This window comes from Nicotiana tabacum, chromosome 17, assembly GCF_000715075.1.
Source record: "Nicotiana tabacum cultivar K326 chromosome 17, ASM71507v2, whole genome shotgun sequence".
NCBI lineage: Eukaryota > Viridiplantae > Streptophyta > Magnoliopsida > Solanales > Solanaceae > Nicotiana > Nicotiana tabacum.
The window spans coordinates 120664767-120736855 of record NC_134096.1 but is presented as its reverse complement, the minus strand read 5'-3'; the positions used below and the strand labels follow the sequence as shown (position 1 = coordinate 120736855).

Genomic DNA, 72089 nt, shown 5'->3' with positions numbered 1-72089 from the left:
TGATGAGGGAGTATTCTTGGGATATTCTTCACATAGCAAAGCATATAAAGTGTTCAATAAAAGAACTTTGTGTGTAGAAGAAAGTGTACATGTAGTATTTGATGAAACTAACATTCTTTCTGAGAGACAGGAACATGAAGATGAAGCCATTGGATTGGTAAAGGATTTGACTGAAGCCTCAGCACAAGTCAAAGTGGCACCAAACCTAGGATCAAAATCTTAGTCTGATGAATCTTTCTCCTAAGATACCAAAAAAAAAGAAAAGAAAAGAGACCTAGTCTGATGAATTTTCTCCTAGGATCGAAATCTTAGTCTGATGAATCTTTCTCCTAAGATAACAAAAAAAAAGGGACCTAGTATGATGAATTTTCTGCTAGGATCGAAATCTTAGCCTGATGAATCTTTCTCCTAAGATAGAAGACCTAGTCTGATGAACTTTCTCCTAGGATCAAAATCTTAGTCTGATGAATCTTTCTCCTAAGATACCCAAAAAAAACCTAGTCTGATGAACTTTCTCCTAGGATAAATAATCTTAGTCCGATGAATCTTTCTCCTAAGATAGCATACCTAGTCTGATAAATTTTCTCCTAGGATTCGACATCTTAGTCTGATGAATTTTTCTCCTTAAGATTAAAAATCTAGTCCGATGAACTTTCTCCTAGGATTGAAGTCTTAGTCTGATGAATTTTCTCCTAGGAAAATAATTTTTTAAAAAAAAGGGAAGTCTGGATTTTTTTATTTTAAAAAAGGTCAATTTTTAGTTTTCTTAAGTTATCAATCTTTAGTTTTCTTGAAATCAGGGGTCCCGCCTGGAGAATAGGGTCAGTTTTTAGTTTAGTCAAGCTTAGTTTATAGTTTTTCGCAAGCTCAATCTCAAATCTAGGAGATGCACTTCCTAGTCTGGGTCTTTCAAAATATACTTTTAGGAGACGCACTTCCTAAATTGGGATTTCACCCCTAGGAGATGCACTTCCTAATTTGGTTCATTCAAGTTTCACCCCTAAAAGATGCACTTCCTAGTTTGGGTCATTTAAGTTTTTTAGCAGACGTATTTGCTAGTCGAAATTTTCTTGGTTTTACTCACAGGAGACGCACATCCTAGTCGAGTCTTCAATTTTACTCTCATCATTACATCCTTCATCAATAGCCTAGGTGATTTATAGTTCTGCTAATAACTCACAAATCTTCATAGTGTAAACTGGGGCAGAAAAAGTTTCTTTTATTGTTTCCGTTTTGCTGTAGTGGCAGGCGCCCACCTGGAGAACAAGGGAATTCATTTTAGTGTTAAGTCAACATCAGGCACCCACCTGAAAAATGAGGGAATTCATTTCAAGTTTTAAATCAGCATCAGGCGCCCACCTGGAGAATGAGAGAATTCATTTTAAGTGTAAGTCATCAGGCGCCCACCTGGAGAACGAGGGAATTCATTTCATGTGTTAAGTCAGCATCAGGTGCCCACCTGGAGAATGAGGGAATTCGTTTCAAGTATAAAGTTAACATCAGGAACCCACCTGGAAAACGAGGGAATTTATTTCAAGTTTTAAGTCAGCGGGCACCCACCTGGAGAACGAGGGAATTTATTTTAAGTTTTAATTCAACATCAGGCGCCCACCTGGAGAACGAGGGAATTCATTTCAGATTTTAAGTCAGCATCATACGCCCACATGGAGAACGGGGGAATTCATTTCAGGTTTTAAGTCAATATCAGGCGCACACCTGGAGAACGAGGGAATTCATTTCAAGTTTCAAGTCAGTTGCAGGCGCCCACCTGAAGAACGAGGGAAGTCATTTCAGAATTCAATTCAAGTTAGAAGTAGCAGAAGCTCGCCTCAAGAATATGAATCGACAGTCCGAGATGACCAAAGGAAGAAGTCTCAATCCAGAATAAAAATAAAAGAAGTGAATCCAAAATGCAGAAGCCGATGAAAGATGTGAACTGCTCAAGACATGGCTGAGGTCACAAGCTTTGAATATATCGTCTTGATCCGAAAAGCTGAAGAAGAATGAACTAGCACCTGCAAGTAGCAAGCATGAAGGTTCAAATCAAAAGTCTGCATGAAGAACCATTCAAGACTCAAGATCAAGCTTCAGAAGACTCATAAAAAGGAATCTTGTGACTCGTAGTTGATAGGTTTAGTTAGTCTTTTTCATTTTGACTTTGGTGTAATAAGGAGCTCAGCAAGCAGCAACAACAGTGAAATCACAGCTTCTCGATAGTCCCAGCTATCAAAACTTCCAGAACTACAGTGACCTGATTCCTTTATAGCCAAGGATATGTAGGAAACCTCTAAAGCAAGGTTCGGTCAAACTTTTTTAAAAGGCTTCCCATGGAGTATCAAACGGGCAAAAATTATTCATAATTGCTTACTTTATCTTTGCCCGAAAAATCTTCATGTTTTCGAGCTAAGAGGGGCAGCTGTGAGCACCTAAATTTTGCCCTACATAGGAAATTACTCCTAAAATAGTCCAAAAATAATATTAATGGTTATTATGAATTTTAGGAGTTTTTTTATTTGGTTTTGCATTTAGTTTCATATTTAACATCTTAAAATCATAGAAAAACCCCAAAAATGTTCAATGTTGCTTTGCATAGCATTTTAGATTTTAATTGCATTTAGAACCTAATTACATGAATTGATTGCATTATTAAACAAAAATCACAAAAATACCATGGGATTTTATATTTTTAGCTTTTAGTCTTAAATTAGTAATTTCATCTCATTAGTTTTAGGTAAATTAATTATTTAAATGTTAGAAATAGATAATTAGGTTTTGCAAATTAGATTTGATTTAGGAATTAATTTAGGTTTTTAATTAATTTGATTAGGATTTAAAATCAAAGAAAAAGCACAATCCCAGCAGCCCAATTACCCCAAATTCTGCCCAAACCCAATCCCTCTTTTACCTTGTTCAAAGCCCAAGCTCACACCCCAATTCTATATACCTAACAGCCATTCCCCTCCCCTTTCTGGAACACACATAACAGACCCTCCCCATTGGAAAAAAATAAAAAGAGTCCTTCTTCTTCACTGAGCCGCCGATTCAGAACCCCTTCCCCTCTCTAACCGAAAACATACCCCAACCAGTCGCTGACTCCCTTAGCTCCATCTCCTTGAAGAAGGCGAATCTGATCCCTCCCTTTTTCTTCACAACAGAGAACAGATCAGAGCATTCCCCTTTAGAAGACCTAGGAGCCGCTTTCCCCATTTTGGGGATCATCTCTGAACAAACACACAAAAATTCCGACACACTCTTCATACACACAAAACTTCGTTCTCACTCACACAATTCTTCCCTTCCCTTTTGGACCCATGAATATACACCCATAGATACACATTGATGGACATCAAAGTTTCCTACACACTAAAAGCATCCAAATGAAGATCTGAAATCACAAAGAAAGAAGAAGCAAAAATGAAAGAAAACTGGGATTTCGAAGAAGCTTTGGAGAGTAATTGATTGCTGAATTTTTGAACTCTTCCTTGGATCTGTAAAAGCCTATTGAGTCTCGAATTTATGGATGTTTGTTGCGGTTTTGTACTAGGAGTCATTCCTGTTGCTTTGTTTGGTTAAGAGCTGAGCTCCTAATTATAGTTACTGATTCTCCCTCAAAAGTCAGAGATCCGTTTTCTCCCATTTGTTTGTTGTGGCCAGGTACTAATTTTTAATTGAATGATATACACCTTCGATTTATTTGAATGAGAATAATGCAAATTTATTCATACTTTGTGTTGTTTCATTGGTTGATACTCACCACGCTTTGTCTTGTTTGATTAAAGTTTGCTGCATTTGTTATGTCAGCAAATGGTTTTAAATTTGTTTGTTTTCCATTTAGTAATGTGGTTTTATAGAAGATGGGAATTAGGTGAAAGCATGACGAAATCAGATCTGGGAAAACGTGGGGAAGTAATGAAAAATCTGAGCCATAAAAGATAATGTTATTTAATGAATCTGGTGTGATAAGAATTTGGTAAGCAGAGGCCAACGTTCATGGGTTATCCAGTGAGGCGCTATTTTATCTTGCTTTAATTTCATCCCAATGTCTTTGTTAGCTTCGTGATCAATCTGATTTTATCTCTTTAGTTCATTAGTATTATAGAATCCAATTTCCATAGTAAATGTTGATTAGTAGCATTCAAAACAAAAGGTTGGATTCATGAGCTATTCTGAATGTTTGGTAGTACTGGTTTCCTAAGAACTTAAACTCCATTTCTTTAGCAGATTTTTATAATTTCGTGTTAATTAATTCACATCACCTCTCCCACAACAATCTTCCATAACTTAGTCTCGGAATAATCTCAAAGTAGTTTAAATAAATAACTTGAACATCGTCGCTTGCTTTAGGCGCTATTAATAATAAATTATCGTGGCCATGGGTACGGTTCCTGTGGCATGGTCATGATGCATAATCCCCAATTCGAGTGTGCGTTTCACGTGACTCGACCATAACTTCAGTAATTTAAATAAACATATTGTGAATCACGGGTACGTTTCACGTGGCGTGATTTGCGATGTGTACAAGAATAACAAGTGTGCGACACCGCGACTTGCTTAAACAAACTCCATAATTATTTAAAAATCATTAAAAGCGATATAGAAGCGGTAATGCACAATAGGTTCTAAAACATGTAATAAATCAGATAATTAGGCCAATTATTACAGTTGAGCGAGCGTGCTAAAACTACGGAACCCGAAAATGCCTAATACCTTCTCTCGGATTAATAGAATTCTTTACCGGGTCTTCTAGTTTTGGCAGACCTTAAACGGAGTCAAATTTCTTCGATTTGGGATTTAAAATAAATCGGTGACTTGGGACACCATAAATCATTCCAAGTGGCGACTCTGAAATAAATAAATAATATCATTTCGATTATTGTCACTTAAATTGAAAAAACTCCCTTATCCCCTATCCCCTCGGGAAAAGGGAGGTGTGACAGCTCTGGCGACTCTGCTGGGGAAACAAACCTAGAACTTCTGGTCCAGGGTTCAGAATTCGAGCTTAGAATGACGGTTATAGTTGGCTTTTGTTTGTTATCTGATTTTTCACGTGTTTGATCCTAATGTGCTAAATGCCGCTTTTTACCGCTTTGATATTGCTTGAACTGTATATAAAATCGTTACGAAACCCTTCTTCTCTCTGAGTCTTCTAAATCTTCTGGGAAGTGCACGCTGGCGTGACTTCTTTTCTGTTAGTGTCATACCCTAATTTAGAACAAGGATCGGATCAGTTACAAAGGCGGATGATCTTTTGGTTCCCGGTACGTTGTCCCCCTCGGCTCGAGTTGTCCGCTCGGGTAAGCCAGGTCTAGAACAACACACCCAGAATTTAAACTTAGAATGACATAACCTCATGCTAGATCCCTAGTAGGTACGTTTGCTTGCATCACGTGCATTTGACTTTGGGGACTCAACATAGGGGTTGGGTCCGTCTAGGACATGTGTACCCAAATTAAAAGACCATCCTGATGCATCTTTTGTGCTACTTGTGTGTTTGTTTGTTCGGTTTGCATGTTGATTGCCTTCTAGAATAGGGAAAGAAAATCAAGAAAAATAGGAGAGAGAAATTGACCCGGTTCCTGAAAATTCCGGTATTTGAAAAAAAAAAAGATCCTGAAACTCTGCTGAATTTTTAGAAGGTTGTCACAAATGAGTCCGAATTTTCAAAAAATGACATTTTCCCCCGGTCCTGAAAAACTGACCGAACTACGCGGGTCTGATTCTCACCGGATGTGAAATACATAGGCAAACCTCATCGGTTCCGGCTCACAATTTTTAAAAAATCCAAAAATATTTTCCTTTACTTCCTTCTTTAGAAAGTCTTTCTTTTAGACCCCATTTTTTAAAAAAATACAAAAATATTTTCTTTTTAATTTCTTCTCAAAATACAAAAATATTTTCATTCTTCTTTCGAAAATTGAAAAGAAAATTCAAGATTCAAAAATATTTTCTTTTTATTTAGAAATATTTCTTTCATAAATTCAAAATAAAAGTCCAAAAATCCAAAAATATTTCCTTTCTTCTTTAGAAGTTTTTCTGTCGAAATTTTAAAAAAAATAAAATTTAATTTTTTTTTTCTTTAGAAGTCTTTCTTTTCAACAATTCTCAAAAAAAAAACAAGCAAATCGAAATCCAAAAATATTTTCTTTCATCTTTATAAGTCTTATTTTCGGAAATTAAAAAAAAAATCAAAATCCAAAAAAAAAAGACTTAGTGTATTTCCTTTATTCCTGATCTTCCCGAACTACTCAAGATTTGATTCATGTTCTCACATGATACATAGGCAACCCACATCAGGTTCGATCGAATGATTTTGAAAAAGAAAAAGAAAAAAAAGAGTGAAAAAAAGAATAGTGTTCATTCTAACGTGCTTGTTGTTTTGAAATAAAACCTGGTTTAAGGTAGTCAGTTTGTTGGTTTGCAATGGCGAGTTCAAGATCCCTCAAAAATAAAAGCATTTTCTCAATCGAAGGGACAAGTACCAATATTGTGGATCCAACTAAGGTCACGGAAAGGCAATCAGACAAGTTCGTGGTAAAAAGGGAGGCAAATGTTGGTTGACTTTACCAGATTTGAGCGATAGGACATGCCCTTCTCGGGATGATTTGCTGATAGGGAGACATGAGAATTCGTCCAAGTCTTTTGGCAAATTAGTTACTGTGAAAGATTCCCATGTTGTCAATCCTGAAATCCAACAAGCAAAATGGGGAACAGTTTGATCAAAAGTCAAAATTTGAGTCCTGAATCCATAGCAATAAAAATGATTGAATGCCGTAATAATATTGATGTGCAAATTTGTGGCTAAGATGTCGCTTGGTAACAGAAAAGCCACTCCTCTTTAGCTAGGGAGGAGTCTTAGTAGCTTATTTTGTCATCTTTTCTGTTATCTGGGTTATACAGGATTGTAACCCAGATTTCAGTTTGTTTGTCTTGTCGTTAAATCCTTCTATCCGTTATTTAATGAAATACAATGTCCTTTTGTGTCATTCTATGCTTAGTTCTTTCGCCTCTAGTTCTAGTGACATGACATGCATGCGGAATTTTTGGCCAGATCTTAGAAAATTAATTTAATCTTGAATTGGATAACTGATAAAAAGATATTTTTGAGGATGAATAAAGAGTCGAAATACTTCGGAATTAAGCTCGAGTAAAATTCACCTTCAAATCATTATGAAGATCGGGTTTGAGGAAGAACCAATTGAAGTTTGGCGGAAAGTTTGAGATTAATGGACGGAAAGTGATCTTCGACCACGACACACAAACAGGCATGCTCATCAATGCTGTGATCACAAAAGGATACTATGATTAGCGTTCTCGAGGTTGGGAGGCCCTTTTTTTGCTATCCAAACACTTTATACCCTTCTCTACCCCTTTGAGCCGGTGTCATTTTCTTTAACCCTCTCTTGGAATCAAGTCTAGAGTAAAAAAATGAATGAAAAAATAAAAAGAAAAGACCATTCTCCCAGAGTACTAATTGGGGTAATTCTTAGAAAGTTCAAGAAAAAAAAAAGAACAGTCAAAGGTCCATGCCCCCAGGAAATAGAAGTTGGGCAACTTGTTTTGAAAAAAAAAAACAAATAAAAAAAAGAAGAAAAGGAAAAGGAAGATAAAGAAAAAGAAAGAAAGATGAAAAAAAATAGTTAGGTCAGATGTTTTAACTACATTTGACTTGATTCCTTTAAAAAAGGATACGTAGGCAGCAGAGGCCAACGTTCATGGGTTATCCAGTGAGGCGCTAGTTTATCTTGCTTTAATTTCATCCCAATGTCTTTGTTAGTTTCGTGATCAATCTGATTTTATCTCTTTAGTTCATTAGTATTATAGAATCCAATTTCCATAGTAAATGTTGATTAGTAGCATTCAAAACAAAAGGTTGGATTCATGAGCTATTCTGAATGTTTGGTAGTACTGGTTTCCTAAGAACTTAAACTCCATTTCTTTAGCAGATTTTTACAATTTCGTGTTAATTAATTCACATCACCTCTCCCACAACAATCTTCCATAACTTAGTCTCGGAATAATCTCAAAGTAGTTTAAATAAATAACTTGAACATCATCGCTTGCTTTAGGCGCTATTAATAATAAATTATCGTGGCTATGAGTACGGTTTCCGTGGCATGGTCATGATGCATAATCCCCAATTCGAGTGTGCGTTTCACGTGACTCGACCATAACTTCAATAATTTAAATAAACATATTGTGAATCACGGGTACGTTTCACGTGGCGTGATTTGCGATGTGTACAAGAATAACAAGTGTGCGACACCGCGACTTACTTAAAAAAACTCCATAATTGTTTTAAAATCATTAAAAGCGATATAGAAGCGGTAATGCACAATAGGTTCTAAAACATGTAATAAATCAGACAATTAGACCAATTATTACAGTTTAGCGACCGTGCTAAAACCACAGAACCCGAGAATGCCTAACACCTTCTCTCGGGTTAACAGAATTCCTTACCCGGTCTTCTGGTTTTCGGAGACTTTACACGGAGTCAAATTTCCTCGATTTGGGATTTAAAATAAATCGGTGACTTTGGACGCCATAAATTATTACAAGTGGCGACTCTGAAATAAATAAATAAATAATTCCATTTCGATTATTGTCACTTAAATTGAAAAAACTCTCATATCCCCTCGGAAAAAAGGTGGTGTGACAGCCACCCCATAAAGTGTTGTTTGAATTTGTTAACAAGGTTGTGCTGCCCAGGCAGGAAAGAAGGCACATTTCTACATTCATGGACCTGGTCCTTATGGAATGCCTGAAAAGTGGGAGGGAGATTAATTGGCCTGGGTTTATTATCCAGCTCCTTGATAGTGTTCTAAATGGCACCAAAACTCACGCCATACCCTATGGTTTCATTCTCACCACCATATTAGATCACTTCAAGGTCCCCTTAAAGAAATGGGATATTAGTACCAACAAGGTTACTTTGGAGCAAACACCTTGACTGCTTGTGACTATGAAGTCCATGCTGCTGTTAAAGAACCTGGTTCATCCAAGAAGGTGCATGTGAACAGCAACGTGAGAGTCTTGGTACAAGAGAGTGGGGCTAAGGATGCTGAGATTGAGAGGCTGAAGAAGAGGATGACTGAAGTAGAAACTGAGAGGGATGCTCTCAGGGTTGAGCTTGCAAAGGAGAAGGAGAAGAATGATGTCATTCTTCATGATATGCTGAAGCTACTTCAGGCCAGAAACCAAGAACATGGTCCTTCCCAGCCTTGAAACCTTTCTAGCCTAGTTAGACAAACCAGTGACCCGGATGGGATTTCTTTTTGTTCTTTTTGCTCATGATCTAGCATCTTTATTTTTCTTTATGCTTTGTATATGACTAGTATCAATGTTAATCAGTTATTTTTGTGCTTTAACTGTTTATTGATGCTTCTTAGATAGCTAATATCATTAGATTGATATATGATGCTTGACTCCATAATTGCATTTGAAGTAGCCCCAGTGGCCATGAGTAATATCTATTAAAATATTTTTATCTAACATACTTATGCAACTTTTTGATGATGCCAAAAGGGAGAAGATAGGTTGTGCTTTTTTCTTGGACCGTGATGTTTATAACCTAATGAACCTGGTCCTTGATGATTTGTGACTTTAAAATGGAAAGTGTTCTAACATTGTGTCGATGTTGAGCTGAGTTGAAATAGGGCTTATGTTTATGAAAAGCACAGAGTTTGTCATCATCAAAAATGGGGAATTTGTTGGCCTAAGTGAAGTTTGTTTTGATGATTGACAAAGGAACTCAAGCATGAACCAGGTCCATATACAATATACATAGACACAAGCAGATTCAGCACAAGGCATGCACGTGAAGGAGATAAGGTTAAGTGGTTATATTTGATATCTCCTAAATGAAAAGATTGCATAAGTGATAAGGAGAAAGACTCCTTACTCGAAGAGAACTCTATCCTAGATAAGGGAGGAGTTAGAAGTTGAAGATAACTAGAACTCTTCCACCATGGAAGAGTATAGCATTAGAACTCTAGTTATTTCCTATTCTACTAACTCTATATATTTTAGGATGTTCTCATTTCACAGGAACGCAAACACGCTGAAGTTAAACGTGAGTTGAGAGCAAAATAGCAAGGCGTTTTGCAAGCAATTCTTATGTGATTCAAGTGTGTGAATCTGAAGCTACATGAACCAGATAGAAGAACCAATTCTAAGTGTCTGTCTTTTACTCTAGTTTCATTGTAGTAGGTGTTTTAAATTGTAACTTTCAGCTTTATCTAGAAGCAATTTTACTAGGTACTCTGAGTGTCGTATTCAAGTTAGAGTTAACTTGAAGTTGTCACAACAGCTAGAGGTTGGTTGCCACAAAGGGTTAGATGTAATCCTTAGGTTTACAAAGAGTTTTGTAAATGTTGTTTTTAGCTCAGTGATTTAGTGAAGTGTTGGAAAAAATCCTACTGGATAGTAGGTCGTGATATTTTCACCTTTTGAGTCAGGTATTTTTCACGTAAAAATATTTGTGTTCTTTACTTTCCGCATTTATTATTCCGCTACAGTAATATAAGGAACACATAGAAGAACCATGTCTTCTATAATTTGTGCACGCAAAAAATTGAATACCACACAAATCACCCTCCGGTGTGGTATTAAAGTTCAAAACATCAATGTTATTGTTGTATCCTTGAGTTATAAATTGTTAATTACTTATGCCTAGACTTCGCTCACATTTCACAACGAGTTGTCTGCTCATACATCATTTAGTAATAAATAAACTCTATGCTTAATGTTAGTACCACATCGTGCGACTTTTTTTAATTTATTCTTAATTTTAAATCGTTTACAATATTAATTCCTTTTGGTTTGTGCAGCTTAGGAAGTGAAGAGAGATGATAATTTAATCTGAAAAAGGATAGTGTTATGGAACTAGCTAGTGCTAATACATAAATTTTTCGTAAATTAATTTAAAGTTCAAAGTGAAAAAATAATATTAATTATCAACAGATTATGTTCAACATTTTTTAAAACGGCATAAGTGGAACAAGCTAATCCAAAAAAGCTCCGAAGCAATTTTGCAGATACAATAAGAAAGTTCACAAAATGTTAAAGGAGTTACGTATCTTCATTTCATATGATATAGTCTTAAAGCTCTATTATTTTCTTGAAGATTTCATTTTCCTGAAGTGATACAATCAAGTGGATTCTTGAAAAATATTTCCTCTCAGCTCTAAAATATGAAGCCCTTTTTCTCCTCAGTGTCTGTATTGAAGAAAGACAACTCATACTTCTTCGAAAAGTTTAGCATTGAGTTTGTTATGCTTTTCAAAAACTTGTTGCGACCAAACACACTCACGCAAGTATACGCGGTCGTCAAGTAATAAAGTGACTCAAAGTCGGATGTCGAACCCACGAGGACTTATGATTAGCTATTAACTAAATTAGCCTATCTTAATTATCTAAATAAGAATTAAATCTAAAAATATTTTATTCTAACTAATTAAATAAGAAAAATATAAATAATAAACTTTGAACAGAGGAAGAGCAGATTTTAATGATATCAATGTAATGAAAACGATCTAGGGTTATGGTCTATCTAACAATCCTATTGTATTCTTCAATTGAATTGACCGACTAATTTATCTAGCTTATTGGTTGACAGGGTTAATATTGCTCATAAGAATCTGTCGAGTTCTTACTCGCCTATTCAAGCTAACCTAACGCCTATATGTCTATGGAGTTAGAATCAACAAGAACGCATTTATAATTCCTGTAAATCAACCAAGCAAGGTAATTAGGTATATGTCTATCCTAACCACGAATCCGTTCCCCGATGCCCGAGTTCAAGAACTTGCCCTACTCAATCCTATATGCAATATAGAATTCCCACTTTCGAGTTCAATTCTAGATTCGTAGATAATATTCAATTGGTGATCAATCAATTAAATAATTAAGTGCAAGATTGAATAAATAAACTAATATGATAAATCAAGAAGTCAAAATCAATATCCGAATAACAATAGTCATGAAAGAACCACAACCCTAGAACGTGAAGTTTAGCTCCACATAGACATGGTAGCCAAACAACAAATCATACAAAGAAACATAAAAATTACTAAGTTTGGTGGGAGAAAGATGAAACTTGATGAATTCCGGCCTTCACAGCTTTTTCCTGGTTTTTTTTCTCTTCCCAATATGTTAGATAACCTAGAAGAGGCGTTTTTAGCTTATATATTGCGTACAAAAGTCGTGGGCCAAAGCTCTCCCATTCCTAGTCCAATTCGGCTTCAGGGATTGATGCTAAGGTGGATGCGACGCATCCACCTTGTCCTCCATTTCAATTTTTTTGCCTGCGAAGGCGGATGCGACGCATCCACCTTGTCCTCTATTTCTCAGCTTCGCATGCGATGGTGGACGCGACGCATCCAGCTTCACTTCTACTTCCCAGTTTCGCACGCGATGGCGGACGCGATGGCACAACTTCACTGCTAAGGTTGCATGCAGGATGATGTTTTCCTAGGTTGGATGCGACGCATCCAACCCTTCTTCCTCTAGCTAAACCACCTTTTCTTCATATTTTGTACTCCGAACACCTTAAATCGTCACACATAACTTAATTAGTCATCAAACCAATAATTACACCATGTTGGGTGTTTTAAAGATTAAATAACATCAAAAAGTGGTTAAAGCATGGGTAAAGTAACATTAACACATATCGAAATATGCCAAACATCACTACCCCACACTTAAACCTTTGTTCGTCCTCGAACAAACCATCATATAGTAGACGAAACAAAATTAAACTCTTATCATTCAAAGCACACTACATCTATGACCATGGTTATTTGCTACAATTAGGCTCTAGACTATGCATCAACACACTTTCCTTTTCTTAGGCCCTTCTTTAAACATATTCGAACAAAGACAACATGCTCATAACAATCCTAACCTCAAAAACCGACTCAATGTCACAATGCACTCATGGCTTGAACAACCAACATCATAGAGAAGTCTAATAACGTTACCTATCCCTCGTGAAACCATGTGCCCTCACAACAAAAGCAGAGAGAGTGAAATCAATCCACACATTCGAATCTCATGCTCACAAAGAAAATCGCTCACTCTCACAAAAAGAAGTCGCATGCATGCAGTTGGTACCATAGGCTTGCCCTTAATGTAAATCTCTACTAATGTAAGCTCGCTCGATCTAAAATCAATTAGGACTTTTTTCATGGTTGTAATGTGGGCTAAGGGACGGGTAGGATATATTTTAGGAATAGTGACTCAACTTCCTAAGCACTTTAACACATCATCAAATAACTTAAGCGCAAATTCTTCAACACCACTTCAATTTCACAAATAATATCACCCCAATAATATTTCCTCTTTCTTTAAGCACTACTTTAATTCATACCCACTAGCAAGAATAAGACAACAATTTATTCATCTATATTTTTCTTTTCTTTTCTTTTTTTTTTTCAGGATTTTTCTCTTCTTTTTTTCTTCTTTTAATTTCCGCTAGTGGTGTATTATTTTACAAAATAAGTGCACCCTTCTTTCTTTCATTGGTTCCACTCAAAAGTCACCCCACACTTAGTCCCTTCTTACTTCTTTTAGCGCTCATCTAACAATTAAAGTGCTTTAAGAGGTAAAAGGATTAAAACAATGTCAATTAAGAATAAAAAGGGTGTAGGCTTGTAATGTGGGTACCAAATAAAAGGTCTACAGGCTCAAAAGGTTTAACTAGGGATAGATTTTATTTGTGATAAGCAATAAGCTCAAAAAGATCAAAGAAAGCCTAAAATCATTTTTCAAACCGAGCATCACCTAAAATTTCGCTTCAACTCACATACCGGGCAAGTTCTAGACACAAGTACAATACATGGACAACACAAAAAACCTTACCACACATGGCACATGACTCATTAAGGACGGTCACATTCCGACTCTCAAATAATGCAAGTATTCACGGAGCAACGAGATATTAAGTATTAAACACAAGGTGAACATAAGTCATGTAAACGAGACATAGGCGCCATAAAACATGCTATCCAATTTAACAAGGCATCATCAATAGTTTCAAATCATACAGAAGATACTACACATGCGAAAGTATAAATATATTACTATCAAACAAGTCAAGGGCGCCTAGGTTCATCATTCTTGCTCCTTTTATTCCCTAAATTCCTAATCTACTCGGAAAGAAAAAAACTACCCGGTTCAAACTACATCCCATGGAAAAGAACCGAGGCACAAAGAAAAACCACAGGGGATTATTACTACCTAAAGAAAGCTAAAAGATATATTTTGGATTTTTGTTTAGACTTTAATCCCTCAAGAAAACTGTCTAGGAGATCAATCGTCGGGAAAAGTCCAATTTTTCTAATTTTTCATTTTTTTTTTCTTTCACAAAAGCTACTACACTTAAGAATGAGTACTACAACTAAGCTAAAATAGCACAGAAACTTATCCAAACGAATTCCTCACCCCACACTTAAAATTTTGCAATGTCCTCAATGCACATTATAAATAATAAGAGGGTAAACGAGACTCCCTGGTAGGCCAAAGGCCGAAGCAATAGCGGCTCACGAGGTACTCAGACTTTCCCCAGGCATCGTCCTTTGTGTGGGCACCCCACACTTAGTCCTCACCATCTAGCTCGCTTTTGCACTCTTCTAATGGCTTTGCTTCCTATGCTCATAATCCTACAAAACAAAAATAAATACTACAAAATAATAAAAATAAAATAAAATAAAAAGTAAACAAAAATAGAAGAAAGCAGTAACGCTGGGTTGCCTCCCAACAAGCGCCTGATTTAACGTAGCGGCACGACGTGAACCACTTTTTGCCTCCACCTCGAACTTATGAATTGAGCCCCTAACATGGCATCCAGTTTGCGGCTATGCTCCAGTGGTGGGGCTACAAAGATAACCAGGCCAAGTAATAAATTTTTCACTCTACACTTCTCGGCCTTTAGATGAGGAATGTATTTTTTGCTTTTTGGCATGACAAATTCAAAAATATAGGCATCATGTTCCTCTTCCATTGACTCCTCCAAAGGCTTAGATGACTCGATTTCCATGTCATCATCCAAATACAATGTCGAAAAATATTTAGAATGAGGATCAACACGCCCCAACTTTAGAATTGTATTACTATTTATATCCTCATATGTGCACACATTAGAGTCTTCAAATATAACATTATCTGCTACCTCGCATGGCTCTAGTGTACTTTTCTCAACATGGGTATCATCAACAGAAATATGCTCGAATGATTGGCTCTCTACTTTTAGCTCCTCAATTTGGCGTATAAGCTCCTTTTCAGCTTCTGACAACTCATTACTATTTTGTTGGGCGATAGACGCAACAACCTTTGCATTTAATTTATCTTGCAAGTCGTGAATAGTAGTGACAAATTTATAGATCCCTTGTCCCAGTTTAGATCTTCCCTCTATAAAGTGTCTCATCCCATCAGTAAGTTCCTCATGTTGAGTTTCATATATTTCTAACTTTTCAGCCTGTTCTGCCAGCCAAGTTTGGCTCAAAATCTCCTCTTTTTCAAAAATTTTCTCTTGCTGGTACTCGCTCTCTTCATTTAATTCTTCCATATTGGCCTTCATTCTTGTGATTGTTGCCCTCATTCTTTTCATATCTTTTTTGAGTTCATCCTGTTGCTCTGCTACTTGCCTCAGAATATCCCTAATATATGCATCAGGCTCCATATCCTGCACTTCATTGCCCCTATCAAACTCAGAAATATCATTAGAAAGATCATAATAAGGGCTCAGAGAAGGATGAACAAAATTAGGACAACCATCCCAATGGCCATCTTGACCACCACACATATTACAAATATTCCACTCAAAGGATTGAGATTGTGCGCACAACTCGCTCCTGGGAACATTCTGACAATTTTTCCACCAGTGGGGTCCTCCACAATATGGACAAGGATCATCAAAATAAGAATAACCATCATTCGAACAATTTTTATTCCAAGATGCCATGCTAAAATAAATAAAAAATACTAACTAAAATAAAATAATAAAAAAAACATGAATAGAAAAAAAAAATGTCTAATCTAGAAAAATAGCAAATTTCTAAGTCCCCGGCAACGGCGCCAAAAATTTGTTGCGGCCAAACACACTCACGCAAGTATACGCGGTCGTCAAGTAATAAAGTGACTCAAAGTCGGATGTCGAACCCACGAGGACTTATGATTAGCTATTAACTAAATTAGCCTATCTTAATTATCTAAATAAGAATTAAATCTAAAAATATTTTATTCTAACTAATTAAATAAGAAAAATATAAATAATAAACTTTGAACAGAGGAAGAGCAGATTTTAATGATATCAATGTAATGAAAACGATCTAGGGTTATGGTCTATCTAACAATCCTATTGTATTCTTCAATTGAATTGACCGACTAATTTATCTAGCTTATTGGTTGACAGGGTTAATATTGCTCATAAGAATCTGTCGAGTTCTTACTCGCCTATTCAAGCTAACCTAACGCCTATATGTCTATGGAGTTAGAATCAACAAGAACGCATTTATAATTCCTGTAAATCAACCAAGCAAGGTAATTAGGTATATGTCTATCCTAACCACGAATCCGTTCCCCGATGCCCGAGTTCAAGAACTTGCCCTACTCAATCCTATATGCAATATAGAATTCCCACTTTCGAGTTCAATTCTAGATTCGTAGATAATATTCAATTGGTGATCAATCAATTAAATAATTAAGTGCAAGATTGAATAAATAAACTAATATGATAAATCAAGAAGTCAAAATCAATATCCGAATAACAATAGTCATGAAAGAACCACAACCCTAGAACGTGAAGTTTAGCTCCACATAGACATGGTAGCCAAACAACAAATCATACAAAGAAACATAAAAATTACTAAGTTTGGTGGGAGAAAGATGAAACTTGATGAATTCCGGCCTTCACAGCTTTTTCCTGGTTTTTTTTCTCTTCCCAATATGTTAGATAACCTAGAAGAGGCGTTTTTAGCTTATATATTGCGTACAAAAGTCGTGGGCCAAAGCTCTCCCATTCCTAGTCCAATTCGGCTTCAGGGATTGATGCTAAGGTGGATGCGACGCATCCACCTTGTCCTCCATTTCAATTTTTTTGCCTGCGAAGGCGGATGCGACGCATCCACCTTGTCCTCTATTTCTCAGCTTCGCATGCGATGGTGGACGCGACGCATCCAGCTTCACTTCTACTTCCCAGTTTCGCACGCGATGGCGGACGCGATGGCACAACTTCACTGCTAAGGTTGCATGCAGGATGATGTTTTCCTAGGTTGAATGCGACGCATCCAACCCTTCTTCCTCTAGCTAAACCACCTTTTCTTCATATTTTGTACTCCGAACACCTTAAATCGTCACACATAACTTAATTAGTCATCAAACCAATAATTACACCATGTTGGGTGTTTTAAAGATTAAATAACATCAAAAAGTGATTAAAGCATGGGTAAAGTAACATTAACACATATCGAAATATGCCAAACATCAGTTATGCTTGGGATATAATTTTAAGCAATACACACACAAAATATAAACGTATGAATCACTTACCTTTTCAAACAATAATTAATAGGGCATTTAAATTGTTCAAATTAGGAAAACAAGTAAATGGCAGTCATTCTTTGATCACACTGGGGCTTCACCATTAGATCGAATTAAGACAAGGAGTTGTTTCTTTTTATGATTACTATGGTTGGTGGAACACCTCATATTACCACCAACTTAATTCTCTTCTACCACCCAGAAGGAGGGGAGGAAAAAGAGAGGGAAAACAAGGTGCACCAGATGATGCATTATTTGATCTCAAAGCCTAATTTTGCACATGTGGTACAATTAATTTGAATTTGATGCCGACTATATATTCATATCGATACCAACATCTTTTGGTGGAATCTAACGTGGGAATGCCACCCCATACACAACACTACTCTCTATAATGCAAATTCCACGACCTAATTTATAAAATTGAGAAGAGAGTTATCTTTTTCTTGATTATCTAAAAATTCTTGAGGACTAGCTAACGTATAGTTCTAAATTCGATGAATAGTGGGTTTGTTCATTTATCCTTCTTTTTGTTCGTGACATAATTCAAATTCGTGACATATATTTAACCCATACATTGTGCGCTCTTGCCACTAACCAAAACCCCAGTGGTATTTCTCTTCTTCCTTCGTCTTACTCGTTTTCCTTTTCACCTTTTCTAACTTTATTTTACCTCCCTTTTCTCGATTCCCCTTTACCATTCGAAGGGAAAATATTTAAACAAATATATGTTGGGATTTTAAGCTTGTGTAGTTTAAAGAGGGTGAATGAGAAATGAAGGGAAAATGAAATATTTGAGTTTTCCTTGGCAAAGGGACATTGTCCCATATCGGAGGAAGAAAAGGCTTTTGATGGGTATATATATAATTGCTCTTCTTCTAGCTCTTAAAGAGTTAAGAAAAAGGCAAGCCTCGCGTCGCCGTCGCTCGGCTCGGCTTCGGATTGATTAATCTTTTTGGACAAAATTCCTTTCAATTATTTAATTAACAAAAAATTCAATCTGAAATAACCCATGACCCGCGACCCGGTTCGGTCAGGCTCGTTTTCTTTCCCGAATTATTTTAAATATATTTTCCCGTAATATTTCAAACAACCCTGTTCCAACAGCCATGACTGTTTCTGAAAGGTTGCAAACCTTTTCAGAAACAATGCCAGCAACTCTATAAATAGAGTTTGAATCCCAGAATCTTTCCTTACGAAATTTTCTAAGCTTCTTCTTCTTCTTCTTCTGCACAATATTTTCCAGTGTGTTTTACGACCATTGAGTGGTTCGCAGTTCATCAGAGTTTTTGATACCAATACACTGGTGAGTTAAATCGTTCTATCCCGGGAGGATATATTCCAGCACCTCGGGTACTGGGAATAATTTCTTTAAGGATACACTGTGTATTCCGTGGGCTCGATTTATTCCTATACTATTTTTTGTTTTTCAGAATCTATTTCGTTAAACAAGTATTACAAACTTTTTATTTTATTTTTTCAGAAAGTTTAATTATTTATTACAGCAATACAGAATTATAACATTCTTAAGAAAATTAATTTTTTATATTCTGTATTTTGTTTGTGGAGATTAAAACCTGTGTGGTTTTCTATTCCTTCTGAATTTTACTATTCTGATTTGAAGATATAAAAACTTCATCATAGTATTGAAATTCGTAAAACAATTTGAAGAACATAAAAACTTCATCATTTTTCTGTGAAACAGTATATAAAAACTTCGGTTTTATTTATTATACATACTGTTTTTGTTAATAACAGTATTGTTTACTGTTCTGATTTTGCTATTAATTGAACTCTTCTGTTGTTTACAGTAAGAAATGGCAATTGATAACGGAAATTCTTCTGCGACTATTGCGGCAACGACGATAGCCTCATCAAGCCGGACTGTTGTTCCACCGACAGATAAACCGGGGAAATTTTCCGGAGCCAACTTCAAAGGATGGCAGCAAAGGGTGTTCTTCTGGCTTACCATACTTGGTATGCAGAAATTCTCTAGTGAAAAACCTCCAGTGCCTGCTGCGGACATGCCGGACAACGAAAAATTCATGATTGTTGAGGCGTGGAAGCAGGCAGATTTTCTTTGCAAAGGCTATATCTTAAGCGCTTTAGAGGATGACTTGTACAATGTGTACAGTGCGATGAATACTTCGAAAGAATTATGGGACGCACTTGAGAAGAAGTACAAGACTGAAGATGCATGCTTGAAGAAGTTTGTAGTTGCCAAGTTTCTAGACTATAAAATGATAGACAGTAAAACTATTGGAACCCAAGTTCAGGAGCTTCAACTTATTTTTCATGACCTTATTGTTGAAGGTATGGTCGTGAATGAAGCATTTCAAGTGGCTACAATGATTGAAAAATTGCCTCCTTCGTGGAGAGATTTCAAGAACTATCTTAAGTACAAGCGCAAAGAAATGAAGTTGGAAGATCTTGTGATTCGTCTCAAGATTGAGGAAGACAACAAAACAGCCGAGAAGAAGTCTCGTGGAAATTCAACGATCATGGGAGCTAATATCGTTGAGGAGACTGCTCCAAAAAGTAAGAAGAGAAAGAGGTCTTCTGGACAGACTAAGGAGCAAAACAAAAAGAAATTCAAGGGCAGCTGCTAATATTATGGAAAAATCGGTCACAAAGCCCCTGATTGTCGTCTCCCGAAAAAGTATAAGAAGAAGGGACAGGCCAATATAGTGGAGAAGAATGATGACATTGATGATCTATGTGCAATGCTTTCGGAATGCAACCTAGTTGGAAATCCGAAGGAGTGGTGGATTGACTCTGGAGCCACTCGACATGTTTGTGCTGTCAAGGAAGCATTTGCGACTTACTCTACTGCTGGTCCCGAAGAAGAGCTTTTCATGAAAAATACTGCAACAGCCAAGATTGAAGGTTATGGGAAGATATTCCTGAAGATGACTTCCGGCAAGGTGTTAACGCTCAACAACGTTCTTCATGTTCCTGCTATTAGGAAGAATTTAGTTTCTACTTCTTTGCTTGTTAAGAATGTATTCAAATGTGTATTTGTTTCTGATAAAGTTGTTGTAAGCAAGAATGAAATGTATGTTGGAAAGGGCTACCTCATAGAGGACCTCTTCAAACTAAATGTAATGGTTGTTGACAGTATGAATAAAATTGCAGCTTCTTCTTATTTATTGGAGTCAAATGATTTATGGCATATTCGTTTAGGATATGTCAATTACAAAACCTTACGGAAGTTAATTAATTTAGAAGTGTTGCCTAAATTCGAGTGTAATAAATCAAAATGTCAAATATGTGTTGAGTCTAAGTTTGTAAAACATCCTTATAAGTCAATTGAAAGGAATTCAAATCCTTTAGACTTAATTTATACTGACATTTGTGATATGAAGTTGACACCATCTCGGGGTGAAAAAAAGTATTTTATTACTTTTATTAACGACTGCACTCGATATTGTTATGTTTATTTGCTTAATAGTAAGGATGAAACAATTAAAGCATTTAAGCAAATACAAGAATGAAGTGGAGAATCAACTGAATAAAAAGATCAAAATGATTAGAAGTGATAGGGGTGGAGAATATGAATTTCCATTTGCAGAAATATGTTCGGAATATGGAATTATCCATCAAACTACTTCACCTTACACACCTCAATCCAATAGAATTGCGGAAAGAAAAAATCGGACATTAAAGAAAATGATGAATTCTTTATTAATAAGTTCTGGATTACCGCAGAGTTTGTGGGGCGAAGCTATCCTTACAGCTAACCGAATACTCAACAGAGTACCCCACAGCAAAACGCAATCTATTCCATATGAAAAATGAAAAGGAAGAAAACCCAACTTGAAATATTTCAAAGTGTGGGAGTGTCTAGCAAAGGTACAAGTTCCTTTACCTAAAAGGGTTAAAATCAGACCAAAAACTATTGATTGCGTTTTCATTGGATATGCTACAAACAGTAAAGCATGCCAGTTTTTGGTTCATAAATCCGATAATCCCGAAATTCACATTAATACGGTAATGGAATCAGATAATGCTGAATTCTTTGAAAGTATCTATCCGTAAAAAACTGAATGTGAGTCGTTAAGTGAAAGACCTAAACGACCTTGGGAAGAACCAAAGAAAAATACTCCAAGTATAGAAGATCCAAGGCGTAGCAAACGTCAAAGAACATCTACTTCCTTTGGACCAGATTTTGTGACATTCTTGCTTGAAAATGAGCCTCAAACTTTTAAAGCAGCTGTGTCATCTTCTGATTCAGCGTTTTGGAAAGAGGCAGTCAATAGTGAGATTCAATCAATTTTGGATAACCATATATGGGAATTGGTAGATCTTCCTCCGGGAAATAAGCCTTTAGATTCGAAATGGATCTTTAAATGGAAAGTGAAAGCTGATGGCACTATTGACAAATATAAGGCAAGACTTGTTGTCAAAGGTTATAGAAAAAAGGAAGGCCTTGATTGTTTTGACACTTACTCGCCAGTAACGAGGATAACATCTATTAGGGTGTTAGTGGCACTAGCGGCCGTGCATGGTCTTGAAATCCATCAAATGGATATTAAACAGCTTTCTTAAATGGAGAATTAGAGGAAGAGATTTACATGGAATAACCTGAGGGTTTTGTGGTAACTGGTAAAGAAAAGAAAGTGTGCAAACTTGTTAAGTTGCTTTATGGACTTAAACAAGCACCCAAACAATGGCACGCCAAATTTGACCAAACAATGTTGGCAAGTAGGTTTAAAATCAATGAGTGCGAAAAATGTATTTACATTAAAACCACTCCAGGTCATGAAGTCACTATTTATTTATATGTTGATGACATGTTGATAATGAGCAAAAAGATGGCAGATATAAATGCTACTAAGCGCATGTTGGCTAGCAAATTCGATATGAAAGACTTAGGAGTTGCTGATGTGATCTTAGGAATCAGAATTCACAAGACTCCACAAGGTCTAGCATTATCACAGTCTCACTAGATTGAAAATGTACTTGACAAGTTCAAGTATTTGGATTTCAAAATTGCCAAGACTTCAATTGACGTGAGTTATGCACTTCAAAAGAATGAAGGTGAAAGTGACTCACAATTGGATTATGCAAGAGTATTGGGAAGTTTGATGTATATCATGAATTGTACAGGACCAGATATAGCATGTGCTATTAGTAAACTGAGTCGGTTTACAAGTAATCATAATCACATACATTGGATGGCAATGAAACGAGTTTTGGGGTATCTCAAACATACCCAAAATTACGCTTTGCATTATAACAAATATACCTCCGTGATCGAGGGATATAGTGATGCAAATTGGATCACTGGATCATTTGAAGTTAAATCCACGAGTGGATATATTTTCACAATTGAGGGTGGAGCAGTGTCTTGGAAATCATCCAAACAAACGTGCATCGCCCGTTCTACAATGGAATCTGAATTCATAGCTTTAGATAAGGCCGGTGAAGAAGCTGAATGGCTCCGAAATTTCTTGGAAGATATTCCATTTTGGCCCAAACCTTTGGCACCTATTTGTATACATTGTGATAGTCAAGCGGCAATAGGCAGGGCAGGGAGCGTTATGTATAACGAAAAATCTCGTCATATACGACGGAGACACAATACCGTTAGACAACTACTCTCTAGTGGTGTTATCACAATTGACTACATAAAGGCAAGAGATAACGTGTCGGATCCACTTACAAAAGGCCTATCTAGAGAGGCAGTTGAAAGATCATCAAAGGGAATGGGGTTAAAGTTTAGGACAAGTCATCATGACGGTAACTCTACCTAGCAGACTGGAGATCCCACGAGCTAAGTTCAAAGAGATCAAACAAAGTTATGAATGACGGTTCAATATTGTCAAATAACTCAACCCATTCTCGTGATAAAGACAATGTTCAGAAATCGAGGTAAAGCATTAAGGTTTTTTGATGAGTCAACAAAACTTAAAGGTTTTTTAATGATTTGCTAAGTCTGGCAGGATATGACCAGATAGTGTGTCTATAGGATTACACGTTTAGAAATCACCTATGTGAGTGTGAAGTGTAAGCCGCTTCAAGGGGAATGAAAGTAAAGGCCCATTCTCTAAGCACTCATGAAACCAAGCAGTGTTCATGGCTGAAACGAACACAACCGTGAGAACCATAGATGGTTAAGGATTGATTGTGTGACTTATGTTGTCTAGGTATACAACAAAGCTGGACGGTTCAAAGATATCAAATCTACCGATTGACCGAGTATATCCGATATAAGTTCACTACGGAAAGTTCAAAGGGAAACCTACTTATCCAGATGCAATTAATTCTTATATGTAAAACACACACGCATCCGTGCATTCCTTTATTTTATAGCCATTCCCCATTCATGTGGGGGATTGTTGGAATTTTAAGCTTGTGTAGCTTAAAGAGGGTGAATGAGAAATGGAGGGAAAATAAAATATTTGAGTTTCCCTTGGCAAAGGGACATTATTTCATATCGGAGGAAAAAAAGACTTTTGATAGGTATATATATAATTACCCTTCTTCTAGCTCTTAAAGAGTTAAGAAGAAGGCAAGCCTCGCGTCGTCGTTGTCGTCGCTCGGCTCTGCTTCGGCTTCGGATTCGGATTCGGATTTGGATTTGGATTTGGTCAAAGATCGATTGATTGATTAATCTTTTTGGACAAAATTTCTTTCAATTATTTAATTAATTAATTAAATAATTAACGAAAAATTCAATCCGGAATAACCCATGACCCGCGACCCGGTTCGGTCACGCCAGTTTTCTTTTTCGGATTATTTTAAATATATTTTTCCGCAATCTTTCAAACAACCCTGTTCCAATAGCCATGGCTGTTTCTGAAAGGTTGCAATCCTTTTCAGAAATAATGCCAGCAACTCTATAAATAGAGTTTGAATCCCAGAATCTCTCCTTACGATTTTTTCTGAGTTTCTTCTTCTTCTTCTTCTTCTTCTGCACAATAAATTTCAGTGTGTTTTACAGCCTTCGAGTGGCTCGCTGTTCACCGGCGTTTTGGTACCAACACTCCGGTGAGTTAAATCGTTCTATCCTGGAAGGATATATTCCAGCACCTCGGGTACTTGAGGGGAATAATTTCCTTAAGGACACACTGTGTATTCAAAGGGCTCGATTTGTTCCTATACTGTTTTTTATTTTTCAGAATCTATTTCGTTAAACAAGTATTACTAACTTTCTGTTTTATTTTTTCAGAAAGTTTAATTGTTTATTACAACAATACAGAATTATAACAATATAATACTCGTATTGTTCCTTCTTGTTTCCACGCAAAAACAAAGGAATAAAATAAAATGATTTATGTTCCATCTTTCCCGTCCCTTTGTTTCCCTATTCTCCAAGCAAGCTAAATAATTCCTTTCTTCTAAGAAGTAAGAACGCCATTCAAATGCAAAACCTAGTGCTTTAATATATCAAAACAATAAAAACTTATCATAATTTCTCAATGATTTCTTTCCTAACCTGCAATTAATGGCATGATTACCAAAATACCAAACCAAAACTTATAATGAAAGTAAGCATATTAGGTGGCCAGTAGAAGTACGGATAATTGAGTATATTCAGAGAAGTTTATTACATAACCCAACACATATATATCAATAAGCTTGAGTCAGCTCATCTACTTTGATTTTGAAGCTCGTTCTGATTTCTATATAAAGCTATAGTATCTATTTTATAAGTATAGTTATATGAGTACTTTATCCTTAAATAGATCATATATTCAATACCTTTATACTTTCAGCTGAAGATTTACTCTAGAATTAGTTAGCTTTTAGTTTCCCCCCTCCTTCGGTACCGGACAAGTTTCAATAAAATACAAAAGAAAAATTATGTTTTTCTAGGATTTAATAAAAGTTTACCTTCAATGACTCTCCGACCCCCAAAATATTTATATATATTAAAAAAAGCATAAGGTAACCTAAGAACAACAAGAGACAAGATCGACAAAAATAAATCCAGACACTTTCGTTTCCTTTAAAGCATCCGCGCAAAAAAAACCTTTGTTAGTACATGTAATTAAAGTTATGCCGGAGAAAGGCACATAAATGTAAATCGAACTTTCTGACGTAATTCACAGTAAATGACGATTTACAACTCCTTATGATTCTAGAACTATCTAATTTCCAAATTCCTGAATATCTCCACATATATTTCTTTTAAAAACAATATTTCCCAAAATAAATAAACCTATATCATATTCTATTTTTCAGGTCAATATTATTTTAATTATAATAAATTTCTTTCAATTAATTATCAATAAATAATTTAAGTAACTTATGAAAGCTGGCATTAAGTTGGTTTTGACAGCGTAAAACTCGGGCTCATGCTTGATAAACTGAAACTAATGAGGGTACATTGGACTCACACGTGTGTTCCGGTTTACACTCTATTTTTGTCTAACTTTAAATCTATGATCTAATTAAACACAACATTGATTGTTACTTTAATGACATTAATAATGATGCAATAGCTGGATTGTAGTAAGCCCCTGTGACATCCAAGAATGATAGCAAGTGAACCCTGCGCACATGAGAAGATCAATATTGTTATAAATGCGTTCTTTTAATATTCCAACTTCTTCTCTATGCAAAATGAATATAATTTCCTTTCTTGACTTTGCACTAAGAAGATTAAATTTCATAATGCAACAGAAGATTAGTTGAGTACATTAGGTTTAGCAGTCTTAAATAAAAAACAAATCTGAAAAAATAATTAAACAAGTTTTTAGCCTTTTAAAATTAGAAAATTTTAAATTTTCAGAGAAATAAAGAATTCTATCATGATTTGGGATTGGTTGATAAATCTTTGATCACATCCAAGGGCCTCAAGAATTAGCCCTTTTTCCTTCTGTCTTTGAGGTCTTAAATTATTATTTTCACTGCTTGAAATTGCATATTCCTTTTATAAATTCTAGCATATATTCAACATCCCACATAGCAAAATAAGTAAAACAAATTTCATGTACGAAGCTATAATCGTGTCGCATTTTAAGGATAGCTTTGTTCGCGTGAAATTAATTATCTCGTGGCTTGTTAAATAATGTTACGGTTGGTCGGTTAAATAATGTTATAAAGTTGAACTATAATTGAATGTGTAATACTTAGGAAAAGTATTAACCCGATTTAGGGAAACATGGGGCATGGTGCACCCTGACTCATACGTCAAACAATTAATGACTTTCATCAAAATCAATCGATCTAAATGCAAAATCAATGAAGATCTAAAGGTAAAAGTCTATGATCTGTGAAACAACCCTCTGTGAGGTGTCTTAAAATAATAAAGGATTGCATTGACAAGATTCAACTGAATTAGCATGCAATTAATATCTGGCACTGGTGGTAATATAAGTGGTAAAAATTAAGACTTCCAAAATTTTAAAAGTACTGTTAGGCGCGCGTTGACATAAATTTACTTTTCCCTTTGTGCTGCTTGCAAATTTCTCAAAACCCATAAAGATTAGGCCCCTTTACTACTAATATTCTTGTCAAGCAGCCTTGATTTGACATTTGACTTGTTAACAAATCCTTTCTTCTATAAGGTGAAGTATCGTATGTGTGTCAGTCTAAATCAATTGGATCAAATAAAAATAGAAAATTTATAGCAGTGCTCTCTTTTATATTTCACGGCTGACTACTTTTGTCGTAACAGACTTCATTGCCTAAATTTGTGTATATTCTGGTCATCCGTCACTAATTTGGTGCTCAATATCTTATTTTAGAGTAAAATAAAATCTTAAAAACCAGAGGCATGCATTTTCTTATTCCTTCTTGGGGTGAGTCTTTTAAGAACTGCATGTATACCCTTCAAGTTTTGATAATTCAAACAAGCAACCTAAACTATATATGAGATCGGTCTATATGTATATGAAACCCTATTAATGAATACAATTTTCTTAGTCAAGCTTATTGGGAAAATAGGACTATTCATCACTATTTGTTTTAATTTGGACACTTGAAATACTTTATCTATTGTACAACGTTAACGTGACTTGCTTGGGAGCAGTTGGCTAAGCTAGTTAGGAGAATAGTAGTGAAACTTAATTAAAGTAACACACATGCCAAAACTTTGAAAGAGTGATTAATTTTGAAGACTTGAGGGGGTTTCCACAATTATAAGAAACCGCAAGGGTCAAAGTGGATATGTGCCTAACATGTTTTGTTCTATATAGTGTATGTAACAGCGAATCAGAGAAAACTTCAATTCTTCCTTCCTATGTAACTGACATATCGTGAATCTGCATGTGCTTTCTGCTATTCTTGTTTTGTTGCCCACAAAGTCTTCTTCTCTCTTTGTCTGCTTCTTTTCCAATTAATTCTTTCTTTCACCAAAAGTCAGAGATAAACACACTTAATTTAAAACCTTTGAGAATTTCAATTAAACCACCTCTACCCCTAGCCCTACCCCTATCCCTATCCCACCCGGCCACCCCCAACCACGGCCCCTACAAAACCGTTCTACAAAACCGTTCTTCTTCATATATGTCCTCTTCACGAGTAGTATATATCGAAACATGCCTAATACTTCAACAACTAGTACAACTAGTAATTGGTATTTGACCTGCATAAAGCTTAGGTTTTTCACAAAAGTCCGTCGGTTCCTTCAGCTAAAGGCAGCATCTAAAAAGCCATTGAAACCGTCTGATCAGCCAAGAGAAAATTCAGATACTTTGATTGTGATTGAAGAAGGTGAAAAGGGTATAATGGGAAAAGAGAGTGATATTAAAGATAATGGATGGATGGTTTTGCAAAAATCTGTGAAGAAACTTCACTTTGGCAGTTCGGAAGAAAAAGAGGTGGCTGCCAAAGAGATAAAGAAGTTGGCTAAAGAAGACTTAAAGAGGAGGAAACTGATGGCGGAGCTGGGCGTGATTCCGCCGCTTGTGGCCATGATTGGTGGTTCTGAGGTGGTGGTGCGGCGGCAGAGATTGGCGGTTCAAGCATTAGTTGAGCTTTCCAGTGGTTCTTTCACGTAAGTTCATTTACTTATTTTATGAATCATGAATAATAATATTAACTCTTTTATTGTTAATTGATTTTTTTATCAACTATCCTAGCTTTCTTAAGTGCCAAGTTTGATATGCTCCACTAATATATATGTATATAAATTCGTAAAAAACGATAAGAACAAGAATCGTGAATTTATAACAGCTTGTAATTTTATTTTAATGTGAGATATTTTTTCATCACATAGAATGAGCAATTTCAGAAGGTGCAAATCAAATTTCATCCCATATTCATGGATTGGGAAACTGATTTTACAAGTTAAATAGCATTATCCATTTCGGAACAGCAAATGGCATATTTTTCTGTTTCATGATTTCTTTCGGAACATCTTTTATTACCAAAATAGAACGGTGAATTTTTATTTTTATCTAAATGTATAGTATGAAAACTGAAGTGATAATCCTGATATGAAACTTAAGAATCTAATAAAGGTAATAGATGAATTATATTTGGTAATCTAGTCAAGATGCAGGTAAAAATACTTGAACATTACATTGACTAACTTGTAGAATATAATATGATTTCTTACTTGAGCTGAAATTTTGGGTTGAGATTTTGATAGTACACTACGAGGGGTTCCGTAGTACAAACTTCATCCCACTAAGCTAGTTGGATCATAGTGCGGTGGTATGACGTGGCAACTGATTATTGGATGTGTAACTAACTACATACAGGGAATTGGGAAATGTACCCAGACGTGGAGCCCACTGACCACTTTCAGTGGCCAATATTTGACTTTAACACACTGTACGGCACGTGAGATTGATTTAGAGAATAATACCGTTTCTTGGCTCTATAATAGACAGCCATAAAAATAAAATATCCCTAGTGACTTTTTATCCAAAAAAATTTCAAATATGTTCCAATTACATCTTCTAATGTTCAGAATTTTTACAGTTTAACAAAGTAATGTACAATTGGAAAGTTTGAGCTTTAAACGATTTAAACATCAACCATTTTCTCATTTTTCTTTTTGGAAAAACGATTGCTGAGATTTTCTTCCTAAAACATGCATGACTTTTGTTGTTGCTTATTTTTAACCATACATATGATACTTCGAAAATTGGTGTGAATCTTTTCTTTCATTCGAATGCATTAAAAAGGTAACCCTGTATGACTAGGAAAGCAACTAGCAAATGGATTTTATCACTTGACTTTCTAGCCATAGCATTTTGACAGCCTTAGAATGGCAAGGATAGCTAGGTTAGTTGAGTCAACTTGACTTTCTACCCATAACATTTTGACTATGTGGTATGACCACATTCTTTTGGTAATTATGAAGAGATTTGAACTGATTATATAAATATCTCTTCAAGGACAAAACAACATATAAGTTTCACCCAATCTTATCTCTTTACTTTTATTAATTTCATGACAAAAGTTTTCTCGTATGAGAGTAAAAAGATGATCTAGAAATTATATTGTTCATTAATATATTTGCCATAAAATTAAATGCGTTCACTGTCTAGTATAACTAAGGTGGAACAAAGAGCGGGTTGTTATTTTTATATGCAGGTTGTTCTTACTTGTCTTTATTAATATTCGTCGTCGAAGTAATCAAAGTGGAGTGGTTCACGTAATAATTATATTAAGAAATATGAAAAAATCGACTTTGTTGACCTTCAGTTCTTGCACTGATCTGCTTAGCAGAATCCTATTGACTTCTCTCACTCTCAATAATGTTTATAATTTCTCTGGTTATTTATTTGGGGACCCCTACATGATTGGGCGACCCCCGCAACTTCCTACCCATTTTTCTATATAGTAATTATTAAGTTGTTGACCTATAAATATATAACTAATGGAAGTCATAAAATTGGGTCCCTAATGCTTGGTTATTCCATTATTCTTTTTGGCCATATTAATGGAGTAATTCATTTGTTTAACATAGTTATTTTTTCTTGGTTCCCATTTTCAGGAACAAGGCTCTGATGGTAGAAGCAGGAATCTTATCAAGATTACCCCCAAAACCAGACAATTTAGATGGAAACACAAGGCAAGAATTTGCAGAATTGATCTTGTCTATATCATCCCTAGCCAACACTCAATTCAATATGGATTCCTCAAGAATTATTCCATTTGTAGTCAGCATTCTTGATTCATCAAACTCAAGCGTTGAAACTAAAAGTACATGTCTAGGGACATTGTACAATCTGTCCTCAGTTCTGGAAAATGCTGCCATTTTGGCAAATAATGGAACAGTGACTACTCTCTTGAGATTGTCTTCATTGAAGGAAGTATCAGAGAAAGCATTAGCCACATTGGGAAATCTAGTGGTTACCTTAATGGGGAAGAAGGCAATGGAAGAAAATCCTATGGTGCCCGAGAGCTTAATCGAAATAATGACATGGGAAGAGAAGCCAAAATGTCAAGAATTATCGGTATACATTTTGATGATATTGGCTCACCAAAGTTCAATTCAAAGGGAGAAAATGGCTAAGTCTGGTATAGTTCCAGTACTTCTTGAAGTGGCATTGTTGGGTAGTTCTTTGGCTCAAAAAAGAGCATTGAAATTATTACAATGGTTTAAGGATGAAAGGCAGAGCAAAATGGGACCTCACTCAGGGCCACAAGTAGGAAGAATGGCAATTGATTCACCACCAGTGAGTCCAAGAGCTGTTGATGAAAGCAAGAAACTGATGAAGAAAATTGTGAAACAAAGCCTTCATAAAAATATGGAAACAATTACTAGTAGAGCTAATGGTGCTAGTGATTGTTCAAGGCTTAAGTCCCTAGTTGTTAGCTCAAGTTCTAAGAGTTTGCCTTACTAAGATTGATCTTTTAATTAACAGCATTTTATAAAACCTCATCTTGCACTACTTGTGCAATCTTCTGCATGAATTTTTTGTATCATATGAAAATATTTGTCCTTCAAAAAAAAACGAGTGATAGAAACCAAATAAAAACAGTCTAATGATTCGTTCCAATGTTAAGAAGTACACTTTATTCCTTCAGCTCAAGACAAAACATGCTTTTGTGGTTAATTACTTTTTTTTTCCCTTCCCCTTTAATTTGTTCCTATCTCCCGTGTCATGTGACATTTGGGCTTTCCAAAGATAGAAATTGATTAGATTACAATTGGTAACTCGGGGAAGGAGATATTACACATTTGTAAGTTTGAAGTGGCTTACCTAATTATTCTAATTCTTTTATAGTCGATAGGTGTGTAGTTAAAATTTGAAAATAGGTTTAGTGGTTTTGGGCAAGTTCTAGAAGCTGTAAAAATTTTGATTCAATAAGCATGAATTATTGTACAATTTAATTTTGTTTATTATTAAGCTACAAGTTATTCTTTTTCTCTTTACATTTTTAGTGCAAATTTACACCGCTATTACATTTCATTGAGTGAATATTCAGCGCCTATATCCTTTTACTCCAAAAAGTTAAAAAAATTAGAAGTTGACCAAATATTTTATGGGTTTTATGCATGTTTTAGGTAAAAGGTAATTAAGCGTGCAACGGACGCAAAAAAATATTTGTGGTGTTCATTCTTCATAATCATCTATTCTGTCAAACAACCAAAGGTCATATAAATATTTTGAATTCTATATTCTTTTTTACATTTATTCTCTGACTCTCATTTCAAATTAAAATATAATGAATTTTAGTAAATATATTTAAGATATTCTATTTGTGTGTGACTTTGCACTATTAATTTCAGAGGCGGATCCTGGATTCGAAGGTTGCGAGTGCCACTATGTTATGTATACAGTATACATGTCAGTAGCTACAAAGACAGATTAGGAATAATGGGTCGGTTCGCTTAGTTTTTGGTTAATTTGAATAGGTCTTTCATTCACAAAGCAAATAAGTTATTTTAGTTCAAATTTTTAACGCTTAATTTAAACACATTCTAAATAAAAATGCAAAAGAAAAATAACATTTCATGAAAAAGCACCCCCAATATAAATATTTGCTTAAAGAGTAGCTTAACAATACTATATATTCTTTGTTTGACTAGATTTATTTACTTGTATTGTTTTTTGTTTATTTTTCTATCTTAATTGTTGAGTTATATGACAATTATTTTCAAAGAAAAACCTTCAACATTCAACCTATGATATTTGACTCAAAACGACTATCAATCAAGCCATTTAATTTTTTTTCAAAACCCAATAGAAGATATTGCTCAAATTATATTCTAATATATAAATTAATATCGTTTCATTTAAAAAAAAATTATATGCTAATTAAAATCAATTCAAATTACCTATAGAAAATAATTGTTCATAAAGTAAGATATAATGATAGAAACAAAATGAGGACTGAAAGTTAAAAAAAATGAAGAAGAGAGACTTAGCAAGTAATAAAAGGAAGATAAGGAGGGAAAGAACCGAAAAAGAAGGAAAAGAGGTGAGGCCCTAGGGCTCAACTGAAAATAAAGGAAATCTTAATAAGTAGAAAAAATAAAAAATCAAAGGAGCTGCTCCAAATAGGGAATCGAACTTGCATTCATGAGGCCAAAGAAAGCCTTCAAAGGGAAGGCTGAACCAATGACATCCGCTTCCACTTTGCGACTTCTGGGTGTCACTCTATTCATATATACGTTTCTTCACAGAGATATTATGTACGTAGTAGGAATTTTAGCGAAGCGAACAGATACCGTGGTACCCTACCTCATAAGGTAGATCCTCCCCTGATTAATTTCATTGAACCTAACCAAATCTCAAAATTAATACTCCTACAAAAGAAAATAATTTGTTTCCAAAAGATATTTGAAAACTCAAAACCCTTACGAATTTTCAGTTTCAAAAGAAGAAATAGTAGCCTCTTTTTGTTTTTTTGTTTTTAAAGTTAACACTATTTGTGAGTAAAAATTGAAATGGTAGGACCCATAGACGGTGGGCCCTGTCACCTCGTACTTTTCGTACACAAACTAGGAGCATGGAAACATAATAGTCCTGCACCTACTAGATTTCTACTGCATGACTTCCTACTCCTATTAGGCTACTGAACTACTTCCTCTTCTTTTCTCTCCCAATTTGCTTCAGTTTCTTACTTCCTTTCTTCTCTCATTATGTATCCACCCTTTTATGTGAACCTTTTGTCCTTAAGGTGATTTGGGTTTTCTCTATAAACTTTTGCATCCTGTCTCCAACTTGTAAGTTATGAACGTTAATTCAAGAATGATGATCAATTTGTTTTTGTTGTTAATCATCTGCCCTTTAACTGAATGTTGATACTTTTATCATTGTTTTATGAGAATTATTATGACTCTTAAGTATTTGTAGACTGTTTCGTTCTTGCTAAATTGATTGCTAATTTGGGAAAGTCAGAAACAATTTGTTTGGTTTTGATGTATTGGGTTAAAATAGAATTTTTTTGGGCTTTCATTAGTTGCATGAAGTGAAAAAAGAAAACTTGGTAAGAGCCTAAGATGTGTTTTGTTTCTTTCCACTAATTCGTGATCAACATTGAGAATCCTGTTGTTCCAGTTTTATCTGTACTTGGTGTTTTGTTTTGGGAGTTTAAGTTCTTCTGTGTTTATTGAATTGGGTTAAAGTTCCATTGGCCTTTTGCAAGCTTTAATCATACTTCGGAATGTTACATAAGATTTTTAGGTATTTTGCTCGAAACTTGTTGTTCTGTGGGGACTAATTCAATCTTCATAGTGTAATTCTGTTTATTAGGGTTCCCAGGGATGTTTTGATTAGTCTCAATGCACATGTTTTTCAAGAAATTGATATGTGTTCTTTTAATCAAATGCTTTCCATATGTGATTGTAGATTATTACACTAGTTTATGGAAAATCTAACTTTGATGCCACACATTGCCTTGTGGTAACAAAAACAGTGATCACATTAATTAAAAAATAAACTTTTATGTATAAGAAAGTGCATTCAACAAAGAGTAAATACCAACAAAAAGAAAAAGGCTCAAAAGCAGAAAAACATTCAAGGGAGTCTGGATAAATGGAGAAGAAGACTCACGTCATACTGAATTAGACTCACGTCCTGCTATATATCTAAGGAGTGAACGTTTGAAGAAGGAAAAAACATTCTTTTTTGTTGGATCACTTATGATATTTGTTGGACATTTGTCAAACACAGTACACATAAATTCACCTTAATAATGGTGTCAGCTGTTTAAAATTATACTCTGTATCCTTTGTTTGCATTCGCTTATCTTGAATTTATTTTCCAATATCAGATGATTCTCATCTTTCAGTTCTTCTTTTGTTTTGAGGAACTAAGAGATGCATCCTTTTTGTCAAATGCAACTACGTGTTAGTGACAGAAAATTGAAACTGAAATGTAATCCAACACCACATTGCTAACTTTCTGTTTCTCTATTAACTGGTTTGTGCCTTGGGGAGTGGAAACACACCAAGCACTTTATTCATCCACATATGCACTTCTAATTCATATGAAAATTGCTTAGCATGTTCTCAATGTGGTTCAATTATACAAAGAGTTGTCTTATTTTGCATCCGTTATATCACAATTATTCATGCTTGTTGTTGAAGATTAGAGTTCTTTTTGGCATCTTTGAGCAGGAATTGTGTTCGTGTACCAGCTATTCTAAGAGTTAAACTATTTATGTTCGTAATGGACTTCACAAGTAAAGGCATAGCCTGGATTGAAAAGGTTGGGGCTAAGTTGGAAAATCTGTGTTCTGAAGTTGACGCCAGATCTCAGGTATCATTAGTCGGCTTACGATATATCTCAAGTGCCATCTGTTGATTGTTTTAGCTTTCCTTCTTGTTTGTTTTTATTTTTTTTCCTTTGCTTGTTATCAAATTTGAATCCCAGAGCGCTTCATGTTGTAGGACATTACAATTGGTGCTCTCGTGAACGTATATGCACAAATATATTTCATACAAATTATCAGCTCTTTGGTTTTCTTATAGGTCTTCTCTTCCTGTGATAATAACATATACATGGAATAGGGTAGACTGCAGCTGTCATTAATTGATGTTATCATGTTTCTGAGTTCTGGAAAGTGAAATTAGATTTTCTGCCTGCTTTTGATGTTCCTTGATATGCTTTAATTAGTTGATTAATTGTGTGTTGGCAGGAACAACTAGATTATGTCGAAAGCCAATTGCAGATAGCTGGTGCAAATCTGAAACAATTTTGTTCAGAGTTTATTCAAGAAATATTCCCTGCATCTTTGTCAGAAGCCAAGGAAGACGAGACCAGTAATTTATCTTTAGAAAAAAATATAAAGAAACAGCTTCTAGCTTCTGAGCTGTCAAACATCATCGTGGAAGAGGATAATAAGAAGGAACTTTCCCATTCAAACTCGTCCTCCATCGTGTTCCCTGCAGAAACTGCTGAAGGAGTGCATATTGATTCTTCACTTCAGCCACAAGCAGATATGGTGATGAAGATGTCTGTTGAGGATACTTCCGAAAAGGCTTTTACTGAGGGAACTCTAAACATGACATCACTACCTTACGAGGGTGTTAACGGAGTTGAAGGTTCTGCCAAATCTTCGACAATTGCATCAGTCGAATGCCAAAAATCTGACCCTTCTATGCAAGTGGGGAAAACCATAGATGTCACGGATCTTGAAGCTAACATTTCAAATGTCCCATCTTTAACTTGTTCACTTTACTCTACTGAATCACAAGAGTCTGCTTTTCCCGATTTTGACGAAATAAACTCTTGTGCAGCACTTCCAGCTATATCAAGTGGTATGCTTTTTTTTGTCTTAGCTCTGCTATTCGATTGACTCATTTGGAGTCAATGAAAGAGTCAGCATTCAAGCTGTCTCCAGTGCATCCAGTTGAACTTCCTCTTGCTTTTTGCTTTCGACTTCTTTTTGTTGTTTGTGTTGAATATTGATTTTTCATTTGAGCCAATAACCTAGTTTAAGGAGGAAAGGTAGGAGGTAAAAGGGGATCTATTTAACAGGGCTTTAAGCAGACAACTTAACAGTTAACACTGGCCTAGAGTAGAAGACTTTCTTCATATTTTGAAAGAATTCCCCCACCTAAAACTTCTTTTAAGGCAGTCCTCGTTGATGTTTGTCTCTCCTCTTAGACCTAGCTGCAATCCCTGCTAATTTTTTGACTCTCCTCTTTATTGTTGCATGTGTTTTACTTGAGTACTTTTTTCATTGAGCTTAATCTGTCTAATAATTAGCATTCCTGGTTTCACATGCCTAAAATGAATTTGTAAGATTGAGAAAATTATTGATATTTTGTTATTTCCCTTATGGTTTATTTTTCTAATGGATAGACAATGCAGGAGAGTCTGTGGATCATCATGTAAACGAACCAAGCGTCGACTCAGGTCCTGAAGTGGAGTTTGATGGAAACTGTGTTCTGGTGTATAAGGATGATTTGTCTTCGTGCTCAGAATTCTATGGAGCTCATATCTCTCACAAGGTCTTGCCTCCTTCTTTCCTCCGAGTTTATCTTTTTGCCTGAAATTCCACTTTTCATTTTCCACTAATCTGTTTGGGTTTCTTCCTGTCACTTTCTTTTTGTCTTATTTGTTTGTATGCATAGCCATTTATTCATTTTTCTGGTTGGAGATCAAGGTTGAGGATGTAATTGGGGCTCATTGAATATGAAACATTGGATGTATAGTGGCTTTCTTTTGATTTTTTTTTTGAGTCTGACATATGTTTTGCTTTCAGAAAAACATGACAAAGCTAGAGGTAAAGCCTGGAAATCAGAGAAACAAGGACACAGCCATTTATGAGGATCTCAGTGTAGAATCAGAGCAATCAAATGCAGAGAGCAAGCCAAAATCTTCTCCAAATGAGAAGCTTGAATTGTCAGAAGTCTTTTGTGACTCAGATTGGGAGATAATCTAGACATTCTAGCTCCAAATAATACTCCAGTAATGGTATGGACAATCATCTAGATAAATAAGCTTCAAATGTAACTCCAGCAACTGTTTACAGAGATTTAGTAAATAAGCTCCGAACGAAACTCTGGTAACTCTTAACATTCCTTAGGCAAACAAGGTTAATCTATTTTTTTTTCAGATTTCTCATTGACTATAGTTTGAGATGGATGTTTTTATTTATTTATTGATGAGTATAGTAATTTTGGCCTCAGTTATTATATCTGTTAGTTATGGTAAATTGAGTCCTTGTGATCAGGAATTGAAAATACTCATCATATAATAACGGCAGAATACCTAACCCCCCCCCCCCCCCCACACACACACAAAAACTTGGCACGGATTATTAGTTATAGCCCTAAACTATTCGAGGTCTTAATTACCTCCTCAACTTGGCCTTTTGAGAGCCATTACCCCCTTGGACGCTGATGTAGCAAAGAGCGCGTGCGTGAAGAAAAATCAGCTTCCAAATAGGTTATTTTTTAACTTTTAATTGTCATATATAATGATTTATTTGTTACAACTATGTATTTCTTCTTGCTTCATCTTAACATACACTGTGGACTTTACTCTAACTTTTATTATTTTTAATTTCTTCTAAGATATAATGTCTATTTGTTCCAACTGCATATTTCTTTTTTTGTTTTGGCCGAATTTGTAAAACGTTTGGTAGGAACTCCATCATTTTAAACAAATAAATTTTTTTTTAGCAAAAATAATGGAGTACCAGTTGTATATATTTCTTGTTTTTTTTTAAATATATAATGTCTATTTATTTTAATTGTGTATTTTTATTTTCGAGTCAAACCAATAAAAACAAAATTGGCCATAGCTCCATTATTTTTTACCAAATAAAAAAAGTATAGCCAAAAAAATAAACTTGCAATTGTACGCTCCTTTTGTTTCTTCTTTTGATGCAATGACTATTTATTTCAATGGTGTATTTTTACCTTTTCAGGTAAAATCTGTAAAAAAAAAAAAAAAAGAAAAAAGAAAAGATTTTTAGAGTACCATAATTTAGAGCTATATAAAAAATTATAGCCAAAATAATAAATTTCAAACTATGTATTTTTTATAACTTTTTAGATGTCTTGACTATTTATTTTAATTGTATAAATCTTTATTTTCATGTCAAATACAAAAAAGAATAACTAAAACATTATTATTTTTAGCCAAATAAAAAATATTAGCTCAAATAATGTTGTTGTAGCCAAGTTTTATTATAAATTTTATTCGAAAAAAATTTATCTAAAAAAGAAACATACTTAAAAAGGTAAAAATATATTTTATTTTTCAAAAGAATGCCACATAGACAGAAAAATCCACGTGGCGGACGAGTCCATGCTACTTTCCTGGGATGAGATCGTCCAAGGGGATAACATCTATCTAATAACTAAGTATATGGGGTAATTAAGACCATAGATAATTCAAGAATGTAACTAATAATGCGTATCAAATTTAGGGGGATTTTAAAGTATTTTTCCTATAATAACTCATGTTACTATGCCCATGAAGTTTGAACTTCTGAATAGAACTAGTTCTGTTGAGTTGGCCACATCATTTTCCTATGGTTCCTTTTGGGTTTTCCAAAAGACTGCTAAGTTAAAATGTTAGGATATCTTCATATTTTTACGTGAAAAATGTTACTTGATCAATAAATTATATAATCCAGTGAATTTAATGTTGTACCAGATTACTTCATTGCTAGACTGTTTTGATAACTATACTAGCAGAAGAAAGAGTTAAATTCAAACGTGTCACTAAGGTTAAGTATTTGGAAAAAAAAATACTTTTAGTGTTTCCGCGAGCATTCTAATTGAAAAAAGAACTGAAAAGAACGAACTAAAATCATGAATTATTGGAAGAATAAGATTTAATGGAATCTTGCAATATAAATTCAAGTTTATTTTGTGAACTTATTTTACCTTTTTGACTTTATGAGAGTTTATCTCAGAAAAGGGTAAACAAATTACATCTTAGTCAAATATCTCAGGCCAATATTTTGGCTAATGGAATTCATTTCACATAAGCATAATCATCTTTGTAAAGTGTAGACTTTGTTGGCAATATTTTTGGTTGTTGGCAATATTCTTTGGGACCCAAAAATATTGCATTGTGTGGTGGACATCATTTGCACAAGTTGTATCTCATTCTTTTACACCTAAGATGCCAAGACTTTTTTGCCTATAAAAGAGAATGCCATTAGTTCATTTTAAACACACCAACAAGACATGGGTCTTCATTTCTTGTTTCTTCCTTTCCTCCTTTATTAAAAGTGTTTTGTATGAGAGTTAGTATTGGGAAGCACTTGTGTGAACCCTTTCTTTGGAGTGATCTTGTGAGGTTATTCTCTTAGAGTATTTGGGATTAATTAGAGTGTTTACTCTAATTTTGTACTCTCTTTTGTACTCTTATTGTTATAGTAAAATTGCTCCTCTCCGCTTGTGGACGTAGGTCACTTTGACCGAACCACGTTAAATTGGTGTCTTATTTATATACTTTAATTGCAGTTATTATCAACTTGCATTATATTTGTTATTGTCATTATAACATTATTTGGCTAAATTTCGCACTACCCGAGTTCACGATCCTAACAAATTGGTATCAGAGCCGGATCTAACCGGGTTAGTTTCAATAGCCAAAATGACTCTAACAAAGACTTATGTTGAGAAATTTGACCGAAGTGCAAACTTCGGAATGTGCCAATTAAAGATGGAAGTTATCTTAATTCAGGATGGCTTAGACTTGGCGTTGTAAGAAAAGGAGAAGAAGCCGGATAAAATGACGGATAAAAAGTTTGTCGTCATAAACAAAAGGGCAAAAGCATGTATCATTTTAAATCTCTCAAATGAGGTTTTACGTGAAGTTTCTGTAGAAACCACAACCAAAGGCATGTGGGAAAAATTGAAAACCTTATATATGAAGAGGACGATGGAAAATAGACTTTACCTGAAGCAGAAGCTTTATACAATTAGTATGAGTGAAGGTACCTCTATTCTCTCTCATCTTGACACCTTTGATTCCATTCTTATGGATTTGAGTAATATAGATGCTGAAATTAAAGATGAGGATCAAGCCGTGTTAACGCTTTGTTCTCTACCCCCATCTTTTAAGCATATAAGAGATACTATGCTTTATGCAAAGAATAATATCTCTTATAAGGATATTAAATCTATCTTAAAATTAAAAGAACAGATAGATATTGATATTACTGGGGAAGCTAGTGGAACTCAAGCGGAAGTTGGCTTGTTTGTTAGGGGAAAATCCGACTCCATATCCAGATACAATAATTTAGAGTGTCGCTATTGTCATAAGAAAGGTCGCATTATCTCTGAATGCTATAAACTAAAAAATAAAGAAAATCATAAAGAAAGAAAAAATGAATACAAAAATACCTGACACCGCTGAAGCAAGTGTAACAACTGATCAGATTGAGAGAACTATATTTTTAGCAACTGAAACTAGTTTCAGATTAGACAATAAGTGGATTTTAGATTCTGGTTGTTCATATCATATGTGTCCTAACAGGGACTTGTTTTCTACATATGATTTAGTTGCAGGTGGAGTTGTCCAACTGGGTAACAATGTTACTTGTAACGTTATTAAAAAAAGTATAATTCGGATCAAAATGCACGATTGTGTGGTGAGAACTCTCACCGATGTTAGATATGTTCCTGAGTTGAAGAAAAATCTCATCTTTTTGGGCCCTTTAGAATCCCTTGGGTGCAAATTCACTGGTGAAGATGGAGTTCTAAAAAGTTTTCGAGGTGCTCTTGTGATCATGAAAGCACACAGATCTGATTCGTTGTATACTCTTTTGGACTCCAATGTTATAAGCCCTACTACAGTTTCGGTATCAGACAACTTGTCTGATTTTGATGGCATTAAATTTTGACATATGCCCATTAGGGATTTTGCACAAACTTACTATATCAGCCAAAATTAGGTCAAGGTGGAGATTTATAATTATGGCCAATATTTTGGCTAATGGAGTCCATCTCACATAAGCATAAGCATATTTGCAAAGTGTAGACTTTGTTTGGTAATATTCTTTGGGACCTAAAAATATTGCATTGTGTGGTGGTCATCATTTGCACAAGTTGTATCTCTTCTTTTACACCTAAGAGGCCAAGACTTTTTTGCCTATAAAAGGGAAGGCCATTAGTTCATTTTAAACACACCAACAAGACATGAGTCTTCATTTCTTGTTTCTTCCTTTCCTCCTTTATTAAAAGTGTTTTGTATAAGAGTTAGTGTTGGGAAGCACTTGTGTGAACCCTTTCTTTGGAGTGATCTTGTGAGGTTATTCTCTTAGGGTATTTGGGATTAATTAGAGTGTTTACTCTAATTTTGTACTCTCTTTTGTACTCTTATTGTTATAGTGAAATTGCTCCTCTCCGCTTGTGGACGTAGATCGCTTTGACCGAACCACGTTAAATTAGTGTCTTATTTATATACTTTAATTTCCATTATTATCAACTTGCATCGTATTTGTTATTGTCATTATAACATTGTTTGGCTAAATTCCTGCACTACTCAAGTTCCTGATCCTAACAAATTGGTATCAGAGCCGGATCTAACTGGGTTAGTTTCAATAGCCAAAATGACTCTAACAAAGACTTATGTTGAGAAATTTGACCGAAGTACAAACTTCGGAATGTGCCAATTAAAGATGAAAGTTATCTTAATTCAGGATGGCTTAGACTTGGCATTGTAAGGAAAGGAGAAGAAGCCGGATAAAATGGCGGATGGGGAGTTTGCCATCATAAACAAAAGGGCAAAAGCATGTATCATTTTAAATCTCTCAAATGAGGTTTTACGTGAAGTTTCTGTAGAAACCACAACCAAAGGCATGTGGGAAAAATTCAAAACCTTATATATGAAGAGGACGATGGAAAATAGACTTTACCTGAAGCAGAAGCTTTATACAATTCGTATGAGTGAAGGTACCTCTATTCTCTCTCATCTTGACATCTTTGATTCCATTCTTATGGATTTGAGTAATATAGATGCTGAAATTAAAGATGAGGATCAAGCCGTGTTAATGCTTTGTTCTCTACCCCCATCTTTTAAGCATATAAGAGATATTATGCTCTATGCAAAGGATAATTGTAACGACCCGGCCGGTCGTTTTGAATATTATAACCTCGTTCCTATATTTACTGCTCAATTTATTTCTTGTAATTGATTTATGACTTATTGGGTTAGTTGGTTCGGGTCCGGAAGGAATTCAGAATGAAATGAGACACTTAGTCTCATAATTGAAAATTTAACTTAGAAAAGTGAACCAGATATGGACCTATGTGTAAACGACTTCGGATTCGAATTCTGATAATTCCAATAGCTCCATATGGTAATTTTGGACTTAGGAGCGTGTCCGGAAGAATTTTTGGAGGTCCATAGAGGAATTAGACTTGCAATGCCGAAAGTTGAATTCTTGGAAAGTTTGACCGAGGGGTTGACTTTTTAATAGCGAGGTCGAAATCCGATTCTGAAAATTTTAATAGGTATATTATGTCATTTATGACTTGTGTGCAAAATTTGAGGTCAATCGGACGTGATTTGATAGGTTTCGGCATTATTTGTAGAAACTTGAAATTTCAAAGTTCAATAGGCTTGAATTGGGGCGTAATTCATGGTTTTAGGGTTGTTTGAGGTGATTTGAGGATTCGACTAAGTTCATATGATATTTTAGGACCTGTTGGTATATTTGGTTGAGGTCCCGAGGGCCTCGGGTGAATTTTGGATGGTTAACAGATCAAAATATTGAACTACAGCAGCTGCTGCAATTTCCTTCTGTTGGAAATTTCTTTTGCCAGATTCGAGCCCAGAAATCTCTCAGAATCGAGTCCAGAACCTGCCAGAATCGAGTCCAAATCGAGCCCAGGGTCGAGGGCCACGATCGAAGCCATGATCGAGCCTAGGGTCGAGGGTCACGGTCGAAGGCAGGGTCGAAACCATGATCGAGGCCCAGGATCGAGGACCTCGATCGAAGGCCAAGATCGAAGCAGAACCGAGATTGTCTGGGCAGAATTATAAAAATAGGGACTTCGTCTCATTCGCCATTTTTGACAAATTGGAGCTTGAAGAGAGGCGATTTTTGATATATTTTCAAGGAAAACTTGAGGTAAGTCCCTTATATTCATTTCTACTCCATAATATTAAATTATCATCGAATAATCCGACTAGATTACATGAATTTGAGGTGTAAATCGGAGATTGGAACTTAGAAGTTTGGAAATAGGATTTGTAGATTTGAGGGTCGAGTTGAGGTCAGAATTTGGTAAAATTGGTATGGGTAGACTCGTGGTTGAATGGGCTTTTGGATTTTATAACTTTTGTCAAGTTCTGAGACGTGGGCCCCACGGGCGATTTTTGAGCTGAAATTCAGATTTTTATGGAAAATTAGTATTTTCTTATGGAATTAATTCCAATAAATTTTATTGACTGAAACGAATTATTTGTGACTAAATTCGAGACATTCGGAGGCCGATTTGCGAGGCAAAGACATAGTAGAGTAAAGAATTTCATGCTCTGAGGTAAGTAACAATTTTAAATCTGGTCCTGAGGGTATTAAACCCCGAATTTTGGTATCATGTTATTATTTGGAGGTGACGCACATGCTAGGCGACGGGCGTGTGAGTGTGCACCGAGGGGATTGTGACTTGGTTCGTCCTGGTAAAACTGTAAAGTTGAATAATTTGTTGTTAGCTATATGCTCTCTATGTGTTGATAAGATTTGACTGTAAATCATGTTAGAAATCATGATTAGGCTATGTGATAGTACTGTTGGGACCCACAGAGGTCGCGTACTTGTAGAATTGCCTGCTAAATGCTATATGTACTCAGTCTCAGGTTTTACTTGCACATTTTATCTCAGTCTCTGTTATTATAATTGATACATCATATCATTGTTGTTTGGGCTGATTTCATAATTAATGAGAGCCCGAGAGACTGGAGACATTTATCACTGAGAGAGGCCGACGGCCTGATTGGGATATATTGATGTCATAGAACGTGAGTTGGCCGTGCATATCCTTATATTATACTATAGCACGTGAGTTGGCCGTGCAGCACGTGAGTTGGCCGTGCGGATCCTTATATTATACTATAGCACGTGAGTTGGCCGTGCAACATGTGAGTTGGCCGTGCAGATCCAGATATTTATACTATGGCACGTGAGTTGTCCGTGCAGATTATAACGCTTGGGCTGTAGGAGCCCCTCCGGAGTCTGTACACCCCTAGTGAGCGCGGGTACCCATTGAGAGTGAGTGATGAGGGCTGGGAGCCCAGTGAGTGATTGTTGTCCTCAGAGGTTGTACTTGATTTCCATTTGTTGTTGTACTTAGTTGCTATCTGTCATTGCTGTGAAATCTCTGAAAGATTTTTTTCTACGGATTACATGAACAGGAATTGTATAAAAATTGATTTGACATTAAACCGCCAGATTTGATAGCATGTCTATTCTTTGCTGGAATTACTGGAAATGAACCATAACCGTGTAACTCGTTTCTATCTTCAGTTCCTTATTTATTATTGTTACTTCTTGAGTTGGTTGTACTCATACTACATCCTGCACTTCGTGTGCAGATCCAGGTGTTCCCGGACATAGCAGGTGTTGATCCTTTTGCGCAGTTAATTTTCAGGAAATTTTGAGGCAGCTGACGTGTTCCGCAGACCTTATCTCTCCTTATCTATCTCCTTGTTTACTGTATTTGATCTCAGACTATTATAGATCATATTTTCCAGATTTGTATTCATATTAGATGCTCATGTACTCAGTGACACCGAGTTTTGGGAGTATTTATATTTGTACATGTGAGATTTTCTTTCGCTGAAATTAATCATTATGTTTTCGTATTTAAAAGATATGTGGTTTATTGAGATTGTCGGCTTGCCTAGTATTGAGATAGGCGCCGTCATGATGGGCTAGGTGTTGGGTCGTGACAAGTTGGTATCAGACCCTAGGTTAAGTAGGTCTCACGAGTCATGAGCAGGTTTAGTAGAGTCTTGTGGATCAGTACGGAGACGTCTGTACTTATCTTTGAGAAGTTGCGGAACCCTTAGGAAAATTTCACTTTCTTTGTATTTTGTCGTGCGAATTTGTTGATTCTGGAAACTAAATTTCTGCTATTCTATTCTCTCACAGATGGTGAGGACACGTACTACCGCATCGGACGGTCAGCCACTAGTGCCACCAGTTAGGGCCGCGAGAGGTCGGGGCCGTGGTAGAGGCCAGGGCCGAGGTCGAGGTCGAGGTCGAGGTGTAGCTCGTACCACAGTTGGAACATCACCTGTAGTACCACCAGTTATTCCAGCTCAGGAGCAGATTCTAGATATAGTTGAGCCGACAGGATCAACTCAGGCACCAGTTATGCCCATTGAGATTGCAGGCATTCAGGAGACTTTGGCCCAGATATTGGCAGCCTGCACTGGTCTTGCTCCGGTGGTTTCGTATTAGGCCGCACCTGCCACTTCTCAGGATGGGAGAGGTACTCATACCCCTATTACCCGTACTCCAGACTAGGTAGTACAGGGACTTCAGATACCGGGAGCGCTACCAGCCCAGCCAGTTGCAACTACTCAGGCCCCGGTAGTTCTTGTTATGGCAGACGATAAGCAGAGGAGACTTGATAGATTTGAGAGGCTTCGGCCTCCACCATTTAGCGGTACTGAGTCAGAGGATGCTCAAGATTTTCTAGATAGGTGCCAACGGATGCTTCGGACAGCAGGTATTCTGGTGACCAGTGGGTTCTCATTCACTACTTTTCAGTTTTCTGGGGCTGCACTCAGATGGTGGGAGACTTACGAGAGGCGTAGGCCTATTGGCGCAGCACCCCTTACTTGGAATCAGTTCTCCGTGGTCTTTTTGGAGTAGTTCGTACCTCAGTCCCACAGAGAAGAGCTATACAGATAGTTTGAGCAGCTTCGCCAGGGTGATATGTCCGTGACGCGGTACGAGATGAGATTTTCTGAGTTGGCTCGTCACGCAGTCTGGTTGGTTCCCACTGATAGGGAGAGGATTAGGAGATTTATTGATGGCCTCACATATCAGCTGTGATTACTTATGACTAGGGAGAGAGTATCTGGTGCTACTTTTGATAAGGTGGTGGACATTGCTCGGCAGATAGAGATGGTTCGTAGCCAGGAAAGTGGAGAGAGAGAGAGAGAGAGGCTAAGAGGCCTCGTGGTCCGGGTGATTACAACGGTGTTCCTTTAGGGGATCAGTTTCATCGTGGTAGGGGTCATTCTTACAGACACGCTCAGACGGGTCGTCCAGCTCATCGTGGTGCATCATCTAGCCATGGTTCTTACAATGCTCACTCAGGCCAGTCTTCATTCAGTGCACTACCAGCGCAGAGTTCTTATCATACCTCGTCCACACAGGCTTCTACAGGTCATTCCTCGGGTTATCAGGAGCAGCAGTTCCATCAAAGGAGGGGTTGTTTTGAGTGCGGAGAATTTGGTCATTTCAAGAGAGAGTGTCCTAGGCTGTTGAGTGGGGTTTCACATCAGAGTTCTCGACCGACAGCACCAACACCATCAATTACACCACACACCCTGCCATCCTGGGGTATGGGTCAGGCAGCTAGGGGTCACCCAAGAGGGGGAGGCCGATCAGGAGGCGGGCATGATCGATTCTATGCTTTTCCTGCCAAGCCAGATGTTGCCTCAGACGTAGTGATCACAGGTATTGTTTTAGTGTGCCATAGTGAGGCTTCTATATTATTTGACCTTGGTTCCACTTATTCATATATATCATCATATTTTTCTCATTATCTAGATATGCCATGTCAGTCCTTAGTTTCACCTGTTTGTGTATCTACACCGGTGGGCGATATTATTACTGTGGATCGTGTGTATCGGTTATGTGTGGTAACTATTGAGGAACTGGAGACTAGCGTTGATCTCTTATTACTCGGTATGGTTTATTTTGATATAATCCTGTATATGGATTGGTTGTCTCCATGTCATGCTATTCTGGAATGTCACGCAAAAATCGTGACGTTGACGATGTCGGGTTGCCAAAGGTTGAATGGAGGGGTTCTCTAGATCTTGTTCCTAGCAGGGTAATTTCTTATTTGAAGGCCCAACGTATGTTTAGAAAGGGATGCTTGTCATATTTGGCCTTTGTGAGAGATGTTGATGCAGATGCTCCTATTATTGATTCAGTACCGGTCGTGCGAGACTTTTCAGATGTATTTACTGCAGACCTGCCGGGTATGCCACCCGATAGGGATATTGATTTTGGTATTGACTTGGTTCAGGTCACTCAGCCCATTTCTATTCCTCTGTATCGTATGGCACCAGCTGAGTTAAAAAAATTGAAAGTGCAACTTCAAGAACTTCTTGAAAAGGGGTTTATTAGGCCTAGTGTGTCACTTTGGGGTGCACCGATTCTGTTTGTGAAAAAGAAAGATGGTACTATACGAATGTGCATTGATTATAGGCAGTTGAACAAAGTTACAATCAAGAATAAATATCCATTGCCGCGTATTGATGAATTACTTGACCAGCTTCAGGGAGTGAGGGTGTTCTCCAAAATTGATTTGAGGTCTGGGTATCACCAGTTGAAAATTCGGGATTCGGATATTCTAAAGACGGCATTCAAGACTCGTTATGCCCACTATGAATTTCTTATGATGTCTTTTGGGGCTAACAAATGCCTCAGCAGTATTTATGCATTTGATGAATAGTGTATTTCAGCCATATCTTGATTTATTTGTCGTGGTATTTATTGATGATATTTTGGTGTACTCATGTAGCTAGAAGGAGCATGCACAACACTTGGGTATTGTATTACAGAGGCTGAGATATGAGAGACTTTATGCTAAATTCTCTAAGTGTGAGTTCTGGCTTAGTTCGGTGGCATTCTTGGGACATATAGTGTCCAGTGAAGGAATTAAGGTGGATCCAAAGAAAATAGAAGCAGTTTAGAATTGGCCCAGACCATCCTCAGTTACTGAGATTTAGTGTTTTCTCGGCTTGGCTGGTTATTATCGTCACTTCGTGGAGGGATTCTCGTCTATTGCATCGCCTATGACTAAATTGACCCAAAAAGGTGCTCCGTTCAGGTGGTCGGATGAATGTGAAGAGAGCTTTCAAAAGCTCAAGACAGCTTTGACTACAGCTCCAGTATTGGTATTGCCTACAGGTTCAGAGTCTTATACTGTGTATTGTAACGCGTCGCGGATTGGTCTCGGCGCAGTACTTATGCAAGACGGTAGGGTGATTGCCTATGCGTCTAGACAGTTAAAGGTACATGAGAATAATTATTCAGTCCATGACCTTGAGTTAGCAGCTATTGTTCATGCCTTAAAAATCTAGCGGCATTACTTGTACGGTGACCAGTATGAGGTATATACAGATCATCGGAGTCTACAATATTTGTTTAAACAGAAGGATCTTAATTTGCGGCAGCGAAGGTGGTTAGAGTTGATTAAGAATTATGATATCACTATTCTCCATCATCTTGGAAAGGCCAATGTGGTGGCCGATGCCTTGAGTCATAAGGCAGAGAGTTTGGACAGCTTAGCATACTTACGGGTAGCAGAGAGGCCTTTAGCCTTGGAGGTTCAGGCTTTGGCTAATCAGTTTGTTAGATTGGATGTTTCCGAGCCGAATCGAGTTTTGGCCTGTGTGGTTTCTCGGTCTTCTTTATATGATCGCATCAGAGAGCGCCAGCATGATGATCCACATCTGCTTGTCCTTAAGGACATGGTTCAGCACGATGATACCAAGGAAATCACTATTGGAGATGACGGTGTATTACGGATGCAGGGTAGGCTATGTGTACCTAATGTAGATGGTTTGCGTGAGCTGATTCTTCAGGAAGCTCACAGTTTGCGCTACTCTATTCATCCAGGCGCCGCGAAGATGTATAAGGATTTGAGACAACACTATTGGTGAAGGCGGATGAAGAAAGATATAGTTGGGTTTGTATCTCGGTGTTTAAATTGTCAACAGGTAAAGTACGAGCATCTGAGAGCGGGCGAATTGCTACAGAGACTTGAAATTTCGGAGTGGAAGTGGGAGCGTATTACCATGGACTTCGTAGTTGGACTCCCATGGACTTTGAGAAAGTTTGATGCTGTTTGGGTGATAGTAGATCGGTTGACCAAATTTGCGCATTTTATTCCAGTCGGTACTAATTATTCTTCAGAGCGGTTGGATGGGATTTATATTCGCGAGATTGTTCGCCTACACGGTGTGCCGGTGTCCATTATTTCAGATCGGGGTACGCAGTTTACCTCACAGTTTTGGAGGGCAGTGCAGCGAGAATTGGGCACACAGGTTCAGTTGAGTACAACATTTCACCCTCAGACGGACGGACAATCCGAGCGCACTATTCAGATATTGGAGGATATGCTACGCGCTTGTGTCATTGATTTTGGGGGTTCTTGGGATAAATTTCTGCCACTCGCAGAGTTTGCTTACAATAATAGCTATCGGTTAAGCATTCAGATGTCTTCGTATGAAGCTTTATATGGGAGACAGTGTCGGTCTCCGGTGGGTTGGTTTGAGCCTGGTGAGGTTAGACTATTGGGTACTGACTTGGTTCAGGATGCTTTAGAGAAGTTCAAAATAATTCAGGAACGGCTTCGCACGGCACGGTCTAGACAGAAGAGTTATGCCGATAGGAAGGTTCGTGATGTTGTTCACATGGTTGGGGAGAAGAATCTGCTCAAGATTTCACCCATGAAGGGTGTGTTAAGGTTCGGGAAAAGGGGCAAGTTGAGCCTTCGGTATATTGGGCCTTTTGAGATACTTAAGAAAATTGGGGAGGTGGCTTATGAACCTTCTTTGCCACCTAGTCTATCAGGTGTTCATCTAGTATTCCATGTATCCATGCTCCGAAAGTATGTCGGGGATCCGTCTCACATTATGGAATTCAGTACAGTACAGCTGGACGGTAATTTGACTTATGATGTGGAGCTGGTGGCTATTTTAGACCGGTAGGTTCGAAAGCTGAGGTCAAAGAACATAGCATAAGTGAAGGTGCAGTGGAGGGTCCAGCCAGTCAGAGAAGCTACTTGGGAGATTGAGCAGGAGATGCAAAACAAATATCCACACTTATTTGAGACTCCAGGTATTATTCTAAACCCGTTCGAGGACGAACGTTTGTTTAAAAGGGGGAGAATGCAATGACCCGGCTGGTCGTTTTGAATATTATAACCCCGTTCTCCCATTTACTGCTCAATTTATGTCTTGTAATTGATTTATGACTTATCGGGTTAGTTGGTTCGAGTCCGGAAGTAATTCGGAATGAAATGAGACACTTAGTCTCATAATTGAAAATTTAAGTTAGAAAAGTGGACCGGATATGGACCTATATGTAAACGACCTTGGATTCGAATTCTGATAATTCCAATAGCTCCGTATGGTGACTTTGGACTTAGGAGCGTGTCCGGAAGAATTTTTGGAGGTCCATAGAGGAATTAGACTTGAAATGCCGAAAGTTGAATTCTTGGAAAGTTTGACCGAAGGGTTGACTTTTTGATAGCGGGGTCAAATCCGATTCTTAAAGTTTAATAGGTATGTTATGTCATTTATGACTTGTGTGCAAAATCTGAGGTCAATCGGACGTGATTTGATAGGTTTCGACGTTATTTGTAGAAACTAGATATTTCAAAGTTCAATAGGCTTGAATTGGGGCGTAATTCATGGTTTTAGCATTTTTTTAGGTGATTTGAGGATTCGACTAAGTTCGTATGATGTTTTAGGATTTGTTGGTATATTTGGTTAAGGTCCCGAGGGCCTAGGGTGAATTTCGGATGGTTAACGGATCAAAGATTTGAACTACATCAGCTGCTGCAATTTCCTTATGTTGGAAATTTCTTTTGTCAGATTCGAGCTTAGAAATCTCTCAGAATCGAGCCCAGAACCTGCCAGTATCGAGCCCAGGGTCGAGGGCCACGATCGAAGCCATGATCGAGCCCAGGGTCGAGGGCCACGGTCGAAGGCAGGGTCGAAGCCAGGATCAATGCCTAGGATCGAGGACCTCGATAGAAGGCCAAGATCGAGGCAGAACCGAGGTTGTCTAGGCAGAATTATAAAAATAAGGACTTCGTACCATTCGCCATTTTTTACAAATTGGAGCTTGAGGAGAGGCGATTTTTGATATATTTTCAAGAAAAACTTGAGGTAAGTCCCTTGTGATCATTTCTACTCCATAATATTGAATTATTATCGAATAATCCGACTAGATTACATGATTTTGAGGTGTAAATCGGAGATTGAAACTTAAAAATTTGGAAATAAGATTTGTAGATTTGAGGGTCGAGTTGAGGTAAGAATTTGATAAAATTGGTATGGGTAGACTCGTGGTTGAATGGGCTTTCGGATTTTATAACTTTTGTCGAGTTCCGAGATATGGGCCCCACGAGCGATATTTGAGCTAAAATTCAGATTTTTATGGAAAATTAGCATTTTCTTATGGAATTAATTCCAATAAATTTTATTGACTGAAATGAATTATTTGTGACTAGATTCGAGGTATTCGGAGGCCGATTTGCAAGGCAAAGGCATAGCAGAGTAAAGAATTGCACGCTCTGAGGTAAGTAACCGTTTTTAATATGGTCCTAAGGGTATTAAACCCCGGATTTTGGTATCATGTGATTATTTTGGAGGTGACGCACATGCTAGGTAACGGGCGTGTGGGCGTGTACCGAGAGGATTGTGACCTTGTCCGTCCTGGAAAAACTGTAAAGTTGAATAATTTGTTGCTAGCTATATTCTCTCTATGTGTTGATAAGATTTGACTGTAAATCATGTTAGAAATCATGCTTAGACTATGTGATAGTACTGTTGGGACCCACAGAGGTCACGTACTTGTTGAATTGCCTGCTAAATGCTATATGTACTCAGTCTCAATTTTTACTTGCATATTTTATCTCAGTCTATGTTATTATTATTGATACATCATATCATTGTTGTTTGGGCTGATTTCATGATTAATGAGAGCCCGAGAGACTGGGGAGATTTATGACTGAGAGAGGCCGAGGGCCTGATTGTGAGATAATTATATCATAGCACATGAGTTGTCCGTGCAGCACGTGAGTTGGCCGTGCAGATCCTTATATTATACTATAGCACATGAGTTGGTCGTGCATCACGTGAGTTGGCCGTGCGGATCGTTATATTATACTATAGCACCTGAGTTGGCCGTGCAGCATGTGAGTTGGCCGTGCGGATACAGATATTTATATTATGGTACATGAGTTGCCCGTGTAGATTATACCGCTTGGGCTGTAGGAGCCCCTCCGAAGTATGTACAGTCTCAGTGAGCGCAGGTACCCATTGAGAGTGAGTGATGAGGGCTGGGAGCCCAGGGAGTGATTAGGGCTGGGAGCCTAGTGAGTGATTGTTGTCCTAAGAGGTTGTACTTGATTTCCATTTGTTGTTGCACTTAGTTTCTATCTGTCATTGTTGTGAAATCTCTGAAAGATTTTTATCTACGGATTACATGAACAGGAACTGTATAAAAATTGATTTGACATTAAACCGCCAGATTTGATAGCATGTCTATTCTTTGCTGGAATTACTGGAAATGAACCATAACTGTGTAACTCGTTTCTATCTTCAGTTCCTTATTTATTATTGTTACTTGCTGAGTTGGTTGTACTCATACTACACCCTGCACTTCGTGTGCAGATCCATGTATTCCTGGACATAGCGGGTGTTGATCCTTTCGCGCAGTTGATTTTCAAAAGATTTTGAGGTAGCTTCCGTGTTTCGCAGACCTTGTCTCTCCTTCTCTATCTCCTTGTATACTGTATTTGGTCTCAGACTATTATAGATCATAATTTTTAAACTTGTATTTATATTAGATGCTCATGTACTTAGTGACACTGGGTTTTGAGAGTATTTATATTTGTACGTGTGAGATTTTCTTCCGCTGAAATTAATCATTATGTTTTCGTATTTAAAAGATATGTGGTTTATTGAGATTGTCGGCTTGCCTAGTATTGATATAGGCGTCGTCACGATGGGCTAGGTTTTGGGTCGTGACAATAATATCTCTTATAAGGATATTAAATCTATTTTAAAATTAAAAGAACAGATATATAGTGATATTACTAGGAAAACTAGTGGAGCTCAAGCGAAAGTTGGCTTGTTTGTTAGTGGCAAATCCGACTCCATATCCAGATACAATAATTTAGAGTGTCGCTATTGTCATAAGAAAGGTCACATTATCTCTGAATGCTATAAACTGAAAAATAAAGAAAAGCATAAAGAAAGAAAAAATGAGGACAAAAATACTGACATCGCCGAAGCAACTGTAGCAACTGATGAGATTGAGGGAACTATATTTTTAGCAACTGAAACTAATTTCAGATTAGACAATGAGTGGATTTTAGATTCCGGTTGTTCATATCATATGTGTCCTAGCAAAAACTTATTTTCTACATATGATTTAGTTGCAGGTGGAGTTGTCCAACTGGGTAACAATGTTACTTGTAACATTATTGGCAAAGGTACAATTCAGATCCAAATGCACGATGGTGTGGTGAGAACTCTCACCGATGCTAGATATGTTCCCGAGTTGAAGAAAATCTCATCTCTTTGGGCACTTTAGAATCCCTTAGGTGCAAATTCATTGGTGAAGGTGGAGTTCTAAAAACAATTCAAGGTGCTCTTGTGATCATGAAAGTACATAGATCTGGTTCGTTGTATACTTTATTGGGATTCACTGTTATAGACCCTACTACAGATTCGGTATCATACAACTGGTCTGATTTTGATGGCATTAAATTTTGACATATGCCCATTGGGGCTTTTGCGGAGAAGGTGGAACAAACTTACTATATCAGCCAAAATTAGGTCAAGGTGGAGATTTGTAATTATGGCCAATATTTTGGCTAATAGAGTCCATCTCACATAAGCATAAGTATCTTTGCAAAGTGTAGATTTTGTTGGCAATATTCTTTGAGACCCAAAAATATTGCATTATGTGCTGGACATCATTTGCACAAGTTGTATCTCTTCTTTTACACCTAAGAGGCCAAGAATGTTTTGCCTATAAAAAGGAAGGCCATTAGTTCATTTTAAATACACCAACAAGACTTGAGTCTTCATTTCTTGTTTCTTCCTTTCCTCCTTTATTAAGAGTGTTTTGTATGAGAGTTAGTGTTGAGAAACACTTGTGTGAACCCTTTCTTTGGAGTGATCTTGTGAGGTTATTCTCTTAGAGTATTTGGGATTAATTAGAGTGTTTACTCTAATTTTGTACTCTCTTTTGTACTCTTATTGTTATAGTGAAATTGCTCCTCTCCGCTTGTGGACGTAGGTCACTTTGATCGAACCACGTTAAATTGGTGTCTTATTTATATACTTTAATTGCAGTTATTATCAACTTGCATTATATTTGTTATTGTCATTATGACATTGTTTGGCTAAATTTCGCACTACCCGAGTTCACGATCCTAACAAATTGGTATCAGAGCCGGATCTAACCGGGTTAGTTTCAATAGCCAAAATGACTCTAACAAAGACCTATGTTGAGAAATTTGACCGAAGTGCAAACTTCGGAATGTGCCAATTAAAGATGGAAGTTATCTTAATTCAGGATGGCTTAGACTTGGCGTTGTAAGGAAAGGAGAAGAAGCCGGATAAAATGACGGATAAAAAGTTTGTCGTCATAAACAAAAGGGCAAAAGCATGTATCATTTTAAATCTCTCAAATGAGGTTTTACGTGAAGTTTCTGTAGAAACCACAACCAAAGGCATGTGGAAAAAATTGAAAACCTTATATATGAAGAGGACGATGGAAAATAGACTTTACCTGAAGCAGAAGCTTTATACAATTAGTATGAGTGAAGGTACCTCTATTCTCTCTCATCTTGACACCTTTGATTCCAATCTTATGGATTTGAGTAATATAGATGCTGAAATTAAAGATGAGGATCAAGCCGTGTTAATGCTTTATTCTCTACCCCCATCTTTTAAGCATATAAGAGATACTATGCTTTATGCAAAGAATAATATCTCTTATAAGGATATTAAATCTATCTTAAAATTAAAAGAACAGATAGATATTGATATTACTGGGGAAGCTAGTGGAACTCAAGCGGAAGTTGGCTTGTTTGTTAGGGGAAAATCCGACTCCATATCCAGATACAATAATTTAGAGTGTCGCTATTGTCATAAGAAAGGTCGCATTATCTCTGAATGCTATAAACTGAAAAATAAAGAAAATCATAAAGAAAGAAAAAATGAATACAAAAATACTGACACCGCTGAAGCAAGTGTAACAACTGATCAGATTGAGAGAACTATATTTTTAGCAACTGAAACTAGTTTCAGATTAGACAATAAGTGGATTTTAGATTCTGGTTGTTCATATCATATGTGTCCTAACAGGGACTTGTTTTCTACATATGATTTAGTTGCAGGTGGAGTTGTCCAACTGGGTAACAATGTTACTTGTAACGTTATTAAAAAAAGTATAATTCGGATCAAAATGCACGATTGTGTGGTGAGAACTCTCACCGATGTTAGATATGTTCCTGAGTTGAAGAAAAATCTCATCTTTTTGGGCCCTTTAGAATCCCTTGGGTGCAAATTCACTGGTGAAGATGGAGTTCTAAAAAGTTTTCGAGGTGCTCTTGTGATCATGAAAGCACACAGATCTGATTCGTTGTATACTCTTTTGGACTCCAATGTTATAAGCCCTACTACAGTTTCGGTATCAGACAACTTGTCTGATTTTGATGGCATTAAATTTTGACATATGCCCATTAGGGATTTTGCACAAACTTACTATATCAGCCAAAATTAGGTCAAGGTGGAGATTTATAATTATGGCCAATATTTTGGCTAATGGAGTCCATCTCACATAAGCATAAGCATATTTGCAAAGTGTAGACTTTGTTTGTAATATTCTTTGGGACCTAAAAATATTGCATTGTGTGGTGGTCATCATTTGCACAAGTTGTATCTCTTCTTTTACACCTAAGAGGCCAAGACTTTTTTGCCTATAAAAGGGAAGGCCATTAGTTCATTTTAAACACACCAACAAGACATGAGTCTTCATTTCTTGTTTCTTCCTTTCCTCCTTTATTAAAAGTGTTTTGTATGAGAGTTAGTGTTGGGAAGCACTTGTGTGAACCCTTTCTTTGGAGTGATCTTGTGAGGTTATTCTCTTAGGGTATTTGGGATTAATTAGAGTGTTTACTCTAATTTTGTACTCTCTTTTGTACTCTTATTGTTATAGTGAAATTGCTCCTCTCCGCTTGTGGACGTAGATCGCTTTGACCGAACCACGTTAAATTGGTTTCTTATTTATATACTTTAATTGCCATTATTATCAACTTGCATCGTATTTGTTATTGTCATTATAACATTGTTTGGCTAAATTCCTGCACTACTCAAGTTCCTGATCCTAACAATTTTCATGATATATCTAATGTAAAAAGTTACAAATTGACCCATTTTGCAAAGTCAAAGGAGCTGTTGATATTCAAAATTAATATTGAAGACCAAAATACATTAACTCCTATGCTTAAAGACTATTGTGCTTTTTTTCTCGGCTAATATTCAAATTTAAGGATGAGGACTGCCACTACAAAAAGCATGTGGAGTGGAAGCTTAACTAACTAGTAACATTTCTACCACCAAATGCTGGTAAATATCTTTCGATTCATGACCAAAGGTGTCAAGTCCAATAGTCTAACCCTGAAAATAGAATCGACTTTACTCTTAGAATGAGATTTTCATTGAATGGTTTATATAAAGAAATTAATTATTGTAAATTTTATATACCAAAGTAGCAAATGTGTGACACTGTCACTATTGAGTCTTAAAAGTGAAACATTCGCCGTGCCTTTAATTGGTTCAGTTTTTCATATCTAAAATTTATTCCTAATATTTGAATGGCATGAAAATATAATAATTAGATGAAATATAGATTCAATGACGCCTCATATTAAATTACAAAAAAGAACTTCTTTATACGCCATATTTTTTAACTTCATTTTTATTTATCCATTATAGTCATAAACCAAAATTTTTAACCCCTTTTTACTTTCGTAAAAGAGCAACACCAAAATTTCATGTATAAATACTGATTTCTTCGAAATTATTTCACATGAACAATGATTTGCCTAACTTTTGTTATATGTCATGGCAAAAGATATAACGATTGGAAATTGTTTTCGCTAAATTCTCGCATTAGATGGAGTCAACGTCATTCTTAGGATAAAATTGTCACGACCCAAAATTCCGCCACAGGCGTCGTGATGGCACCTAGTCTCTAAGACTAGATAAGCCAATTTAAATTACATTTTGAAGCCATTATTTTTTTTGAATAAGAGATAAATAGGTAATTATAACCAACATCGGAACAAATATGAATATACAACCTCCCAAGACTGTGTCACGAACTCTAACTGAATACATGGAATGATCACGATGACCGAATATACAATACTGTTTGATTAAAAATTAACAGTACAATGAAATGAAAAGACTCCAAGGGACTGCGACGACCAAGCAGCTCTACCTTGAATCCTTACGAACCCGCTTTAACTCTGCTCAAGTTCGATATCTCCAATACCTGGCTCTGCACAAAAATATGCAGAAGTGTAGTATGAGTACACCACGGTCGGTACCCAGTAAGTATCAAGACTAACCTCAGTGGAGTAGAGACGAGGTACAGTCAAGACACTCACTAGTCTAATAGCATGTGCAATATAATATACAAAATAATAAGAAAGAGATAATAATAAGGGCATCATAAAACAACCAGTGATATGCACATCAAGACAACAAGAACACCATTAATAAATACAATTACACCCAATTAAACCAAGTCTTTCAAATAAAATATCTTTCGCATAAAATTCTTACGAATAAAACTCCTTTTCAAATATAATTTTCTCAAATAAACATCTTTCGAATATAAATTTTTTCACTAAATCTCTTCAAATATAATTTCTTTCATATAATTCTTTTTGAATAAAAATCTTTCCAAATAAATATTTTGAATATAATTCTTTTAATTAAAAAGTCACCATGTGACACCTCATTTCAAAATCATAAAAATACGGGTCTCAATCCATTTTTATATTTTTTGTAAACACGGGTCTCAGCCCATAATTAAATCATCATATTTTTCCGGCACCTCATGCCCACTTTTCATATCACAGCTGCACGGACAGTTCACGTGCCAATATTATTATCAATTAATCACATCACCCCGTGCCCACATTTCATATCACAACTGCACGGACAATTTACGTGCCAATATCTTCATTATTTACTCACGGCACCTCGTGCCCACATTTCATTTTATAATCCGCCTGGCAATAGCCGTAGACTCTCAATTTCAACATAAATCAGATTGTTATCAATTTACCAACAACAAGACAAATTACACAAGGTATAAAATAAACACAAGAAAATCACAACATCACATGAAAATCACCAACACCACAACTCCACATCATCACATATCGTCCTTGACAATAGCCACTCTTATCGCTCATATTGCCGCCCTTATCGCTCCTATAGCCACTCTTATCGCTCCACCCAGACAATATCAATAGCCACCCTTATCGCTCCAATTGCCATCCTTATCGCTCATATAACCACCCTTATCGTCCCACCCAAACAATATTCCAACAAACACAACAACAGTGAAATGCCACCCTTATACCCACATAATATCAACAGTGAAATGCCGCCCTTATCTCCCCAAAATAATAACTCACACAACACAACAATTTACATGGAAAATTATCATGGTATCATAACAAAATTAATTCATATCACAATTTGCCCAATGGCCACAATCAAAGTTCCAAAGATGCAACCAAATAAATCAATTTCACAACAAATAGCCGAAGGCTCCACACAATGTGTATATCACTACAAAAATAATCAACCGAGATAGAAGTTATTCAACATAAAGGAAAGCCTTCATTAATCTAAATTTAGATAATTATATTAACACATCTTCTTAAGCTTGCTTAATTTATTATTTGCAGAGAAAAAATCCATAATGAAAATAAATCCCAAGAAATATCAAATCATCAAATTCATGGAATCCACATGTTTATACAAGTAATAATCACCTCAAATTGTCATACAAAAATAAATTCAATAAATGCGAATTGAAGCATGGCAAATAAATGATTAAATAAATGCCGACCAATATTCAATTTACTACACAATATACCTAAGAATTTAACCCAATATATTTTGCACATATAAGTCCGAGTACATACTCGTCACCTCGCGTACATGGCTTTTCACATTTCACAAATGGCACATAAGACCCAATGCCTAAGGGGTAATTCCCCCACTCGAGGTTAAGCAAAACACTTACCTTTTTGAAGTTAGGCCGATATTCCAAACTAGCCCTCTTGCTTGAATTGACCTCTTGACAGCTCAAATCTATCCAAATTAATTGTACAACTTCATTAAAATTCATCGGAAATAATTCCGGATAATAATACGTCGACTTAAAATTTTATTCCAAAAGGTCAACAAAAGTCAACGCGGGTCCCGCCCCTCGGAACCCGACATAATTTTCATGAATCCAAACACCCATTCCGATACGAGTTTAACCATACCAATTTTATCTAATTCCAATAACAACTCGACCTCTAAATCTTAAATTTTCGTTTTTGGAAGATTTTACAAAACTTTTGATTTTCCTCCATTTATTCGAATTAAATGATGGATTCAAAGGCATAATCATGGAAATTAATCAAAACCGGATAAGAATCACTTACCCCAAACACCCACGCTAGAATCTCTCCAATAATCGCCTTCTACCGAGCTCCCAATTTGATTTTTTGTGTTATGAACTCAAACCCCCATTTTGGGGACTTTTAATCCTGCCCAGGCGTCAAAGCATCGCAATCGCGAAACATCAAACGTGATCGCGAAGAAGGAAAAGAGTGTTGCCCAACTTGTGCTTCGCGAACGCGACAACACGCTCGCAAACGCGGAGAAGAAAAGTCTGATGGCTCACGACTGGCCTACGCGAACGCGGGAAATAGTACGCGAATGCGAAGAATGGGATGTCATACCTTCGCGAACGTGGAATGAAGGACGCGAACGCGAAGAGGAAGTAGTCACCAGTGCCCAGCTCCTATTTTCTTCTATGTGAACGCGAAGAGATAGCTGCGAACGCGAAGAAGGGAAAGGCAGAAGTACGCGATCGCGGAAGTAAGCTCGCGAACGCGAAGAACAAATAATTCCCCTTCCAAAATAACACTACGCGAATGCGGATTGGGGGACGCAAATGCGATGAAGGAAATGTTACTGCCATCCAAATGCACTACGCGTTCGCGACACTTGCCACGCTAACGCGATGAATGATTGAAGCACCAGATACCATCAGAATACAATAGTGAAAAATGAAGGGAAAATGGTCCGAAATTAATCCGAAACATGCTCGATCCCCTCGGGACCTCAACCAAACCTACCAACAAGTCTTAATACATCATACGAACTTAGTCGAATTCTCAAATCACATCAAACCACATCAAAATAACGAATCGCACCTCAAATCAAAATCTAAGAACTTTGAACTTTCAGTTTCTATATCTTGTGCCGAAACACATCAAATCAATCCGAAATGACTTCAAATTTTGCACACAAGTCATAAATGACATAACAGAGGTATTCAAATTTTCAGAATCGGATTCCGACCCCGATATCAAAAAGTCAACCCCCTGTCAAACTTCCCAAAAATTCATCTTTCGCCATTTCAGGCCAAATTCCTTTACAGACCTCCAAATAATTTTCCAGACACACTCCTAAGTCTAAAATCACCATACGGAGCTATTGACATCATCAAAATTCCATTCCGGAGTCGTTTTTTCAAAAGTCAACTCTCCGGTCAACTTTTTCCATTTAAGCTTCTAAATAAGGATTGTTCTTTTAATTTAATTCCGAATCTTCAGTAAATCAAACTCGACCATACCCGCGTGTCATAATACATATTGCGAAGCTGCTCGAGACCTTAAGTCACTGAACGTGGCGTTAATTCTTAAAACGACAAGTCGGGTCGTTACATTTTCCACCTCTTAAACAAACGTTCGTCCTCGAACGTGCTAAGAATTATTCTGAGGTTACCAAATTGATGATTTTTACGTTTACACATATACTCGCGATTGATCCCACCTTACCGCATTTGAGATAAGTCCGACAACACCATCTCATTTGAGATTATTTCTTTTATCCATATTTGTAAACTTTAAGACTAATTTCTTACACTCCAAACATTTTCAAAAGGCCTGATTTTCACAACAACGCACGGTATTAGTCTCAACTGGCTATAGCAACTCGTGCCTACGTACACATAAACTTTCTTGATAGTGTGGAAGTACTTCAAAAAATTTCTGGGGTGTTACATTCTTCTCCGCTTAGGATCATTCACCCTCAAACACATAAGATAATTTATCTCTTCTTTCGCACATATCAATCTCCAAAAAAATTTCTAACTCCCAAATTTTTCAGAAATTTCGGTAGATTTTCTCCTGTAATTGGGCCTAACCACCTTCCATAGTAACACCAAAATAACTCTTAACAACACATCCACAACCCAATAAAATACCACAAGGTATATATCAATAATACTAATCTCAGCATTACAAGTATTGCATTAGTACAATGATATCAGGACATGCAACACATCATATGTATGCTCATCACCACATTTCTGGTCTTAAAAGCTATTCATAATTAATTCCAGCATCGTCAATTAATCTCATATTAACCAACACCTCGTTTTGAATTTTCACAACACTGACGACAGAATGTGAGTCATGGAGACCTCATAACTATTTAAAATGGCTGAATATGAACAGAAAATATACAAAAATTATCAAATAAGCCTAACAGGCATGACTCCTTATTGATATTATTGTACAAATTAAATTTCACAAAGGGAGAATTTTAAACTCATAAATATTTCACCACAAGGACCTCGTCCTTATATAACTTCCACCGCAGCTTGTAGCCCGGTTTAAATATTTCACCTCATATAAAAATGCGAGGATCTCGTCCTCAACTCCGAATTACAAGTATTTTGCACATTGTGCCAACTGAAATTTCAATTTCCTTTTTTCCTTCTTTTCAATATATTTCATAAACAGTTTTCACAACACATAATGAATTCTGATACCGGTAGGGCATATAATTCATAAATAGTAGAATCAATTATTCCAAAGCACATTAAACCCACTGTAATGAATAATAAAAAAAATTGCTTTTGGACTTATAGCTCTCAATGGTGTACCAAAAATAAAATGTCAAACACGGGCTCACATCTTTAAATATCCCAACAGGGATAAAATATAAGTAGGTTACAAAATTACGAAGCTCACCCATAAGCGGAGCATAATAGGAGGACTCACCTCAATATTTAGAACCGAATCAAATTAAAGGAAAATATCCTTTTATAACATAATCAGGATCGTACCTGTAACGACACCATCTGGTGTGTCGGCCTCAGCCAAAACATATCGATTATATCAACGGGTCGGGCCTCCACCTCTTAGGCGCCCACTACCCGCCTGTCCTCCACCTCTAACTGACTGTGCACGTGGAGTATTAACTGGAATAAAGCTTGTAGCTGGAGTGATCTGATGAAATCCACCCCTCCCAAGTCTGGGACAATCTATCATGATGTTCCTAGTGTCACCACACTCATAACAATCCCTCTGAGGTCACGGCTACTCGAACTGGGTCTGTGCCGGATAACTGAAATAATCATTATAGAAATCTCGTGCCGGTGGTGCATTGTAAGAACTTACTGGAGCACTCCAAGTAATTTGATGAGCAGATTGAGCTGGCCTACTGCTCGAGCCTCCGCTATAATGGGTCCTAGCTGAAGAGTAGAATCCACTGAACCTTCCAGATCTTCGAGACCTTTTGGCCTCCTTAGACTCTCTTTCCTAGCCTAAAACACCCTCAATCTTTCTCGCAATCTCCATTACTTGTTGAAATGGAGTATCAGTTTGCAATTCTCGAGCCATGCATATTTTAATATCATAATCGAGCTCCTCAATGAATCTTCGGACCCGTTCTCTGATTGTAGGAACCAAGATAGGTGCATGACGGGCTAACTCACTGAACCTGATAGCATATTCTGACAATGTCATAGTGCCCTGACGCAACCATTCAAACTCTGTGCACCACGTATCTCGGAGAGTCTGGGGAACAAACTCCTTCAAGAACATTTCCAAAAATTGAGCCCAAGCTGGTGGTGTTGCATCGGCTAGTCTACCTTCTTCATAGATTTGCCACCACCAATACGTTGCGCCTGACAGTTGAAATATAGTAAAGTCAACTCCGCTCACTTCCACAATTTCCATGGTACGGAGAATACAGTGACAATTTTCTAGAAATCCCTAGGCATCCTCTGTAGCTGTGCCACTGAAAGTAGGGTGACTGTACCTCTTAAACCTCTCAAGTCTCTTTTGTTCTTCTTCCGATGCCTCTAGAATGACCTCAGGCTGAACCGGAATAATAGTTGTACCGGTATCACACCCGGAACCTGACCAACGTGAACCTGCTCCTCTGGAGTCGTGGTAGGAGTCTGAGCTACTCCCCCAATCTGCAAAATATTCGGTTCAACAGAGATTAATCCCGCCTGAGTTAATGTACCAAACATACTCAGGAAATGTGCTAAAGTCTCCTGAAGTCCGGGGGTAACAACAGGTGCTTCTGGTACCTGTCCCCCAACCGGAGCTACCGGTGGCTCCTCAACTGCAGTTCTGATAGGTGCTCTAGTCGCAGCGCGTGCCCTTCCTCAACCTCTGTCTCGGCCTCTTGCAGCCCTAGCATTATGTGCGGATGCCTGCTCAGCTAACCCGGTAGCACGTATCCTCAGCATTTGTGAGAGAATAGAGATACAAAGGGTCAAATTTCAAATTCAACAAATTCCGCACGACAGGAATGAAAGAAGTGGAAATTTCCTAACAGTTCTGTAGTCTCTCGAAGATAAGTACAGACGTCTCCGTACCGATCCGCAAGACTCTACTAGACTCGTTCTTTACTCGTAGAACCTATGAACCTAGAACTCTAATACCAAATTGTCACGACCCAAAATCTCGCCCCTGGCGTCGTGATGGCACCTAGTCTCTAAGACTAGGTAAGCCGATTTCAATTACATTTTGAAGCCATTGTTTTTTTGAATAAGAGATAAATAGGTAATCATTACCAACAACGGAAAAAATATGAATATACAACCTCCCAAGACTGGTAGTACTGAGTCACAAACTCTAACTGAATACATGGAATGATCACAAGGACCGAATGTACAATACTGTTTGATTAAAAATTAACAGTACAATGAAATTAAAAGACTCCAAGGGACTGCGACGACCAAGCAGCTCTACCTTGAATCCTTACGAACCCGCTTTAACTCTGCTCAAGTCCGATATCTCCAATATCTGGCTCTGCACAAAAATGTACAGAAGTGTAGTATGAATACACCACAGTCGGTACCCAGTAAGTATCAAGACTAACCTCAGTGGAGTAGAGACGAGGTACAGACAAGACACTCACTAGTTTAATAGCCTGTGCAATATAATATACAAAATAATAGAAAAGAGATAACAATAAGGGCATCATAAAACAACCAGTGATATGTACAGCAAGACAACAAGAACACCATTAATAAATACAATTACACCCAATTAAACCAAGTCCTTCAAATAAAATATCTTTCGCATAAAATTCTTACGAATAAAAATCCTTTTCAAATATAATTTTCTCAAATAAACATCTTTCGAATATAAAATTCTTTCACTAAATCTCTTCAAATATAATTTCTTTCATATAATTCTTTTTGAATAAAAATCCTTCCAAATAAATATTTTGAAGATAATTCTTTCAATTATGCCCACTTTTCATATCACAACTGCACGGACAGTTCACGTGCCAATATTATTATCAATTAATCACAGCACCTCATGCCAACATTTCATATCACAACTCCACGTACAATTCACGTGCCAATATCTTCATTATTTACTCACGGCACCTCGTGCCCACATTTTATTTTATAATCCGCCTGGCAATAGCCACATGCTCTCAATTTTAACATAAATCGGATTGTTATCAATTTACCAACAACAAGACAAATTACACAAGGTATAAAATAAATACAAGAAAATCACAACATCACATGAAAATCACCAACACCACAACTCCATATCATCACATATCGTCCCTGACAATAGCCACCCTTATCGCTCCTATTGCCTCCCTTATCGCTCTTATAGTCACCCTTATCGCTCAGCCCAGACAATATCAATAGCCACCCTTATCGCTCATATAGCCACCCTTATCGCTCCGCCCGGATAATATTCCAACAAACACAACAACAGTGAAATGACACCCTTATACCTACATAATATCAACGGTGAAATGCCGCCCTTATCTCCCCAAAATAATAACTAACACAACATAACAATTTACATAGGAAATTATCACGGCATCATTTAAAAATCAATTCATATCACAATTTGCCCAATGGCCACAATCAAAGTTCCAAAGTGTGATGACCCAAAAGGTCATCTTATATTTTAGAACTCTATTCTGCGCTCTTAAGCCTTATAAATCTCATTTCTACTTTCCTCGATTTGCATGCGCAGTCCGGGTATTGGCCCGGAAGGCTTATATGTTAAAAACTGATAAGAATAAGATTTTTTGCGTAAAAACTTTAGTTGAGTTGACTTCGGTCAACATTTTTGATAAACGGGCCCAGATCTGTGTTTTGAAGATCCCGGTGGGTCCGTATAATAAATATGGGACCTGGGGCGTATGCCCGGAATCGAACTCAGAGGTCCCTAGCTCGAGTTATGAATTTTTGATGAAAATTAAAAGTCTGAAAATTTAATTATTTTTAAGAATTGATTGATGTCTGGCATTGTTAGTACCGGGTCCGTATTTTGGTTTCGGATCCCGGTACAGGTTCATTATAATACTTAAGACTTGTATGTGAAATTTTGTGAGAAACGGAGTTGATTTGACGTGATTTAGACGTCCAGTTGAGAAGATAGGAATTTTAAAGTGTTCTTGAGGATTTCATTTGATTTGGTGCTAAATTCGTAGTTCTAGGTGTTATTTTTGCAATTTTATCGCGCGAGAAAGTTCGTATGATGTTTTTAGACTTGTGTGCATGTATGGTTTGGAACCCCGAGGGCTCGGGAGAGTTTCGGATAGGCCACGGGATGTTATGGACTTGGAAAAATCTGGTATTTTGATGCAGCAGATGTTCTGGCATGTCCTTCTTCCCGTTCGCGAAGGTACTCTCGCGAACGCAAAGAGTAAACTGGTCAGGCTGGAATTTTCTTCTTCGCAAACGTGAATGCTTGGTCACGAACGCGAAGCGATGGGGGCGTTACCCTTTGTGAATGTGACCAGCTCATCGCGAACGCGTAGTGTTAGGCACACTTGGTGGGAGAGTCAGTGATCCTTCATCGCGAACACGAGCATTGTCTCGTGAATGCGAAGGCCAGGGGGGAGTAGCCTTCACAAACACGAAGGAGGTCTCGCGAACGTGAAGGATTGACAATTCTACTCTTCGTGAACGCGGCAGTGGCCTCGCGAACGCGATGCACACTGTCGCCTAGCACATAAAACAGAATCAAAACGGGACTTAAGCCATTTCTTCAACATTTTCAAGAACCAAACGGTTAGAGGCGATTTTCAAGAGTCATTTTCTTCCCCAAAGTGTTGGTAAGTGATTCTAAACCATTTTCTTTCAATTACCCATTTCATTTCATAAATTTTCAACCTAAAATCTAGAGTTTTCATGGTAGAATTAGGGGTTTGGGTAGAAAATGGGGATTTCGGGAATTTGGGGATTTGGACCTCAAATTGAGGTCGGATTCCAAAACCAATTATATATCTGGGCTCAGGGATGAATGGGTAAATAGATTTTTGTCCGAACCTCAGATTTTGACCAAGCGGGCTCGGGGTCGATTTTCGACTTTTTGGAGGAAAATTTGGGAAATCTAAATTTATGCAATGTAATTGATTCCTTTAGCAATATTTGATGTTATTGAGTCGTTTTTTAATAGATACGAGTGGTTTGGATGTGGATTCTAGAGGAAAAGTTGTGATTGAGTATTAAATGGCCTTCGGAGCGAGGTAAGTGTTGTGTCTAACTTTGACTTGAGGGAATTAGGAACCTCAGACTATTTGTTATGTGAAATTCATGTGAGCGGCGTATATGTGAGGTGATGAGTACTTATGCGCCGCCAATTTATGACGAGTACTTATGCGCCGAAACAGAGAAGTATTAGCACTTAAGTTGTTTCTTAACTAACATAACTTGAATCTATATAAATTCTAACTCTTTAAAATATATTTCAACTCTAACTATTATAACCTTAATTATATGAAGTATTAGCACTTAAGTTGTTTCTTTAGTTAATTTTTATATAAACAAGAATTATTATATTGCAAAGAATTTAAACAAGAATTTATATAAACAAGTATTAAACAAGAATTTATATAAACAATAAAAAGAATAGCTAACTAATCTAAACAAATAAATTTTTAACATCACTATATACATATTATATTGCAAAAATTATTGCTAATATATCTATACTATATTGCAAATTATATAGCTAATTTGTACATACTATTTTGCTAAATTAATGCAAAAACAAACCTGAAAAATGAACCAACGGATATGCTGCCGAACCACTACCAGAGGGGAGATGAGACGCTGGATTCCTGCACCAAAACCAAGTTAAACAACTTAGGAATAAAAAATTTAGGGGAGGGGGGGGGGAGGGCGGTGGACGGGGGAAATGGAGCAGGTGAGGGAGAGGGGAAGTGAGAGAGAAAGGGAAATCATACCTAATATGGTTAGATTAACGGATAAAATCAACAAATAGAATGGGTGGGGGCAGGGGAGGGGAGGGGAGGAGAGGGAAAAAAGTTAGAGAAGAAAGAAGAAAAAATATGTTAGGGCGTATTACACAAAAAGATTTGCGACCGAATCGGTCGCAAATTTGAAATTTGAAATTTCAAATTGCGACTAATTCAGTCGCAAATGTTGTTGACCAGTCAGACCTCATTTTAATTGCATATTCTGACCAAATCGATCACAACATTTAATTTAACTTTTTTTTTAATTTTAATATTTGCGACTGATTCAGTCGCAAACGATAAAAAATATTTTTGCGGTAATTTCCGCGTAGTCACAATTTTGAGCCAAAAATTTTTAAAAAAATAAACATGTATTTTTAATAAAGTTTCCGACCGAATCAGTCGAAAATTGCGACTGAATTAAATCGGTCGGAATTATTCAGTCGTAAAATTGTTGCTTTTTAGTAGTGGAACCTCGGGTTTTGATCAAGCGTGCCCGGGGTCGATTTTCGACTTTTTGGAGAAAAATTTGGGAAATCTAAATTTATGCAATGTAATTGATTCCTTTAGCAATATTTTATGTTATTGTGTCGTTCTTGAATAGATACGAGTGGTTTGGAGGTGGATTCTAGAGGAAAAGCTGTGATTGAGTATTAAATGGTCTTCCGAGCGAGGTAAGTGTTGTGTCTAACTTTGACTTGAGGAAATTAGGAACCTCAGACTATTTGTTATGTGGAACTCATGTGAGCGGCGTATATGTGAGGTGACAGAACTTATGCGCCGCCAATTTACCTATTTTTCCCAGTTTCTCCCGTTTTTCTTTTATCGTCTCCTTCCTATGCCTAATTGCTACATGTTTATACTAGTGTTGTTAAATTGACCGTTCTTATCATGTTTACGGATTTTTCGGTGATAATTGAGTATTTATATCAAAGTTGAGATTGATATTGTGGAACCAAATGTTGAAATAAGGCTTGTACTTGTTATTCTATCTCCTTGTTGTTATTTATGCATTGAATTATGGTAAGGGAGAGTGTTAATGCACGAAGGGTGATGCCGTGCCATATTATGAGTGTAAAAGCACAAAGGGTGATGTCGTGCCATATTGTGAGTGTAAAAGCATGAGGGGTGATGCCGTTCCATATTGTAAGTGTAAAAGCACGAAGGGTGATGCCGTGCCATATTGTGAGTGTTAATTCACGAAGGGTAATGTCGTGCCATGATATGAGAGTTAATGCACGAAGGGTGATGTCGTGCCGTTTCTATTGATTTTATGGTGAGATTGAGAGTAAAAGCACGAAGGGCGATGCCGTGCATTTTTCCTTTACTGTATTCGTTGTTTCTGTTGATTCATAGTATATTGGTTGTTCCAGTTATCATTCTGCTGTAGTTCCTTATCTCGTATTTTTCCCAGCATGTTTCCCCCTCCCGATATTTCCTGTTTAGCTCTTCATTACTGTTATTTGTATATACACTGTTAAATTGTACAGGTTGATTTGTACGTGCCTTGCCTTAGCCTCGTCATTACTTCGTCGAGGTTAGGCTCGACACTTACCAGTACATGGGGTCGGTTATACTGATACTGCACTCTGCACTTTCTGTGCTGATTTTGGTACCAGCTCGGGTTGATCGGGAGTTTTGCTATTGGACCGCTATTCGAAGACTCAAGGTAGATCTGTCGGCGTTCACAGACCTTGAAGTCCCCGCCTATCGTTTTTGTTCTACTGTTTTTTTTCATTCAAACAGTTGTATTTCTTTCAGTCTATTACTTGTAGTGAATTCTAGAATGCTTATGAATTGTGACTCCATATCTGGGTGGTAGTAATTAATGCAGTTTTTTTTATATATTATTACGCACTCATTATATTTTACCTTAGCTAATTAGCTGTTATTTACTGAATGGAAGAAGAATTGGTTTAATGATTCTCTAACGTTGGCTTGTCTAGCAAGTAAAATGTTATGCACCATCACGGTCCCGACGGTGGGAATTCTGGGTCGTGACAGTTGGTATTAGAGCACTAGGTTACATAGGTCTCACGAGTCACGACCAAACTTAGTAGAGTCTGAAGGATCGGTACGGAGACGTCTGTACTTATCTCTCAGAGCCTATGAAGTTTAGGAACAATATCACTTCTTTTATTCCTTATCGTTCGACATTGATTTTGCTTGAAACATATATCTCGTATTCCTTTGTATCCACTCGTGTATGACATTGAGCGCTCGGTATCAGTTGTGCGTCGACGGTTCGTGATGTTGCAGATGGGCCACGAGGGAGCCAGAGATGCTCAAACATTGCCTCAACGTGTGGTTCCGACTGAAGAAGTGGACGTATTAAGAGATCACCCAGTGAATCATGTGGGGGTGCAACGGACCTTGGCATCTGGTTGATTTATACGAGCTATGAAGATTAATATTGTGGATCATCGGACGTGGTGAACTATGACTTCACGCCGAGTGGTGGAGTCCACTATCAATGAAGGGATTGCGAGTCATGTGTTATATCAGTTTTGGCCTGAAATGTATATATGTGGTACTGAAAGGTTCCCCAAAATTTACACATGTTTAATGCCTGAGATTTTGTAGAGGATAAGGTTGGGACTTGCGGTATGTCTGCCTCCTTAATAATCCTATACTTTTTTACCAAAGGAGTTAGAGAAACAACATTAAATTTATTGAAGGTCTACTCATCGTGGACGTCACGGTTGCGGATTTTGGGGTGCTTCGGAGGAAGTACAGTGGTTGAAGAGATTCTGGACTATGTGATTTGTGCCAAGATTTGTGTGTATGGAGCTTTACTTTTGTGATAGTTGTGTATAAATATGGGTAAGGGTTACCCCAAATAAGAATCGAAGAGTATGTTAAGAAATGGGTCAGCTCAGCAATGTTGAGTCAGCATAACAAAAGAATAAATTGGCCTTGGGAGAGATAATTCTCCACCGGTGTTCGTGGAAAGCCTATGAAGAGGGCAGACCATCCAGAGAGCGAGTCCACAGACTCATTAAAGTACTCAATTATGATCGAAAAATTTTGTACGACTCGGAAGCTACGGGCTGATACTTCATTTCCGCTAGTGGTGGAAATTGCCACGATATTAGTATGTGTTCGGGGTGAAACTAAGGAGACTGGGAGGTTTCGAGGTTCTTGAGGATTCAGTGGATTCTACTCTACAAGTACAAATCATTATGGCGGGGGCTCGGTTAGTCAGCCAGCCCAGTCCGCACATCGGATTACTCGGGGTGCTCCAGTAAGTTCTTTTAATGCACCACCGACATGAGTTTCCTACAATGGTTATTTCAGTTATCTGGCACAGACTCAATATGAGCAGCCAAACCCGCAAAGTGGTTGTTATGAATACGGTGATACTAGGCACATCATAAGAAAATTATCCCAAACTTGGGAGAGGCATATTTCATCAAAGCACTCAGGCTACGTCCCCCATTGCAGTTACTACACCACCCATACGACCAGTTAGGAGTGGAGGACAGGTGGGTAGAAGGCGTCCTAGAGGTGGAGACCCAACCGTTGTTATATTTGTTTTATGGCATGGCGAAGGTCGTTACATCAGATGGTGTCGTTATGGGTACGACCTCGATTTAAAATAAAGGAATAATTTCCTTAACTTGATTCGGTTCTGAGTATTAAGACAAGTCTCATATTGTGCTCCACTTATGAGTGAGCTTCGTAATTCTATAATCTACTTATGTGTTTACTCCTGTAGGGAGATTCTATGGAGATAACTACGCCTATCATTCCATGTTGGTCACTAATAAGAGCTTTGAGGCTAAATGTGGCTTTCTGTTACTCATTTCAGTAAGTTTTGACGTAATTTATAGATAATTAATTACAAATTATGAATTATATGCCCTACCGGTGTAGGGTTCATTTAGTGTTGTGGTTTTGTATAACCGAAATTATTTA

General features: G+C 37.0%; 2 protein-coding genes across 4 annotated transcripts; both read left to right on the top strand.

Moving 5' to 3' along the window:
- The first annotated feature begins 27733 nt into the window (after positions 1-27733).
- Positions 27734-31581, top strand: LOC107822851 (U-box domain-containing protein 45). Its single transcript, XM_016649425.2, has 2 exons — positions 27734-28483; positions 30437-31581. The coding sequence occupies exons 1-2, from the start codon at positions 28026-28028 to the stop codon at positions 31287-31289; spliced, it is 1311 nt and encodes a 436-aa protein (XP_016504911.1). The 5' UTR covers positions 27734-28025; the 3' UTR covers positions 31290-31581.
- A 1845-nt stretch (positions 31582-33426) lies between these two features.
- On the top strand, positions 33427-37540 carry LOC107822852 (uncharacterized). Of its 3 annotated transcripts, none has more exons than XM_016649426.2 (5): positions 33427-33573; positions 35015-35156; positions 35536-36157; positions 36705-36853; positions 37108-37540. In XM_016649426.2, exons 1-5 carry the CDS (start codon positions 33536-33538, stop codon positions 37285-37287), a joined length of 1131 nt encoding a protein of 376 aa, XP_016504912.1. In that variant the 5' UTR covers positions 33427-33535; the 3' UTR covers positions 37288-37540. The 3 variants fall into 3 exon arrangements, with proteins under 3 accessions (XP_016504912.1, XP_016504913.1, XP_016504914.1); XM_016649427.2 differs by having other exon boundaries at positions 33428-33573; positions 36714-36853; XM_016649428.2 differs by having other exon boundaries at positions 33446-33619.
- Positions 37541-72089: the final 34549 nt, after the last annotated feature.

Coding starts and splice junctions, on each gene's coding strand:
- LOC107822851 (XM_016649425.2), top strand. CDS start 28,026: ATGCCTAATACTTCAACAACTAGTACAACTAGTAATTGGTATTTGACC. Junction 28,484..30,436: donor CTTTCCAGTGGTTCTTTCAC/GTAAGTTCATTT, acceptor TCCCATTTTCAG/GAACAAGGCTCTGATGGTAG.
- LOC107822852 (XM_016649426.2), top strand. CDS start 33,536: ATGTATCCACCCTTTTATGTGAACCTTTTGTCCTTAAG. Junction 33,574..35,014: donor GTGAACCTTTTGTCCTTAAG/GTGATTTGGGTT, acceptor ATCTTTGAGCAG/GAATTGTGTTCGTGTACCAG. Junction 36,158..36,704: donor ACTTCCAGCTATATCAAGTG/GTATGCTTTTTT, acceptor TCTAATGGATAG/ACAATGCAGGAGAGTCTGTG.